General features: G+C 44.2%; 3 protein-coding genes across 3 annotated transcripts; 2 read left to right on the top strand and 1 right to left on the bottom strand.

Moving 5' to 3' along the window:
- The first annotated feature begins 7140 nt into the window (after positions 1-7140).
- On the top strand, positions 7141-18998 carry LOC139390636 (RNA binding motif protein 42). The gene is made up of 11 exons (XM_071137894.1): positions 7141-7315; positions 7577-7637; positions 7817-7952; positions 8105-8174; positions 10076-10147; positions 10286-10452; positions 13571-13747; positions 13943-14089; positions 14290-14407; positions 17721-17915; positions 18316-18998. Exons 2-11 carry the CDS (start codon positions 7582-7584, stop codon positions 18426-18428), a joined length of 1251 nt encoding a protein of 416 aa, XP_070993995.1. The 5' UTR covers positions 7141-7315; positions 7577-7581; the 3' UTR covers positions 18429-18998.
- A 1094-nt stretch (positions 18999-20092) lies between these two features.
- Positions 20093-59819, top strand: LOC139390643 (rho GTPase-activating protein 33-like). The gene is made up of 23 exons (XM_071137908.1): positions 20093-20312; positions 33126-33217; positions 34744-34828; positions 39352-39438; positions 39713-39850; positions 40208-40300; positions 40796-40918; positions 41546-41623; positions 42319-42385; positions 44098-44148; positions 45390-45539; positions 45887-45989; positions 47689-47833; positions 47939-48021; positions 48431-48538; positions 48732-48880; positions 53869-54025; positions 54145-54284; positions 54467-54541; positions 54871-55616; positions 55729-55915; positions 56074-56444; positions 56715-59819. Exons 1-23 carry the CDS (start codon positions 20307-20309, stop codon positions 59151-59153), a joined length of 5673 nt encoding a protein of 1890 aa, XP_070994009.1. The 5' UTR covers positions 20093-20306; the 3' UTR covers positions 59154-59819.
- A 9037-nt stretch (positions 59820-68856) lies between these two features.
- LOC139405809 (uroplakin-1a-like) lies at positions 68857-72086 on the bottom strand. Its single transcript, XM_071148240.1, has 7 exons — positions 71898-72086; positions 71426-71626; positions 71176-71250; positions 70935-71042; positions 70186-70362; positions 69804-69887; positions 68857-69606 (listed from the first exon to the last, which is right to left on the bottom strand). Exons 1-7 carry the CDS (start codon positions 71961-71963, stop codon positions 69562-69564), a joined length of 756 nt encoding a protein of 251 aa, XP_071004341.1. The 5' UTR covers positions 71964-72086; the 3' UTR covers positions 68857-69561.
- Positions 72087-72089: the final 3 nt, after the last annotated feature.

The raw sequence follows: 72089 nt of genomic DNA on the forward strand, positions 1-72089 counted from the left end.
AAATCAACTAAAATTGTATCGGTCACATGCGCCGAATACAACAGCTGTGGACCTTACCGTGAAGTGCTTACTTACAAGCCCTTAAAATTAATAAATCCTCTTAGGGATAGGCGGGATGCAAATGTCTCAACTGGCCAATTGCCAGGGAAAATGCAGAGCGCCAGATTCAAATAAACTACTATAAAAATCAAACTTTCATTAAATCACACATGTAAGATACTCAATTAAAGCTACACTCGTTGTGAATCCAGCCAACATGTCAGATTTTAAAAATGCTTTTCGGCGAAAGCATAAGAAGCTATTATCTGATAGCCTGCACCATCTGCACCAGCAGTAAATAAAGGAGTTAGCATATTTCAACCCTGCAGGCGCTACACAAAACGCTGAAATAAAATATAAAGCATGCATTGCCTTTGACGAGCTTCTTTTGTTGGCACTCCAATATGTCCCATAAACATCACAATTGGTCCTTTTGTTAGATTAATTCCGTCCATATATATCCAAAATGTCCATTTATAAAGCGCATTTGATCCAGAAAAAAACAGCTTACAAAAATCGCAACGTCACTACAAAATATTTCAAAAGTTGCCTATAAACTTTGCCAAAATATTTCAAACTACTTTTGTAATACAACTTTAGGTATTTTTAAACGTTAATAATCAATCAAATTGTAGACAGGGCAATCTGTATTCAATTACAGGAAAGAAAACAAACCAGCGCTGCTTTTCACATCTTGCGCAACTCACAAAAGTGTCCCCAGTTCCTAGTTTGCCTACTTCTTCATGGCACAAAGGAATAACCTCAAACAAATTCCAAAGACTGGTGACATCCAGTGGAAGCGGTAGGAACTGAAAACAGGTTCCTATGAAATATCCCTTGACAGCTCAGGGAACAGAGAGGGGAATAAAATAAAATAAATTCTGAACAGTTAGTCCTCTGGGTTTTGCCTGCTACATAAGTTCTGTTATACTCACAGACATGATTCAAACAGTTTTAGAAACTTCAGATTGTTTTCTATCCAAATCTATGAATAATATGCATATCTTATATTCTTGGCATGAGTAGCAGGAAGTTGAAATTGGGCACGCTATTTATCCAAAAGTGAAAATTCTGCCCCCTAGCCCTAAGAGGAACAATGCAGGTCAAGAAATAGAGTTAAGAAAATATTTCCTAAATGGTATAAAGTAAAAAAAAAAAAAAGTAAATTCATAAGTAACACAAGAAAATGACGTAACAATAACGAGGCTATATACATGGGGTACCAGTACCGAGTCAATGTGCGGGGTACAGGTTAGTTGAGGTCATTTGTAAAGTGACTATGCATAGATATTAATGTCAATAGTGTGGGTTGCAATTTGATTAAATGTTCAGCAGTCGTATGGCTTGGAGGTAGAAGCTGTTAAGGAGCCTTTTGGTCCTAGACTTGGTGCTCCTGTACCACTTGTCGTGCGGTAGCAGAGAAAACAGTCTATGACTTGGGTGACTGGAGTCTTTCCTCTGACACGCCTATTATATAGGTCCTGGATGGCAGGAAGCTTGGCCCCAGTGATGTACTGGGCCGTACACACTATCCTCTGTAGCGCCTTATGGTCAGATGCCAAGCAGTTGCCATACCAGGCAGTGATACAACCTCTCAGGATGCTCTCGATGGTGCAGCTGTAGAAGCTTTTGAGGATCTGGGGACCCATGCTAAATATTGTCAGTCTCCTGGGGGGAAAAGATTTTGTCGTGCCCTCTTCACAACTGTGTTGGTGTGTTGTGACCATGATTGGTGATGTGGACACCAAGGAACTTGAAACTCTCGACTTGCTTCACTTCAGCCCCATTGATGTTAATGGTGGCCACATCGCTATATTTGTTCATGTAGACATACTTTGAATATGTTTAATATCTGGGTGAAGCATTTCATTTAGTCTTTTTAATTTGTCGTTTTGAGTGGCCTGCAAATATTTTAACATAATTTGGAGGGATGTCTGTAATAAATCACTTATGATGATCATTATTTAATTTTTTTAATGACATCACTCACTTCTCCTGAAGGGCGCACATAATATGATTCACTATTCGCCACGAATGTAAAAGCATCAGATTGGCATATGCATGGCCCAAAAGGAGTTTCCACCATATTTCCTGTTCATGCAGAGAATTGAAAGGGGGCACTTTGGAAGAACTGAGATGTTTGGTACAAATTACTGCAACTCCTTTCTCCCTCCTTGAAGTAAAACCAAGGCCTCCACTACACGGCTTTAACCTGTCTAGTCATTTCTAATCAGTGATTACTTCTAGGCAGGAAGAAAGGAGGGAAAACATGTAAAAGATTGAGCAAGCCACTATTGTCAGCTGCACAACCCAATCCTGTTATTTGCATGTAATATACTTTTGACCTCTCACCTGTATATTGTCTGTAACCATTCCACAGATATCTCGTACAGTGGAAACACTTGCACCTCGTCCACGTCGGCAATAACTCATCACTCCTACAGCATACCACCCTGCATACCACTGCTGGCTTGCTTCTGAAGCTAAGCAAGGTTGGTCCTGGTCAGTCCTTGGAAGGGAGACCAGATGCTGCTGGAAGTGGTGTTGGAGGGCCAGTAGGAGGCACTCTTTCCACTGGTCTAAAAAATATCCCAATGCCCCAGGGCAGTGATTGGGGACACTGCCCTGTGTAGGGTGCCGTCTCTCGGATGGGACGTTAAACGGGTGTCCTGACTCTCTGAGGTCATTAAAGATCCCATGGCACTTATCGTAAGAGTAGGGGTGTTAACCCCGGTGTCCTGGCTAAATTCCCAATCTGACCCTCAAACCATCATGGTCACCTATTATTCCCCAGTTTACAATTGGCTCATTCATCCCCCTCCTCTCCCCTGTAACTATTCCCCAGGTCGTTGCTGCAAATGAGAACGTGTTCTCAGTCAACTTACCTGGTAAAATAATGGAAGAAAATAAAAAATAAATAAAGGTAAATTCATTACATGAAGTTTGATTCCCATATGACCCCACTCAACCCCAGGGTCCAAGGGTCAACATTCAATCTAACCTGGGGCCTTACATATTAAGTGTCTCAGAGTAGGAGTGTTCCTCTCGGATAAGTTTAGCAGTTTACAACAAGAACAATATTATAGACACATCCTAGATCAGCACTGACTCTGATATGATTTGTGGATGAAGTCCCAGGTCCCCCTCTGTCCATGTTATGTTGTTCATTTGGATCTTAACACCACCAGTTTCCCCTACCACATGTTGGAGGATGACAGGGTTTCCTTTGCTGAAGGCATCCAGTCCTGTGTGGCACAGGAAGAATATGACATGGCAGAAACTGGAGCGGAGGCCTTGGCCAGGATGATTGTGGCAAAGGGACGATGACTCCTGGTGCCAAGCACCCAATCATTCCTCTACTAGGGCTTCTCAGACAAGCAGCACGGCGTTACTCTGTTACCAATGGAGACGTGCTCCTGCTCTGCATCGGAGAGTGCCCAGAGGTGTGTTCACCGACTGGCAGCTGTACTGGCCATTGGCGGAAGTGTGGACAGTCCTATGCCAATAAAGCTAAGGACAAGGCATCTGAGCGCAAAACGCTCTGGCCATAAGTGTGCCACCAAGGTGGCCATTCTGATATACTGACTTGGTATTACTGCTTGCGTTTAGTATGCCAATCACAAGGACCCACTCTGCTATTATCCTGGACCCCTAACGCGGAGCGCCATATGAGCGAGAACCTGATCAAGCACATCAGGTTTGGTAAATCCAGTTTTGTAAAAATACTTGAAAGTAGTTTTTTGGAGTATTTGTACTTTACTATTTATATTTTTGACAACTTTTACTACATTCCTAAAGAAAATAATGCAGTTTTTACTCCATACATTTTCCTTGACACCCAAAAGTGGTGGTTACATCCTGCTTAGCAGGACAGGAAAATATTAGAACATCCCTGGTCATCGCTACTGCCTTTGATCTGGGGGACTCACTACACACAAATTCTTTGTTTGTAAATTATTTCGGATTGTTTGAATGTGCTTCTGGCTATCTGTAAATTTAAAAAACAAGAATCTTTCCTTCTGGTTTGCTTAATCTGAAGAATTTGAAATTATTTATCCTTTAACTTTTACATTTGTTACTTAAGTATATTTTACCAATTACATTTGCTGTTGATACTTAAGTATATTTAAAACCAAACACTTTTGGACTTTTACTCAAGTAGTATTTTATGCATATTAATGCCTCAATTAGCCTGTGTATTCATGTTAGGAATGTTGTAGGCTATGAAGAGATAATTATGCCTCAATTAGCCTGTGTATTCATGTTAGGAATGTTGTAGGCTATGAAGAGATAATTATGCCTCAATTAGCCTGTGTATTCATGTTAGGAATGTTGTAGGCTATGAAGAGATCATTATGCCTCAATTAGCCTGTGTATTCATGTTATAATTGCAAAAGTGTTTTCTAATGATCAATTAGCCTTTTAAAATTATAAACTTGGATTAGCTAACACAACGTTCCATTGGAACACAGGAGTGATGGTTGCTGATAATGGGCCTATGCCTATGTGGATATTCCTTTAAAAATCAGCCGATTCCAGCTACAATAGTCATTTACAACATTAACAATGTCTACACTGTATTTCTGATCAATTTTATGTTATTTTAATGGACAAAAAAATGTGCTGTTCTTTCAAAAACAAGGACATTTCTAAGTGACCCCAAACTTTTGAACGGTAGTGTATGTGAAAAATTGGATCAGGTGGTTGGTGCACACCGATTGACCCGCATGGTGGAAGGAAACAGGAATCCCACTCCATCCATTCTCCCTTCTCACGTGTATTTGGGTTTTATGAGATACCCTGTGAGAGCTTTTGTACCCAAACCCATGCAGTGTGATAAATGCAAAATATTTGTCCGTGTGTCAAGTGTATGTAGACAGGAGGACTATCGTATGCCAGCTGAGCCTAAATGCTGCAATTGTGGTGATGATCACGTGCCCGAATCCCTGAAGTTCCCTGTTAGTGTGAAGGAGACAGAGGTGGCAAGAATAAGGGCTGTCCAGCATGTCTCCTATCCGGAGGCGGTGAGAAAAGTAGAAGAAAGGAGTGATGTTGAAGAAATAATGGTAGTAGGAGTACTGACACCAGAAAATATTCCTTGTCAATAGAGGGACCCTGACATGTTGCATGTTAAAGAAGATGGACGTAGTAACGTTGATTACATTGGTTATCATCAACTGCACAACTGCACAATCGGATAGGAAATCTGAGGAAATAGGCATTGTTGTGAGTGTGGCTGAACGTTTTGTGGGACTCTGGGATTTTACAGAAGGAATCGTGGCGATGAATGCTCCATCCTCACAGGCCCCGGAGCCTGTATAGGAATGTATTTAACTTCTGGCTTCCCAAGGACTGTTTTTTGTGCAACCCAATACAATAGGGAGCAACGCTAGTTTATGTATACACCCGCAACATGTACTTCAGTTTGATGTTTCATTGATTGCCATGTGGATATCAATACATCTTGAACTTGACAGCTTTTTGTGTGATTATCAGACCCCCTGGAAAAAGTTGTGTCTAGACATGGACAGCTTGAGGTGGAGTTGAAGCAAGCTAGCTAGTGGACTTGCGGGAAGATGGAGGATAGCGAGATGACGTGAGGCAGAAAGAAGGGGGCGAGGTTCAAAACCAAGACGACATCTGCTAAATACAAGCCGAGTACTTTCTCCTTTGACTCAAGTACAGGAGAGATAATTACATGTTACACACCTGAAACTGTGAGCAGTCTAATTGAACCTGACAGAAGTGAAGAGGAAGAACCTGCACCGTTAGGTGAATGCTTTTGAGACTCATTCCAATGATCAGGAAAATGCCTAAGATGACTCTGGCCCAGTGGGGGTATGATTCATTTAGAAAGTGGATCTATGCCTTTAGGCCGATCCGTTTGTGGTATCTGGCTGGGTGAAGAAGTCAAAATATCCAGAAGTGGACTTGTGTTGATTTTTGTGTGTGTCTGCTGCCCAGAGGGAGAGGGCCTGCGCACTGAAAGGAGCGCTAATGGCGTTTCAATTGGTGACGTCACTCGCTCTGAGACCTTGAAGTAGCAAGGGGAACAATCCATCGCTTTTGTGGAGCGATGGGTAACGATGCTTCGTGGGTGGCTGTTGTCTATGTGTGCAGAGGGTCCCTGGTTCGAGCTCAGGTAGGGAAGAGGGATGCTATACTGTTACATTGGGGCCGTGACCCGGATCACTGGTTGCTGTGGAAAAGGGGGGTGAGTGTAACCGATATGAAATGGTTAGCTGGGTGCGCGCTAATAGCGTTTCAATTGGTGACGTCACTCGCTCTGAGACCTTGAAGTAGTGGTTCCCCTTGCTCTGCAAGGGCTGTGGCTTTTGTGGAGCGATGGGTAACGATGCTTTGGGGGTGGCGGTTGTCTATGTGTGCAGAGGATCCCTGGTTCGGGGCGAGGAGAGGGACGGAAGCTATACTGTTACAAGAGCAGTGCAGAAAGCGTTATGCTGAGGCAGTGAGTAAAGTAGAGGATGGTGGACAAAGCATGAGGGAGAGGATCCCTGTGAGCAGTAGGCCTGTACAGAATGACTTGAACAGTTCTCTGCACCAGCAGAGAAGTTTTGGAGTGTCAGAGATTTTACTGCAGAAGAACTACAGAGTTTTTTTAGAGAAGGGGACACAGGCTCCCTGGCCAACGGCATGGTGTAGGATCTGTGAGGGCCAAAGTAGTGGGGAGGGGTGGTGTGGTGCGTTGAGGATAGTGGTATATATTTAAGCAATGAGGCAGGAGGGGCTGTGGTATATGGCCAATATACCACAGCTAAGGGATGTTCTTGGATATGGCCATATACCACAAACCCCTGAGGTGCCTTATCGGTATTTTAAACTGGTTACTAACATAATTAGAGCAGTAAAAATAAATGTTTTGTCATACCCGTGGAATACGGTCTGATATAACATGGCTGTCAGTCAATCAGCATTCAGGGCTCAAACCACCCAGTTTATAAATAGGGTTAGATGGTGGTGCAATTTCCCTTTTTTTGTGAACAAATGTGCAATGCACTTTCCGAACTGTGAAAGGCAACAATATTCAACAATGTCTTGTCTGCCGGAAAACCACACGAAGAAGATCAGACACCCTGGAACAGACCCAACCACACCGTCGGAATGGAACGCAACCAAGACACCCACGTCATAATAATGCGACTAGCTATTTTGGACAACGTTGGCCTCGGTTTGTAGGGACGGACAAATACAACAATTCATGCTTTATTTAAATAGCTAGTTAAGATTCAAGAGTTTTGGAACGTCACGATTTAGGGTAATAACGTTTTGTATGTATACGTTCTGTACTAACTTGCTGAATTTTAAATTGACATCCTGGTTAACGTTAGCCAGACAACTAGCGATAACTATTAGCAAACAGTTCACGTTACTAGCCAATACAGTAGTTATAACGTAAACAAGCCAACTATCAATGCCTTTGGTGTTAGCCAAACGATGACTGTACACATTTTCAGTAGCTCTCTAGATGTGTTTAACACCAAATAATGGACAACCAACAAAACGTTTGTCTTTGCAGTAAGTATGGCGATGAAATCCGGAGAGGAGCGGTTGAAGGAGATGGAGGCTGAAATGGCTCTGTGAGTACAAGAGTTCAGGCATGACACTTCCGTTACCTTCAATAAGATTGCAATGACGTGTGTGGTAACTATGCCAAAACAACCCCTGCGAAATTGTCTTTCTTCTCTGTCAGGACAGGCAAACAATAGCTCATGACAATCGTCATCTATTGGTAACTCTTGTGTTGGTTCTGATCCAGGTTTGAGCAGGAGGTCCTGGGGGGTCAAGTGGCAATGACTGCAGGAGACCCTGTAGTGATGGAGGTGCTCCCTATGGGTGTTCCTATGGCTGTTCCTATGATCCGGCCCATCATCGGCACCAACACCTACCGACAGGTACAGAGATCTTGAGGAAAGATAGATTGAACATTATATAGGAAAGATCAATCGTAGAATGAACAAACTCAAACCTATCTTCTGCTAAAAGCAAACAAAATGTGGTGTTAGCCGGATGCATCCAACTCCTTCAAATCCCCTTTCTCTCTCAGGTCCAGCAAACCTTGGATGCAAGGGCTGCCACTTTCGTGGGACCTCCACCCCCTGCATTTGTAGGCCCAGGTGACATGGTTTGATTCAGGTTTATTAATAACATAATACTTTGCATATCGGAATGTATTCAGACCTCTTCCCTTTTTCCAAATTTTGTTACAGCCCTATTCTAAAATTGCTTTAATACTTTTTGCCCCTCATCAATATACACACAATACCCCATAATGACAAAATGAAAACAGGTTTGTAAGTTTAGCAAATTTAAGTAGAAAAAAAACTGGTACCTTATTTACTTAAACATTCAGACCCTTTGCTATGAGACTCGAAATTTAGCTCAGGTGCATCCTGTTTCCATTGATTGTCCTTGATGTTTCTACAACTTTATTGGAGTTCACCTGTGGTAAATTCAATTGATTGGACATGATTTGGAAAGGCACACACTTGTCAATATAAGGTCCCACAGTTGAAAGTGCATGTCAGAGCAAAAACCAAGCCGTGAGGTTGATGGAATTGTCCGTAGAGCTCTGAAACAGGATTGTGTCAAGGAACATGTCTGGGGAAGGGTACGAAACATTTCTGCAGCAATGAAGGTCCAAGAACACAGTGGCCTCCATCATTCTTAAATTGGGGGAGAAGGGCCTTGGTCAGGGAGGTGACAAAGAACCCGATGGTCACTCTGACAGAGCTCCAGTTCCTCTATGGAGATGAGAGAACCTTCCAGAAGGATAACCATCTTTGCAGCATTCCACCCATCAGGCCTTTATGGTAAAGTGGCCAGATGGAAGTAAAAGGCACATGATAGCCCACTTGGAGTTTGCCAAAAGCCACCTAAAGACTCAAACCATGAGAAACAAGATTATCTGGTCTGATAAAACCGAGACTGAACTCTTTGGCCTGAATTTTTTATTTATTTATTTTGTACCTTTATTTAACTAGGCAAGTCAGTTAAGAACAAATTCTTATTTTCAATGACGACCTAGGAACAGTGGGTTAACTGCCTTGTTCAGCATCACTTCTGGAGGAAACCTGGCAACATCCCTACGGAGAAGCATGGTGGTAGCAGCATCATGCTGTGGGTATGCTTTTCAGCGGCAGGGACTGGGAGAGTAGTCAGGATTGAGGAAAGATGAATGGCGCAAAGTAGAGATCCTTGATGAAAACCTGCTCCAAAGAGCTCAGGACTTCAGACTGGGGTGAAGGTTCACCTTCCAACAGGACAACTACCCTAAGCTCACAGCCAAGACAATGCAGGAGTAGCTTCGGGACAAGTCTCTGAATGTCCTTGAGTGCCCAGCCAGAGCCCGAACTTGAACCCAATCGAACATCTCTGGAGAGACCTGAAAATAGCTGTGCAGCAATGCTCCCCATCCAACCTGACAGAGCTTGAGAGGATCTGCAGAGAAGAACATGAGAAACTCCCCAAATACAGGTGTGCCAAGCTTGAAGTGTCATACCCAAGAAGACTCAAGGCTGTAATCACTGCCAAAGGTGCTTCAACAAAGTACTGAGTGAACGGTCTGAATACTTATGTAAATGTGATATTTCAGTTTTTATATTTTTATATACATTTGCAAAAAATGTGTAACCTGTTTTTCCTTTCATTATGGGGTATTGTGTGTAGATTGAGGATTTATTTTTAATCAATTTTAGAATAAGGCTGTAACGTAACAAAATGTGTAAAAAGTCAAGGGGTCTGAATACTTTCCGAATGCACTGTATATGCCATTTAGCAGACGCATTTATCCAAAGCGACTTAGTCATGCGTGAATACATTTTTCATTATGGGTGGTCCCGGGAATCAAACCCTCTATCCTGGCATTGCCAGCACCTTGCTCTACCAACTGAGCTACAGAGGACCACATAGTACATTACTAGACGTACTTAAAATACCTATTTTACCCAAAAACAATGTTGATCATTTACACCACCACGTCTTCAGTTTATGCTGGTCTTTTTCTTCTGCTCTTCAGCTGTAACCCCAGGTGTCAGACAACCGCCAATGATGAGACCAGCGTTTATGCCGCACATCCTGCAGAGACCAGGTCATCTATCTTTACTGTTGTTGACTTCACCTCAGTGCTAGCTAAATGAAATAAGAAATAGGATCAAATCTCTACGGCAATTTAGTCTTCAAATTAAAAACAATGTATTGGGAAGCTAATTTGAAATCTCTCTGTCAGGGGGTCCAAGGATGCCTATGATGCGTGGTCCCCCTCCACAGGGTATGATGGCTCCCCCACTGCCACGCCCTCCTCCTCCCCCGCCCATGATGATGGCACCCCCCATGCAAGGACCGCCTCAGCATCCCATGGACCCAATGGGGCATATGAGCTCAGGAGGACCCCCGGTTTGTTGCTACAGTGCCTTTTTCTTCCTCCGAGGCTTTTAGGACAACAAATATCAATGTTCTCCCTAAAGGCCCACACAGACTGTACGATTTTAGCCATCTTATGCCACGATTTGGCCCTCCCAGACAACATTTCCATGTTGTTGGAAAATTCTTAGGTCGTAGACGATTTTCTTTGCTCGTTCAGCGTGACATGGTCTAGGTCTGCCGATTTAAGTACCACTACATGCAGTCATAGGCTCAGACAAAGTTCTGGCGGTGTCAGAAATGTTGAGCCTTTATCGTGTAGTGTGGCTGGTGTCACGAGCCGATCCCGGTGACTTACCAATAGGAACACGGCCGCCACTGAGTATGCACACAACAGTATGATTATTGTGAATAGTCAGATTAATATACAGTGAGTGCCCATGAATGTGGATGCTACCATGATTACAGAAAGTCCTGAATTGTGAATAAGAAGTGAGAGAGAAATGCTAACCTCCCGTTATTGTAAAGGTGAGAGGTTAGTCTTGGAAGTATGGTATTTGTGCATCTAACTTTCTCACTCATCATTCTTCACGATTCATTTTTTATAAAAAATTTATTTCACCTTTATTTAACCAGGTAGGCTAGTTGAGAACAAGTTCTCATTTGCAACTGCGACCTGGCCAAGATAAAGCATAGCAGTGTGAACAGACAACAGAGTTAAACATGGAGTAAACAATTAACAAGTCAATAACACAGTAGAGAAAAAAAGAGTCTATATACATTGTGTGCAAAAGGCATGAGGAGGTAGGCGAATAATTACAATTTTGCAGATTAACACTGGAGTGATAAATTATCAGATGGTCATGTACAGGTAGAGATATGTGGTGTGCAAAAGAGCAGAAAAGTAAATTTAAAAAACAGTATGGGGATGAAGTAGGTAAAACTGGGTGGGCTATTAACTGATGGACTATGTACAGCTGCAGCGATCGGTTAGCTGCTCAGATAGCAAATGTTTAAAGTTGGTGAGGGAGATAAGTCTCCAACTTCAGCGATTTTTGCAATTCGTTCCAGTCACAGGCAGCAGAGAACTGGAACGAAAGGCGGCCAAATGAGGTGTTGGCTTTAGGGATGATCAGTGAGATACACCTGCTGGAGCGCATGCTACGGGTGGGTGTTGCCATCGTGACCAGTGAACTGAGATAAGGTGGAGCTTTACCTAGCATCAGGATGATTCGTAATCATGGTAGCATCCACATTAAAGTATGTAGAAACATTCTATACTTATTTATAATAAACGAGACTCTAAAATGACACACTACATATTTACCATAAATGTTTATTGGGCACAACCTAATCTGAAACCTAATCTGAAACAACCAAAACAACCAAAAACAAATTTTTGTCAGAAGCTTGATATAGTCATTGCGTGATATGAATATGGGAACAAATACGTAACTTTTGATACTTTAACACGCAAGTGAATTTGTCCCAATACTTTTGCTCCCCTGAAATGGGGGGACTATGTACAAAAAGTGGTAATTTCTCAATTGTTCACCCAATAACCTCAAATTTAAGCTGGCAGTCTGCACTTTAACCTCCATAGTCATTGTTCGATTTCAAATCCAAACTTTTGGATTTTAGAACCAAAAGAAGAAAACATGCTTCACTGTCCATGTAATAGTTTGATTTAAATATTTAAATGCTTTGCAAGAAGAACAATTTCCCTAATCTTGTTTAGGCTATATCTGAAAATGTTGCCATCTGAAATCGGGCTACCTGATGGGATTTTGATAAATGCACAATCGGCAATCAAATGAAACGTTCTACCACAGCGGCCATATTATTTTTGGGAAGCGTGTTTGATTCTGAGTTTTCACGAGAATTTTCAATCCCAATGATAATAACTGACAATCAATAGCTCTGACCTATCCCCGAGATCTGTAAGACCATGGGTTTAATAATAATTAGTCAAAGACTCAGCTAATGCAAAAAGATAGTACAGTTTATTCAGAGAACGTTCAAAAGCCTATTATACAAAGACATCCACTTTATAGCTACGCACATACTTCCATACAAACAGTAGGTATCCTACGCACATACTTCCATACAAACAGTAGGTATCCTGCGCACATACTTCCATACAAACAGTAGGTATCCTGCGCACATACTTCCATACAAACAGTAGGTATCCTACGCACATACTTCCATACAAACTGTAGGTATCCTACGCACATACTTCCATACAAACAGTAGGTATCCTACGCACATACTTCCATACAAACAGTAGGTATCCTACGCACATACTTCCATACAAACAGTAGGTGAGTTGTGTCCTTCTCCGGAGTTCTCACCACTGTGTTTCACTACCCAGCCGACAGTTCCATTCCCCCGAGATTAGGGAAACCTTGAGAAGTACTCCCTATGCCCTCATAAATTCCTCAGAGGCCTAGCCAGGTCGGTCCAAACACAGTTTAACTGTTCTCGGTTTTTTTCTTCGGCACACGCATACAAGTTCAAATCCTAAGCTACGCCTTGCTCAGACGGTCTGTGTTTTTCCACTATACAGATACATTGTTGAATCTAATTCTGACTAAAACTACACACATCATCAGATTAGAATTTTATGATTCTAATCAATTTCATACAGTTATAAGGTTTCAGAGTGGAATTATTTTATCATTATCTTTCAACATATACATTATTTTATCACAGACATATCAAGTTTGCATATAAAACTATTTCTAAGATGCATACCTTCAGTTTTTTCCGAACTCACTTCACTCACTCATAAGCAGAGGGAGGCTCGTGCTGGCTCAGGTGCAGATCAAATACACTGCTGCAGTTGACATAGCATACATCGGCTGACGTAGCCACGCAAGCCAATCACAGAACGTGTCGGCAGTACTGAAGCAAATCGTACAATCTAGCCAGGTTGATAAAGATTTAAATTCGGTAAGATCGCACAGTGTGACATGTAATAATCGGAGAAGACTGAATCCGACGTGCAGTGTGGGAAGGCCTTTAAGGAAATTCAGCGTTAACTGTGTCTTCAATTAGGAATGTGAACAAGCTTGGTCAATCTTAACCCGTTCTGTTGTGCTTCATTATCTCCATTTCTCTATATGCTGTTACCATATCTTACCATCTACAGGTGGGATCGACACATGGTACACCCATGGGACACTCCATGGTGTCTGCACCCTCAAGGTCTGTGACCCAGGCCCCTCCCAAGCTCACCCCCTCCATCATCTCTGCGGCCCCCACTGTCTACACGGCTCCCTCCGGACCAAAGATACCAGACATCCATGCCCAGAGAAAGGCTCGCATGGTAAGCACACTCACTTCTACTCTTTTTAGTTGAATGCCCTTTGCATTCAAAAGAAATTCAGCGACTACTTAAAATTTGCATTCTACATACTTTCCAAGTCTGCTGCTGTTTGCTGCAAATTCACACTGAATCTCATCTATCATCATATCTCTGATTTGTTTTTTTCTCTCTCTGTTCTCCCTATGACTTCATCAGGAGGAGCTGGCAGCGTCTGTAGCAGAACAGCAGGCAGCGGTGATGGCCGCCGGACTGCTGGAGGCTAAGAAGGAGGCCAGCCTAGCCGCCTCAGATGACAACGTTATCGGACCCAGCATGCCAGAGCCCGAGCCCGTCCACACTGAGGTACAGAACACTCTGCCTTGTTTATCAGCCCTGGCCCTAGTTAAAGGGTTTAAACTTTTCTGCATTCAAAATGCTTGTACAATTCAGTTGGTGTATTGTACAATTTAGTTGGTATAGACTTAAACCAAACCTTACAAAGGGCCAGTATTGCAGCAATCTCTAGAATATGTCTGACTCTAGAATCTTGTGTTTCTCTGCAGCCAGTGGATAGCACAGCAGAGGAGAAGAAGAAGGGCAAGCAAGAGAAGGCGAAGAAGTGTATCCGTACAGCCGCAGGCACCAGCTGGGAGGACCAGAGTCTACTGGAGTGGGACTCGGGTAAGATAGCTAATGATTTCAGATTACACTGAGACGATTAATTAATTCCTAGTTCAATTTCTTTTTTAGCAACTCTAGTATTTACACACTAGCGTTGCTGGGAAGTAGCGTGCAAAAAAACTGAATAGCCCGCCGAATTCCAGAAGTTCAATCAACTTCAATTTCAACTTACTCTGTCAATTGTCCATAGGGTTGGTCCTTATGCAAGGGGGAAATTGAGAAAAAACATCTAATAGAACATAAATTAAAGACTTTCCAAATGTTGGTCTGTTGTAGACCCGCTTACTTCATGTCAAAATAAAAGTCCTGCACGTGCGCCATACCTGCAACAAAAAAAAGCAAGATCTTGTGGGGGACTTATTTTGACATGAGGTAAGTAGAGGAACTGACCTCTTATTTAATTATTTAATCAGGTAGGCTAGTTGAGAACAAGTTCTCATTTACAACGGCGACCTGGCCAAGATAAAGCAAATCAGTTCGACACATACAACAACAGAGTTACACATGGAATAAACAAGCATACAGTCAATAATACAGTAGAAAAAGTATATATACAGTGTGTGCAAATGAGGTAAGATAACCTCCCGTAAGGCAATAAATAGGCCATGGTGGCGAAGTAATTACAATATAGCAATTAAACACTGGAATGGTAGATGTGCAGAAGATGAATGTGCAAGTAGAGATACTGGGGTGCAAAGGAGCAAGATAAATAAATACATACAGTATGGGGATGAGGTAGTTCGATGGGCTATTTACAGATGGGCTATGTACAGGTGCAGTTATCTGTGAGCTGCTCTGACAGCTGGTGCTTAAAGCTAGTGAGGGAGATATGAGTCCAGCTTCAGTGATTTTTGCAGTTCGTTCCAGTTATTGGCAGCAGAGAACTGAAAGGAAAGGCGGCAAAGGAGGAATTGGCTTTGGGGGTGACAGTGAGATATACCTGCTGGAGCGCGTGCTATGGGTGGGTGCTGCTATGGTGACCAGTGAGCTGAGATAAGGCGGGGCTTTACCTAGCAGAGACTTGTAGATGACGTGGAGCCAATGGGTTTGGCGGCGAGTATGAAGCGAGGGCCAGCCAACGAGAGCGTATAGGTCGCAGTGGTGGGTAGTATATGAGGCTTTGGTGACAAAATGGATGGCACTGTGATAGACTGCATCCAATTTGTTGAGTAGAGTGTTGGAGGCTATTTTGTAAATGACATCACCGAAGTCGAGGATCGGTAGGATGGTCAGTTTTACGAGGGTATGTTTGGCAGGATGAGTGAAGGATGCTTTTTTGCGAAATAGGAAGCCAATTCCAGATTTAATTTTTGATTCTGGAGTCTGGAAGGAGAGTTTACAGTCTAACCAGACATCTAGGTATTTGTAGTTGTCCACATATTCCAAGTCAGAACTGTCCAGAGTAGTGATGCTGGACAGGCGGGCAGGTTCGGGCAGCGATTGTTTGAAGAGCATGCATTTAGTTTGACTTGTATTTAAGAGCAGTTGGAGGCCACGGAAGGAGAGTTGTATGGCATTGAAGCTCGTCTGGAGGTTAGTTAACACAGTGTCCAAAGAAGGGCCAGAGGTATACAGAATGGTGTCGTCTGCGTAGAGGTGGATCAGAGAATCACCAGCAGCAAGAGCGACATCATTGATGTATACAGAGAAGAGAGTCGGCCCGAGAATTGAACCCTGTGGCACCCCCATAGAGACTGCCAGAGGTCTGGACAACAGACCCTCCGATTTGACACACTGAACTCTATCAGATAAGTAGTTGGTGAACCAGGCGAGGAAATCATTTGAGAAACCAAGGCTGTCGAGTCTGCCGATGAGGATGTGGTGATTGACAGAGTCGAAAGCCTTGGCCAGGTCGATGAATACGGCTGCACAGTAATGTCTCTAATCGATGGCGGTTATATCGTTTAGGACCTTGAGCGTGGCTGAGGTGCACCCATGACCAGCCCTGAAACCAGATTGCATAGCGGTGGGATTCGAAATGGTCGGTAATCTGTTTGTTAACTTGGCTTTCGAAGACCTTAGAAAGGCAGGGTAGGATATACGTCTATAGCAGTTTGGGTCTAGAGTGTCTCCCCCTTTGAAGAGGGGGATGATCGAGGCAGCTTTCCAATCTTTGGGGATCTCAGACGATACGAAACAGTGGTTGAACAGGCTAGTAATAGGGGTTGCAACAATTTCGGCAGATAATTTTAGAAAGAGAGGGTCCAGATTGTCTAGTCCGGCTGAGTTGTAGGGGTCCAGGTTTTGCAGCTCTTTCAGAACATCAGCTATCTGGATTTGTGTGAAGGAGAAATGGGGAGGCTTGGGCGAGTTGCTGTGGGGCATGCAGGTCTGTTGATCGGGGTAGGGGTAGCCAGGTGGGAAAATGCTTATTGAAATTCTCAATTATAGTGTTTTGATCGGTGGTGACAGTGTTTCCTAGCCTCAGTGCAGTGGGCAGCTAGGAGGAGGTGCTCTTATTCTCCATGGACTTTACAGTGTCCCAGAACTTTTTTGAGTTTGTGCTACAGGATGAACATTTCTGCTTAGGAAAGCTAAGGCTAGCTTTTTCAACTGCCTGTGTATATTGGTTCCTAAGTTACCTGAAAAGTTGCATGTCACTGGGTTTATTCGATGCTAATGCAGAACGGCACAGGATGTTTTTGTGCTGGTCAAGGGCAGTCAGGTCTGGAGAGAACCAAGGGCTATATCTCTTCCAGGTTCTAAATGTTTTGAATGTGGCATGCTTATTGAAGATGGTGAGGAAGGCACTTTTAAAGAATAACCAGTCATCCTCTACTGACGGGATGAGGTCGATATCCTTCCAGGATACCCGGGCCAGGTCGATTAGAAAGGCCTGCTCGCTGAAGTGTTTTAGAGAGCGTTTGACAGTGATGAGGGGTGGGCGTTTGACCACAGACCCATTACGGATGCAGGCAATGAGGCCTCTGAGGAACTGCAGGGTCTACAACAGACCCACGGAATCCTGTTTAATTATATCCATTAACATCTAAAGGAATGTATAGTTCGACAGAATTTCGATAGGTGGATCAGTTAAATAAGTCCCTGCTTTTTTTTCTTCTTCAAATTCCCCCCTGCATAAGGACCATAAGGACAATTAACAGAGTACGTTGAATTGTATTTCTTTCGCAAGCTAATTCCCAGCAACACTAGTGTGTAAAATACTAGCATTGCTAAAAGCAGCTACCTACTTACCTGTATATAGAATAGTATAATTTTTGTTTTCACTACAAACAGGCGACTGTCCCATTCCCTTTTTGTCCCTCCTCTTTGCTCAGCATCACACCTCATCTGACTTTCCTCCTCCATCCAGATGATTTCAGAATCTTCTGTGGAGACCTTGGCAATGAGGTGAACGACGACATCCTGGCAAGGGCATTCAGCCGCTACCCCTCCTATCTGAAAGCCAAGGTGGTGCGGGACAAACGCACTGGCAAGACCAAGGGCTATGGCTTTGTCAGCTTCAAGGACCCCAATGACTACGTCCGCGCCATGAGGGAGATGAACGGTGAGCAATAGTATGTGTGAAAGGGCCAACAAGTTTTGTGTCCAACCCCAAGATGTCATTTTAAAATGGGGAGTAACTCCTGATCTGGATCTTTTAATTCTGAGGCTCTGTAGTAAGTAATATATTGTGGGAACATGGCCTTTTCTTTTTTCATGCAAACACAGGATTAGCTGCATAATTTAGCAAGAAAGTATAGGTAGAAAGCTAAGGAAGGTGACAAATGCACGGCCAAGGGCTACAGCTTTGTCAGCTTCAAGGACCCTAATGATTACATCCACACCATGAGAGAGATGAATGGTGAGCAGTTGTGTGTTGAGAATGACTTCTCCTTTCCTAACACCTACCTGTGTGGTGGCACCAGTCCAATTCTAAACTGATCATAAACTTTTTTTTTTCACAGGGAAGTATGTGGGCAGCAGACCCATCAAACTGAGAAAGAGCATGTGGAAGGACAGGAACATGGAAGTTGTACGCAAGAAACAGAAGGAGAAAAAGAAACTGGGACTGAGATAGACAATGTTTCCCTTGTGTATGTATGTGCAAGTGTTTTTTGACTGGGAGTGTGTGAGAATCACACTGATGGCCTAATACAGTTGCCAGGCCACTCATCCAACTATCTGACATGTTTTCAATTACCACAGAGTAGGGATGTCATTTTACTCATGGAACATGGTTAAACTAGGCTACGAAACACTGTACATGGCACTGGCCCTGGTTGCAATGGTTAGACATGAACCATGCCCGTATGAAGTTTAGAATTTACTGATCTCCATTTTTTTTTATTTTAACATTTTAATTTGTAAATAATTTCTGAACATCACTCAGATTTTCTTAGTTGGTATGGCTCCTATGCATCTCGGATGTCTGAAATGTGAGATTGGTGATCTCATTTATGTATATGCTATTGTGGAAACTACTTCCAATGGCAATTATGTATTTCCGGGTAGCCTCTGTTATTCATACAGCAAACCATTATTTTTTTTAAAATATAAAATCTAAATGTTTGTACATTAAAGTGGCTTATTTTGAAGCAGTGGATTCAAACCAATGCAACGTTTTTAAAATAAACCAAATAGCTTGACATATTTGCCTGGCACTCACCTTCCCTGTCCTCCAGCCCAGGCAATGAAAGCGTTTACTGAGGTGAGGTGGGATAGTTCATAAATTGGTCACAAGATGGGGCTCCAATACCATCTTGATTATTTAATAAACCGACCGTTGAAAGGTAGGGTTGCTATACATACCTTGCTTTAAATTGTAACGGTATACAAAATGGACGAGAAGGTCAGCTTTTAAGATAACTGATATTGAATATTTTGTCCAACTACCATTTGGAGTATTCAACGTTACCATAGCCTGAGGCATAAGGCATTCTCAATTGTGCCATACATTGGGGAGAATATAGGATAATACTGTTGGATTCTATTTGAGATTAGAAGTATTGTGGAACTAAAACCTTTTGCCCTCCGTGCACAATTTCTAGGAAATAGCAATGTGTTAAAGCAGATTAGGATGTCTGTCTTGGGAAGTAATTGGATGATAAAGAATGCTTGTATCAAGTCTCACCAATCTAAATATAATGCGAGGAAAAAGACAGCTAGCTGAATATATTTAGATTTGACTTGAAAGCATAAATAAAGGATAGCCAGTCTGCTTCTTACGCCTTTGTCCGATCAGGGGCATCAACTGGACCTCAGCATTTACACAAAATAGGGGAGCTCTGTTTAAACGAGTCTTTTTGGCTGATCAATGAAGATACAAAAATTGTTTATCATTGTTGGCGTTAAAATAATGTTATCTTATTTACGATTAACTAGAGCCTTACACTCAATCTTTACGTTTCCATAAAATACACATCACTTTGAGTTTTGGTATCGGCGGATAGACACTGCTTAGCCACATTTCAACCACACGTGTGTAGAAACATCTCATTGCCTGAACTGAGGCAATGAATGCAGCCTACTAACGATGTAGAAAGGACGATTTTGCATGAACCGAGAACTTCTTCAGATTTCTAACTAGCAAATTATGTCGTCTATAATATGGAGACAGTTGTCTACATTTTCATCAGGATCTCGCTGAAAATTTGTTTTTTGCCAAGGCAACGAACTAGATTTCGCCACCCCCTCGTTGTTCCAGTCACTCCTCACAGTCCTGTCTTGGAGGGCTGGTTAAGGAGGTCCTTTTTCGTGTTAGATTCACAACTAGCAATGATGCTTCAATATTTTCTAAATGTGAGGTAAACTGTTGGCATAGTTTGCTAACGTTATATATCAAGAAGCGGAGGGCCACTTTAACGAATGCACCAATCAAACATTAATATAAACCAGTGAGATTGGAATTTGAAAACGGAGCCCATCCGACCCTTTTCCCCCGAACCTGGATATCGGAATGGTGGTAAGTCATCATTTTTGTCTTAGTTCAGGCTGCATATGTCAGTAGGCATGAGGCAAGTGGAAAAAAAAACGTTTTTTTAAGTTTGGCAACAAAACATGTGATAGCTAGTTTGTCGTACCATGTCTGTCACATATGGCTAGTCTGTGTGGCAAACTGAAACAGAAGATGCTGTCCAGTCCGTTGTTGCCATTAGTTACAGGGACACTGCTGAACCTTGGCCTGTCACTGCTTCGCTCAAGTCATTTGATATGGTTGTCTTTATCTGACTAACTAAATCTTATAGCTAATGCTATAAAGCCAAATCCCATGTGGCTATGCCGTTTATTAGCTCAATTTAGCTAACTAACTAGTTACGTTATTTATTTCATCTAGTGTGTTAGCTAGCTCAAGTTAGCCACATCGCGCGCCCCTCCCTTGAAATACAAGCATGAATGGCGGTGTTGTCTGTCAGCCAGACAGGGTGATTCGGTTTTACTGGGCATTCATCACTTGCCTTAATTCGAATATTTACGTGCTGTACAACGTGTCATCGTTTAACACAATCTAGCAAAGCTAGCTAATATTATTATGATTGCCTTGTTAGTTGCTAGATTGGCAGCTCAAAACAGTTTTGAAAACGGACAGTCTTTTGTCTACTCCGGCTGGGGCTTCCATTTCATTAATTGCGCGCAAGCCACAGTGATGAACAGCGTGCAGCTCTTTTCCAACAAACGTCATTCTCATAACAAAGGCACGGGATACTAATGTAGCTAATATCATTTTAAATGAGTTAGTACTAAAGAAACGAATGTTATATGCGCAACATAATACAACTAATCTGTTTCCCGTTGTCGGGCTGCAACGTTTTCAGATATAATATTGTTAATGTCCCTCTCAGGCGTGTAGATACAATCGGTTCCAGGTAACTGTGTCAGCGTGATGAAGTAACACTTCAAACCGTTCCAACGCTATGCTGTCGTCTCGCGCTATAACATCACTTCACTGACTTCATGTTTTCTTAAGGTAAAAGCGCTTTAGACTTGATGGTTAATCATAGCTGTGCAACTTGAAATGGTCTTTTATTGAATGGAGTGATTGGCCTGCCAACTCCATTTTGATATATTGTCTACTCCCCTGGAGTTTTGCCGCGTTCACGTGCTAGTCAGATCTAGGAAACTCGGACATGTCTGACTTCCTATATCTGACTAGCACATGAACGTGTCATTATTCTTACATACAGCTGTGTTTGCAATAGACATGGGTTTTGCATACCAGTGGAACAGGTCGTTCTACCAGAGAATATGGTGGTTTATGATCAGAGGATACAAATCCCCTCCATCCACTAGTCTCCTGCTCTCAAGACTGGCAATTACTAATCTGGGTTAGGTCCCAAGACTGGCTCTTTGCCACAGCATAGGGTATTTCTGTCATTATAGATCAATCCATCATTAATCTACCCAACCGCAGTGGACCCAGTATGTTACAGCTGAAACAGGCTGAACTAGTGCTTAGCTTCAGATTATGTCACCTATGTTTATTCTCAGACTGTACATTACATTTCCCCTGGAAAACTAGGAATAGCCAGGCCTATTTTATGCTTCTGTATTCTCTAATGCCTGGCCAAACAAGGCATGTGTGCCATTACTGCTTTTTCCTTTATGGAACTAAATCTTATGGTCTTCATTCTGGCTCTGTTGGATTGACTCACTTGCTTCAGATAGATAGTTGGTTCCATGTTCTAGAGAAGCATTACTGTGTTGTCAGTCCTGAGTCTAAAACTTCACTCAAGGCTATAGTTTAGCCTCCATCTCACAATCTCAAGACCCATTGGTTACGTTGACCTCCCTGGTCTGAACCCTTTCCAAGTATCCTTGTATGTTGTCATTCAGATTCCATGTCCAGCTGGTGTAGCGTATCTTGGCCTGCTCTCCCCAATAGTCAGTTTGAGGATTAGCTCTGCCTCCAGTGTGAGCAGCAGTGGGCGATCAAGGTGTTTAATTACAAACCCAGCATCTTCATAACTCTGTCTGGCAGGAGCTGTGTGTTTCCGAGATTGAATGAGACTAAGACTGAGGGCATGTGTGTCTGTGTGTATACCATACAGAGACTGAGCGACTGAGACCGAGTGTGTGTGTCTGTGTGTATACTGTACAGAGAATGAGGCGGAGACAGAAAAATACTGTGTGTCTTTGTTTCGGACAGACTGTTTATTTACAGCTGTTGGATGGACTCACTGGCTACATACCTAATTGATTTCCATTGAATCGTCTCATGTACGGTCACTTGCAATGTTCGGCAAGAGGAAAATCAATGCAGACTGATGGTAATGTTGTGTTAAGAGCCTTTTACGCTTGGACATTACATTTGCCGAACAAGAGTTATTCTGCTTCCTTTGCGTTGTTGGCACAGTGTGCAGCCGGCTGCAGTTCAATGTGTGTGTGTGTGTAGTTTTTCTGTACACATTTGGATTTGTAGTAAGACTATTATAAAGATTAGGCTTCCGTTGCAGCACAAATTAGCCTATCCCAGCCCCAACTGAACTCAAATGCTAGTTGTTTTCAACATGCTTGATTTAATGTAAATGCTCCCCTAGGATGCTCACTTGCCGACAGGAGAATGAAATGCTTGGCCTGTGGCTGCCAACAGCTGAATGATAGGGGGCTCTTACTGTACAGAAAGGAACTCTCTAATAATACATCCTTTTTATTTATGCATCATGCCCTGATGTGCTCTGGTTAATTTAATCCTATTGAAGCTTGTTCCCAGCTGTTGTCCCTTCTTGCTACCATTGATGACCTGAGGAGTTTGTGGTAAGGGAAGTGCCTCAGTACACACACACTCCCTCCCTGTCCTCGGTGCACCAGCGTTATTATCGCAAGAAAACATGAGAGGAATGGTTGATTTTGATGTTTGTCAGAATCAGCACTGCTGTTGTTACATAACCTCACATTCTATTCCACTATTCCCTTCCCCCCCTCTGCCACTTGGGCTGCACAAATGACATAAAGATGTCCTCAATGTACAAATTTGGTAGGGATAGAGAGAGACCCTAGACAGGAAGATGGAGAGAAAGGTAAAAAGCAAAGAGTTGGCACAGCAGGGCCACGCCCACCAATAATCCTCTCCATCGCTTCCTGTTTACTGTGAGGCCCTCCTACTCCCTCCTCTCTACCCTCATATCTTGCTCACTCTATCTTCCTTAGAGATAGACACCTGTGTGGATCTGCCTGTAATGGAGAACAAACACAATATACACACAAATCAATGGCTGCTTACGGACTCTGTAACACTGGCGTTCTGGCCACACCACCTCTGTCATTGGCCACTGGTTTGGTTCTTCACTGACCGATCATTATTTTATCACATACCGTATAATGAGAAACGAAACAAGCCTGGCTGCATTAGCAACAACGTTCAGCCACCAAGCAAGCGGTTTATGTTTGAGCTGAAATGAGGATGTGGAGAGTGGCACGGGGGGACTGGTTTAGGCAGCGCACAGCTCGTTGTCAGGGGTGACGGTCAGACAGTCCCCCTGTGTGCTCAGTGCTGCTCTCTGCTCGTCTCTACTTCCCCCTGCATGTGGACTCACCGTGAGGACAGATGTTTAGAAAGATCTAGTTTGACCACCTCGGAGCACTACTACGCCTATTGTTTGTCCTGTGTGCTTTATTCCGTGGGATATTATTCAAGCAGATCGCCAAAATGTGCGTGCTCCATGTAGCCTAGTGTAGGCTATGTTATGGACTCATAACCCTAACCGAACGCAACGCAGGTCATCACCTCAACTAGCTGTCTGCTAGTTTCATTTATTAAATGAAAACGATTTTTTCCTACAGTGATAATGGTGAATTGAATTACCTCTAGGCTACAGCCAGGGGGCTGTTTAGCTGAGCATGTTAACATGTTGAGCATCTTTCAAGCTGCTCTCAAAGCAGGCCCTTTAGAGAGGTGCTGCGTCTCATGTGAGCCATCACTATGTTATTACCAGGCACTTTCTGCTGTACCTCATGCCATGTGAATAGTAAAGGGATATTTGATCCCTGGTAGGTCTAGAGGTGAGCTATAAGCTGAGCTAAAGAGGCCTGAGTGGGGACACCAGCCCTGTCCCTGACCCTTTTCCCAGGGCCTAAAGCTGGAACTGGGCTCACAGGGCTGCTGCTGACAGCTTGAGGGCAAGGGGTGTCACAGAGTCCCGCCTCAGGCCAGAGAAGGTCTGGGCGAGGGCACTGCCTCACGCCCTGTCACCCATCATCTCCTCTAACGCCCTCATAGAGGAGAAGCCAGCCGGCACCAGCCACGCCCAACGTGCACACACACACACTACTCACCCTGGAGACTCTTTAATGGGTGCTTAACATTAGATCTCTGTGCTAATACTGTATTACGATCAGATATGGTTTATTTACAGTACATTAACCTGTATACAAACCTACGACTTTCTTCCCTTCCCCCTCTTACTACTCCCCTCTCTCTGTCTGTTTTGGCCTGGAGGCTGGAATGTGTGATATGCCAATATCTGTTTTGCCTCATGGATCACCCTTCTATCCATGACTTACAGTACAGTCAGTGCCTTCAAACCGGTTTTGCATTATGATTCATATCCTGGTTGTCCAAGCCCATATACAGCAGCTTGAAGAGACACTGACTAAACAGACAGCAAACCTGCCTATGCAGTACAGCCACCAAGTCACTATCCTGGAGTGTAGCCCTCTGTCCATATACTATACATGCTAGCTCTATAGTTTAAAATCTTTCATGTTGCCTTGACATCCTCCAACTTGTTGAAGCAAGTCTTCAGAACCCCTCCCCTTTACTGTGGCTAGCGACCTTGTTTCCCCCCACCAGACCTAGGCTCCACATATGGATAGTTTTTCTCCTGTTAGTGTTTTCATTCAGCCATTCTCTCTTTCCCTAATTCCTTTATGGTTTTTCTCTCTCTCCGCTGCAGTCAGATGCTCTGGGTGCCAGCTGTCTGCCCCTATAGAAACATCTGTTCTGAAGCCATGCCCACATTGTTCCGTACCAACACAAATGGCCCCCTCGTCCACTGTCCCTCATGTCTCGCTACACACACACCACACACTTGTTCACAACAGTCAGGCTTCTGACGAATTCACCCTCTTTCTTTTTCTTTCCTCTACTTCTTTCTTCCACCACCTCTCTTTTTTCTTCTTTTTAGTCTTTTCTCTCCCTCTCTTGTGTGTCTCTATCTCACGTGGCTGCAGCTGGGATGAAGGCAGTGTTTGGTGTTTAGTATGCTGCCGGTGGCTCTGTGTCTTTCCTGTCGCATGGAAGAAAGAGGACGGGGCTCCCAGAGGCGCTTTTTGGGTAACGGGGGGTGACAGGGGGACTGTCTGTTTCCCAGGGACCCTCTTCTGGAATGTCCATGATAGAGCCCACCTTGCTCCATTCTTACACAGCCTAGACCCTCCCCAGTCTTCCATCTCAGCTAGCCTTCGCTATGGCTTCCCATGCTTACTCGGGGAGATGGGAGAAGATTTGGGGGGCAGTGTTTGTTGCATTAGCCTGAAGGAGTGGAGGGAGGGATGGGTGAGTGCGGTTCCTTTTTTGGGGTGTCGTTGGGGGTTGGGTGGGATCTATAGGAGGTGAGGGGATGGTGGGGCATGGCTGAATGGGAAGGCCTGTTTTGTTCTGTGAAAGGTCAAAGGGCAGTGGGGGGGGGGGGCCTAACGGAGCTCATGCGTTAGAAACACACTCCCAGTAAAGTTGTTTTGAGGCTGGGAGACAGAAGCACCCCTCTGGTACACCTCTACAGTGTTAGTGATGGCATACTACATCAATAACCAAGGGGCCTAATGTTGCGTGAAACATGAAAAGTAATCATGTGCAGTCTAGTGTTGTGACGTAACTATCTAACTGTACCTCACTGAGTGTATTTACATGTGCCATTGGGCTGTCAACCTGCTGAATGACGTGACCCCTGGCCTCTCATGTCTGGATCCAGGCTGATGCTTCTCCCCCATGTCCAGTCCCCAAGCTCCTGTCACCGTAGTAGCCCCTGGATTTGAACAACACAGTCCCTGTCTGTCTGTCACCTCCTCCCCCCCATATGTGTGCAGTGTGTCCGGCGTGACAGATCAACACTTGTAGCCAACACTGTACTTGCCCCAAACTGGCCCATTCACGTCACATTAGCCCAGCCGCGACCACTTGCAGATGATGACAATAACGAAAAGAGCAGATTTGTAATGCCGTTCCTCCTCACCCCGCCTCCCCCGAATTCTCCCAAGATCCGTCTCCCAACATTACCCACTTATTCAGTCCTCAGCCCCTCTTTCTCTGACACTTCTATTACACTGGGTCGCTACGAAAGAGAGGAGGAGGGAGAGAGTGAGCATGAAAGGACACTCTTTGAACCTATTGTTCCCCCTGGAGAAAGAGGGAAGGAAGGAATGAAGGGTGGAGAAGTGTAGGGGATTCTCATAGTCCTCTTTCATACAGAAAGTGAGTGAAATGGAGGAGTGAGAGAAGCAGGGGATGGGGCATGAAGGAGTAGCAGGGGGAGTTCTAGACAACGAGCAAAACTGTTGGAGCAGCTGGGTTACACAAACAGACATTTACCTTTTGGGCTGTAGTATTCTCTGTTGGCAAGCCAGACCCACCCAACCAACCCAAGCCAACGTTGTGCTGTGACCTGAAGAGGACAGACCCAAGACTCCTTGACTGTGAAGACAGCGTCGCTTGGAGTGGGGCGGTTTACTGACCGTGGGAGAAAAGGGACAATAACACATGGCTCTTCTTCTGCTTGACTGACCCTCTATCCTATTGTCTTATTTTGGGGTCAAGATCCAGGACACCTGCTGAGCCTCAGAGCAGAGGGGCAGAGACAAAACAATCATCGTAATAATAGCCAGCCAGAGATTTAGTTATGAGAGATTTGTCAGGATTGATTTATGCAGAGTGGTTTTGAGCTTGTTTTTCAGTCGTCATATATATATTGTGTGTGTGTGAGACCCACTTCACTCAACACACCTACAGGCATGAGAGAGTTGCTTGCCACTGTCGCTACACCAACGTCTGTGTCAAGTTCAGAGTCTGTAGAGGAATGAGAGAAGCTCACACACCCCTGCACACACACCGTCCAGCTCACCCCACATAGTCGAGCACATTTGAGCCTGCTTAAACCCTCTCAATCGCACAAGCATAGAAGTAGTTGAATCAGACTCTCACACCATTATTTTTCATTCCCTGTGACACACTCTAGCATGCACATCCACACACACTCTAGCATAGACATCCACACACACTCTTATCCTACTCTGACATCCTGTCCACCTAAATCGTATCCATGCAGTCCTTTTATAAGCTCGAGAAAGCACACAATCTCCCTCTCATGGCCTGACATGCAAAAACACGCTGCGTTACCATAGCGACGCTGCCCACATGACGGAAGATCTCGGCAACTGTTGGTAAGGCTCTGGCTGACTAGAAAGCATGGAGCCTCACTTCCCACATCATAAACACCAACGTCTGCTCTGCACAGACCAACAGGCTGCCCACTGACTCTAGTCAACATTTTAAGCACACTCGATGCCTGTGACTTAGTAAGGTTAGTAAGGAACAGTCTCACTCTTGTGATTCATAGGGTAGAGTAGGCCTAGCCGAACTCCCTACATTTACGAAGCCTAACCATGTGACTTGGGACTGTTGTAGGAGTTGAATGGCAGAGGCTATAATATAATGATCATTGGGCAGATTCACTTGCAGAGAATTCCCTCCTACACACACATTCAAATCAATGGCATTGTTTTTGTATGTTTTTTAGGGGCATTGTTACATAGCAGCAGAATACTCCCCCTCCCAGAGAAAGCTTCACTGATACTCTTTGATACTTTTCTAATGTGCCTTGAACCTCAAGCCCCCCCCCCACACACACGCAAACACGCAGCATAGGCACGCCAAATCTTATACACACACACACGACTTAGGCATACTCTAGAAGGAACAAAACTGTCACATTTAACCCATTTCCTCAGCGTGTTGACCCCTGTGTGTGACCCATGTCTGTCTGCTCCTCTCCCACCTCCAACTAATTAGATTAGCCAAATCCCCTGAGACAGACAGACAGTGTGACAACACTTCACTCTGCTGTAATACTGGGAAGCCCAAGCATAATGATGCTGTCCGTGCTGACAATTCACAGGTTATACTGTTAGAAATGGTATGCGACTGACTTATCGAAATACAGAGGGTTGTTGTCAACAAAGAGGAGTATTCAAAACCAGCATAGGCATTTGAGATCTGTTTCTCTCTGTGGGTTATGGGTTAGATGGCACTATTATAGGGATGGTTCTGTATGGGAATCAAGTGACCTTTTAATTGTGTCAGAGTGGAGAAGGCTTTCAGAGCAGTGGTGTTGATGCATGGCCTTGTTACGTTAGATCAGAGCTGCTTGGTTAAGGTTTGGCTCTTTCTGATGGAGCGTGAACAGTCAGCCAAGTCCAATAGAATTGTTTTTATTTATTTATTAATGTTTTTATTTTATTTTTTACCCTCAAACAATTAGGCTAAACAAAAGTCTGACCTTCTCTCCAGAATCAACTTTGAACTCAACTTACTCAAATCCCTCAAGGAAGCAGTCTAGAGTGTATTGTCTCTTGTCTACACACATTAAGCCTCTTGTATGAAGGGACGGAAATGAAATGTGCTTCCTTCGTTTTCTTTTTCTGTGTGAAGTGTCGTGACCCCAGTGGGTTGGGAAATGCACCATGTTTATACGCGCTATGAGCCGGACAGTCATGTCTGGTAAGTCTCCGTCTACCCAAACTGTCTGTATGCACCTCTGTATGCACCACATGCGTGGTATGGTGGTCTGTCTGCACATGTGTGTAAATATACATACTTGTGCATGCGGTCAACAATTATTACAAGTATTGTCTACCTCTGTATGTCGTCAGCGTGATAAATTATCATATCAAAATCTGAAATGTCATTGACTACAATTTGTTAAAACAGATCTCTCTGAAGTAAGATAACAGAATGTGCATATTAAACACAAACTGTCTTTCAAATGAGAATTAGGGGAAGAGCTGATGCCAAAAAAGATAGGAAATTCTTGTCTACTTCAGCCATATCTTTTCTATTTGCAAGAAGAGTAGTGTATAGTTCCAGTAGTTAGCTACACCGCTACATGGCAAAAAAAAAAGTTATTAAATATGTACTAAAACACTACTAAGATTGGAATTTAGTAAACTACATTTTGAAGGTGGTGGTAGTTTCAGTTACTTGTTGAACTACATGTAGTTCACTACTCCCCAACACTGGGTAGACTCTGGGTAGATGCTGGGTAGAGCTGGTGCTGAACAACTGCAGCCGCTCTTCCCAAACAAGATCAGAGTTCCTGTTTTCCCGGTCCCTAAAGAGAGGCTGGAATACCAGGCATGCATTATATGGACTGTTGTTGGATCAGGGCACAAACTATGAGGTGAGATCTGATGACAGCGGCCTTACTGAGAACCAGGGCTTATCATTTAAAGATGTCTAAACTGAGAGAGGGTTTATATAGCATGCTGGATCCTCTAGACTCAACAGAACATGGTTTCTAGGTCAGCCTACTATACAGTTCTTCTCTGTACCACCAAGACTCCCTCCTCTTGGTCTTGTCGAAGCATTAAACGTGACACCTTTTTATTGCCCCCTTATGTGGTTTCGCTATGATGTGGAGGTTGTGTTGCCCTGTGTAACTGGCAGTTGTCACCAGATAGATTAGGAAGGAAACCAAGTGTTTATATAAAGTGACCGACCGCCCGTCAGTCTGTCTCCTGCCCCTCTCACAGAACAGCTGAGAAGCCTGAGCTCTGGCAATGGCCCAGGGTTCAGATCGCTGTGTGTGTTCACACCATGAAATATTCAACAGTCAAGTATGTGTCTGTGCACACAGACGTAACCGCCAGGTATGCTAGGTCCACTTACCTGTCCCTCTGAGCAGAATGCACTGAGAAGGGACAGTGATGGCTTGGCGGAGGTAACCATGGGAGACCGATGGTGACAGACAGATGGATGGACAGAGGAGATACATAGCACTGGAGATGGACTACACCAACATCTAAAAAGAACCCCCGCCCCCCTTGAAAGGGGTCCTCAATATGTTCAAGAAGAGGAGGATGCAGAAGGTAGAGAACAGGAGGTGGAGAGAAAGTGGGCTGCTGTGGAATCAATGAGGGGGGTGAGAGTGAATGCCTGCAGGGGTTATTACCCTGCCTGAATGCCATTAGGATTCTCATGTCTTTGGTTTTGGTCTGAAGAAGACCTGTCTGCGTTGTTGCTGTACAACAATACCTACTAGAGCCTAGTCTCTTAGGATTAACTCCTGCTATTGTCCCTGACTGTTGTGTGTGGATACTGCCCTGCTCTGACCGCCTGCCTGTGTCTCTGACCGTCTAGCTAACTGTTGTTTGGAAGCGGTGGCTTCCATGGCAGATCCAGTTTCAGGTCTCTATTGTGCCATACCGGCTGCCCGTGAAACTCTAGCCTGGTGTAGAGTGAAGAGGGGTGTGGAGTTACTGGAAGGGCAACGACATGACGTGGTCCTCTACGTGGTCCGCTAATGACCTTTAGCATCCATTAATGTACCAGTCACGTGGTGATCTAAGGTTTTACAATGTTGGAGATGGAATGAATGCATGTTGCAGACAGTCAGTGCAGACTGGATACAGGCCAGGGTTCTTGTCTATAAATACCTTATCCCCTGCTTTGTAATGATGGACTCTCAGCTCGTTGAGTTTCTCTGCTGTTGCCACGTTGTCAGAGGGATTGAGTCGAGGCTAAGGGGCCGGCCTGTACTGAGGGCTGAACAGACACATCTTGGTGTGTGATACGCTCAATGCTGAAGTGATGCAGCGCTGATGTATTCTGGTTAAGCCTAGCTGTTCCCAGTTTAGCCCCAGTGCTTTCAGCCTCTATGGGCCCCGCTGAGTGCGTACACACACACACACACACACACACACACACACACACACACACACACACACACACCAGGTGGAGGCAGGTTTGTCCAGGCTTACTGTTAACAGTCAATTTACCACAGCAAGCCTATGCCAGGTGCTCGCTCGCCCACTCTCCCACTCACTCACCCAGGAACGGTGAGGGTGTCAGTTGTCCCTAAGCGATTGACCAGGACCAGTTTGGGTTTGTGTGGGTAAGGTCAGTCCCGGGAGGAGTAGTACTGATCCTAGGCCAATACTCTGAGGAGTAATGTTTTTCCCTGGAGCTGCAGTACTCTATCCAGCTCTGCATCCTCTGCTTCTGCTGAGGAATAACCTGTGAACAGACGCGCTGTCCCCAATCACAAGTGATTCACAACTGGGAAGGTTTTAAAAGCCCAGGTGTTTTCATTGCTGTATCCTTTAAAGGTGTTGCAGGAGCCCATGACAGGCCGAGTAGTGGAGAATCTGATATTCAACCTGGCTTGCACCCTTCCAAACTGTATCCAGTCTGCTATTGTCACAGTTGCTGTTGGCATGTGAGAGTGAGACATTGTAAGATAGTCCAACTCTCTGAGGAAGCGGTAGATTCTCTTACACTTGTTCAGGTAGAGGCCTTTAGCATCTGAACATGGGGTTTTGATATTTGATCCCATTTGAGTATTTGAAGGAGATTCGGGAGTCACTCATCCACATACTTTTAGCCTAATTCCCATCTCATCCTCCCTCCATCTGGGCAAAACCATTTCTCACTGTCTATGTTGTGAATGGAGATGGTTGTCACCAATTCATCTCATGGGGGTTACAACCCAGATTTTTACCTTGTCAGCTCGGGGATTCGATCCAGCAACCTTTTGGTTACAACGCTCTAACCACTAGGCTACCTGCTGCCTCTGAGTCTATTTGGGACATATTTCCCTGACAACAGAAAAAATTACTTCAGTTAGCCTCTACCAAAGCCTTATGGGTGTAATATACACTGGTCATGTGTGAAAAATGGCTTGTTTACGTACACACACACACACAGTAAGTGATTGATGTTCGTTCCCTCTGGTGGTTGACAGCTCATCATTGCTGCTACCTGTTTGTGTAGGAGTGGGTGTGTTGTGTGTTGGTTTGCATTCATCAGCTGGATAATATGGAAAGGAGGTGGATATTGACATTGAGAGAGGGAGAGCAAGAGAGGTATGAATGAAAAGAGGGACAAATATTTGTCTTTTGTTCATTTGTGATGCCGATTACATGGCTGTATGCTGGTTTTAGAGATGAGTGAAGGCAGACCTAAAGCCAGAGGGAGAGGAGGGGTGTGTGTCTGGCTTGCCGTAGGGCCTGTGAAGGTGTGAACCGTGTGATGGTTAGAGCTGTGTTTCCACCTGCTGTTGAGTCAGTATGAGTCAGTGCGCATTCAGCTCCGCTGTTTGACGGCTGCTGCATCGTCATGCAGATCCTGACAGGAAGGACTGGATACGCGCAGGGGACAGGGATTTACTAACTAACAGCTTATATATGCTACAGCATGTGAAGTAGAATCAAACACAGCTACCACTACTACAGTTTGCTCTGTCCTCTGCAGTGGTGTTAGTTGTGCTGTGTTTGTGTAAGTATCTTCTGCATGTTCTGTACTGTAGTCAGGAGTGACATCATGGGGCTGAGGAAGTTGCTTTGACCAAGTCAAATCACTGTCAAGAAGGAAGAGATTTTGTAGATGGTGTAGCCTATAAACCATACTTTGACGATAGTAGATATCTAGATATCTCCTGGTTGATGTCCTCCCGATCTCCCTTTGAGGTACAGTCTTGACCACCACCCCTGGAGACACAGACACCATGTAACGTGGCCTGTTGACTGTTGTTTTTACTAACTATCTTTTTCCTCTTTCTCCCTCCCAAAGGCTTGGAGCACCGATAATCTGGACACTTCCGGGGAGCCCACTACCCGCTCTGTGGGCACCACTGCCAACTTGAAGGGGAAGATGAGCAAGAGGTGATACTGCCACTTAGAGGGCACACTGCCCTCTGGGTCTTAATCGTTTCACTGAGGATGGATTGGAACAGTTAAAGATCATTTTAAAGAGGGTGGAACAAGTACACTGCTGACCTGCACAAGGGAAATGTGACTGCAGTGTAGTTACAGGACGCAGAAGTGGTGTGAAATGTGACTGTAGTGTAGTTACAGGACGCAGAAGTGGTGTGAAATGTGACTGTAGTGTAGTTACAGGACGCAGAAGTGGTGTGAAATGTGACTGTAGTGTAGTTACAGGACGCAGAAGTGGTGTGAAATGTGACTGCAGTGTAGTTACAGGACGCAGAAGTGGTGTGAAATGTGACTAGTGTAGTTACAGGACGCAGAAGTGGTGTGAAATGTGACTGCAGTGTAGTTACAGGACGCAGAAGTGGTGTGAAATGTGACTGTAGTGTAGTTACAGGACGCAGAAGTGGTGTGAAATGTGACTGTAGTGTAGTTACAGGACGCAGAAGTGGTGTGAAATGTGACTGTAGTGTAGTTACAGGACGCAGAAGTGGTGTGAAATGTGACTGTAGTGTAGTTACAGGACGCAGAAGTGGTGTGAAATGTGAACCATTAGGCACCGATGGAACTTTGGTGCCAGACAAGGGATGCCAAGCATAGACTGAGAGGAAGGATGTATATTATATAGACTGTAGTATTTCAGGTTCACTATACTTTGTAGCTGTGCTCTGTGATGAATGCCCTTGTATGGACATCCCTGTCAGGTATTAAACCACTTCTGTGGAGACACGGGTTGGAGAGAAGTTTATACACAAACACATACAGGGAACCTCAGAACTTCCCTTACAGACCACGCAGTGCTGTGAAACAGGACGTTCCCCACTTTCATTTCCCCCTGGCTGTGGTGAGATTATGTGGTAGTTGATAGTGGGAGGTTGATGTGATGTGAAGCTTAGAGGAGTGAGTGGTGTCACTGATGAAGTCTGGCCCTGGTCACCGCAGGTTGGCATGAAACCTAACCTTAACCACACCGCTAAACCTAATGCCTAACCTTAAATTTAAGACCAAAAGCACATTTTTGTTTTCATACATTTTTACAATATAGCCAAATTTGACTTTGCAACTGGCTCATCTAGCAGAAGTCGCTCACTTTTGCCTGCAGGGCAAGATTCATGACAAACATCGAGCTGCAAAAATCACCATGCAATGGAACTGCCACAGTCGGTGTGTGCATTTTGAGAGTAGGGACATGCAAAGCAGTCTGCTCAGGGTGGTTTCTGTTCACACGAGAACCACTGTCAAGCTCCCATAGCTACAGCTTTGTTTGTCTTGGAGCTTCTCCTAACCTAAGTGTATGTCTACTAATTCACCAAAACATAGACAGACTGTATACAGGGCTTCTACTGCTGCACTAACGTTAGAACAGTGTTGGTCTGCTGCTGTTCAAGACAAATACATTCTCTGTATTGTGACTCTCACTCTGTGACTGTATAATGCTGTTATTTCATCTAATCTGACTGCTGTGTGTGTTTCTATCTCAGGCTGTCTGTTGTGAAAGGTCACTTCCCTAAGCTCGTTGACTGTGCCCACTTCCACTATGACAATGTGGAGTTTGGCTCCATCGAGGTAGGTTTCGACGCAATCAATCAATCAAATGTATTTATAAAGCCCTTCTTACATCAGCTGATGTCACAAAGTGCTGTACAGAAACCCAGCCTAAAACCCCAAACAGCAAGCAATACAGGTGTAGAAGCACGGTGGCTAGGAAAAACTCCCTAGAAAGGCCAGAACCTAGGAAGAAACCTAGAGAGGAACCAGGCTATGAGGGGTGGTCAATCCTCTTCTGGCTGTGCCGGGTGGAGATTATAACAGAACATGGCCAAGATGTTCAAATGTTCATAGATTACCAGCAGGGTCAAATAATAATAATCACAGTGGTTATCGAGGGTGCAACAGGTCAGCACCTCAGGAGATTAATGTCAGTTGGCTTTTCATAGCTGATCATTCAGAGTATCTCTTCTGCTCCTGCTGTCTCTAGAGAGTTGAAAACAGCAGGTCTGGGACAGGTAACTAGACTGGACACAAGACTGTGCGTGCGGGCTAAAATGCCCATTTTAGAAATGTAAACTACAAATATGTCCTGCTTGGCTGACTGTAAATTAAGTGTGTTTTAACTATGTCTATTACTAACGTCATAGGTCCTCATGGATGTTCCAGTGGCCTGCATTAGAATCCCAGCCTCATGTTGTAATGTTACTGCAGTGACGACAACCCCAGCCTCATGTTGTAATGTTACTGTTGTGACGACAACCCCAGCCTCATGTTGTAATGTTACTGTAGTGACGACAACCCCAGCCTCATGTTGTAATGTTACTGTTGTGACGACAACCCCAGCCTCATGTTGTAATGTTACTGTAGTGACGACAACCCCAGCCTCATGTTGTAATGTTACTGTAGTGACGACAACCCCAGCCTCATGCTGTAATGTTACTGTAGTGACGACAACCCCAGCCTCATGTTGTAATGTTACTGTAGTGACAACAATCCCAGCCTCATGTTGTAATGTTACTGTAGTGACAACAATCCCAGCCTCATGTTGTAATGTTACTGTAGTGACGACAACCCCAGCCTCATGTTGTAATGTTACTGTAGTGACGACAACCCCAGGCTCATGCTGTAATGTTACTGTAGTGACGACAACCCCAGCCTCATGCTGTAATGTTACTGTAGTGACGACAACCCCAGCCTCATGCTGTAATGTTACTGTAGTGACGACAACCCCAGCCTCATGCTGTAATGTTACTGTAGTGACGACAACCCCAGCCTCATGCTGTAATGTTACTGTAGTTACTACAACCCCAGCCTCATGCCTGTAATATTACTGTAGTGACGACAACCCCAGCCTCATGTTGTAATGTTACTGTAGTTACTACAACCCCAGCCTCATGCTGTAATGTTACTGTAGTGACGACAACCCCAGCCTCATGTTGTAATGGTACTGTAGTTTATACAACCCCAGCCTCATGCCTGTAATATTACTGTAGTGATGACAACCCCAGCCTCATGCCTGTAATATTACTGTAGTGACGACAACCCCAGCCTCATGCCTGTAATATTACTGTAGTTACTACAACCCCAGCCTCATGTTGTAATGTTACTGTAGTGACGACAACCCCAGCCTCATGTTGTAATGTTACTGTAGTGACGACAACCCCAGCCTCATGCCTGTAATATTACTGTAGTTACTACAACCCCAGCCTCATGTTGTAATATTACTGTAGTTACTACAACCCCAGGCTCATGCTGTAATGTTACTGTAGTGACGACAACCCCAGCCTCATGCTGTAATGTTACTGTAGTGACGACAACCCCAGCCTCATGCTGTAATGTTACTGTAGTGACGACAACCCCAGCCTCATGCTGTAATGTTACTGTAGTTACTACAACCCCAGCCTCATGTTGTAATGTTACTGTAGTGACGACAACCCCAGCCTCATGTTGTAATGTTACTGTTGTGACGACAACCCCAGCCTCATGCTGTAATGTTACTGTAGTGACGACAACCCCAGCCTCATGCTGTAATGTTACTGTAGTTAATACAACCCCAGGCTCATGCCTGTAATATTACTGTAGTGACGACAACCCCAGGCTCATGTTGTAATGTTACTGTAGTGACGACAACCCCAGCCTCATGTTGTAATGTTACTATAGTGACGACAACCCCAGCCTCATGCTGTAATGTTACTGTAGTTTATACAACCCAGCCTCATGCCTGTAATATTACTGTAGTGACGACAACCCCAGCCTCATGCTGTAATGTTACTGTAGTAATTATCACATGTGAACAGGACTGACAGACTCTCCCAATGACCTCACAAAACAGGTCTCACTGTGGGTTACGCTGTGTGTTACTGCATGTCTATACTGTGTGTGTGTGTTCCTGCATGTCTGCACTGTGGGTGTTTCAGTCAGTATGCATCAGGACTGTGGGCTTGATGTGGAAGGGGGTGGGCACAGTGGCGAGATGAGAGCAGCAACATCTCCAGGGCTGAGGCTGGCTCTCTTTCTTTGTGCATGACCTACACACTCTCTCACTCACTCACTCACTCGCACGCACGCACGCACACACGCGCTCACTCACTCACTACTGGGCACACAACCACAACTGGACTCACAAATACAAACTCAGTCAGATTTTCTGTCCATGGGCATCGGAGTGGAAGAGCAGCAGTACTCTCCCTTTTCTCTGACATTCACACTGAGCACATTCTCATACCTCTCTAGATACTGTTCATTGTAACGTAGTTGGTTAATTCATATTTACAGTTTATGTTCATAAACTTGTCGTTTACTTATACAAGCACACACCGTGTACAATTCCACCCCCCCTAAAAAAAAATCTAAATGCACACACTGTTAAACATACTTCAACAGAAATCATATAACATCATCCTATAACAAGGATTTTGTAACTAATGCCATTTTAAACACGGTCATGATGATTAACTCCATACGCCTGATGTTGTGAGTGACATCATCACCTCCATGTCTCTCCCCACCCAGCACAGCTGTTAGTGCTCTCTTTCTCTGTGCTGGAGCGTGTGTGTGTGTGTGTTGAGCAGAGGGAGCACTGCTCATTAGTGTCTGAAGCCCCTGAAGAAAAGAGATCTCACTGTCCTTGCTCTCTGAGTCAGAAACAAACACACGTCAAAACCTTCTCTATTCTTCCTCTTTCTTGCATTTGCTTTCTTTTTTAAGCCTCTCTGGCTGCTTTCTCTTTACCTCTCCTTCTCGTCCTACCTCCCTCCTCTTAGTCTCTCCTCTTTATCCCTCGCCCCCTCTTTCCACCTCTCTCCACTGTCTGTCCTCTCTATCCCTCTCCTCCTCTTTATCCCTCTCCTCCTCTTTCTACCTCTCCACTGTCTCCTCTTTATCCCTCTCCACCTCTTTCTACCTTTCTCCACTGTCTCTCCTCTATCCCTCTCCTCCTCTTTATACCTCTTTCCACTGTCTCCTCTTTATCCCTCTCCTCCTCTTTCGACCTCTCTCCACTCCTCTTTCTACCTCTCTCCACTGTCTCTCCTCTTTATCCCTCCTCCTCTTTCTACCTCTCTCCACTGTCTCTCCTCTTTATCCCTCTCCTCCTCTTTCTACCTCTCTCCACTGTCTCTCCTCTTTATCCCTCTCTCCACTGAGTCTCTCTCCTCTTTATCCCTCTCCCCCTCTTTCTACCTCTCTCCAATGAGTCTCTCTCCTCTTTATCCCTCTCCCCCTCTTTCTACCTCTCTCCAATGAGTCTCTCTCCTCTTTATCCCTCTCCCCCTCTTTCTACCTCTCTCCACTGAGTCTCTCTCCTCTTTATCCCTCTCCCCCTCTTTCTACCTCTCTCCACTGAGTCTCTCTCCCCCTCTTTCTACCTCTCTCCACTGAGTCTCTCTCCTCTTTATCCCTCACTCTCTGTCTCTCTGTGTATCCCTCTCTGAGGCGTTAGTCATAGTGGATGTGATGTGAAGGTCCGAGGTCCACAACACTGCCTGTCTCATTTCAGATGAAAGTATTTTCTCTTTTAATCTGCCTGGAGCCTCAACACCGCCCTCACTTCTTCCTCCTCTTCCCCAAAAAAGAGAAAAGACAAAAAAAACAAAGTTTTCCTTTTGTGCTTGTTTGTAGGAGCCCATTTTGTTTTTGTTAATCCGGGTCACCAGAACCCCATGGGTGTCCTACGGCTCCACCCTAGGCTTTCTATTAGCTACACATGGCTCTGATGTCACTAGTTTAGCAGGTGTATCTTTTCACAGCTTTCTCTGCATTGTTAAGTCCATTAAACGTTAATACTGTTTGTTGGCTGAGATGTTGTCGGCCATTTTGAAAGATCTCCTCTGATTTAATTGGCTGCTTTATTAGAAGATGCAGAATTTGGGCGACTAGGAGGGAGGTTGCGTAAATGGTACCAGGCAAGGATTGCAATTTCCCTGGATATAATGTATCCTGATCGTGTGTGTAGGTATAGGAGTGTGCTTTGTAGTATCCTTGTATGTGTGTTTGCTTATTCTGTGTGCAGTAGGCTGTATGTTTTGTATAGTTACATATAGTTGCTCCTCCTGTTCCTCTGACCCATGCTTGAGTATGTGTGTGTTTCTGTTCCTCAGTTGCAGTTTGCGAACGAGCAGAGCGATGCCAGCTGGATCTCGGGCTCTGCCAAAGACCTGGTTTTCCTGGTGCAGGTGTCCTGCCAGGTGAGTGGTCACGGCCACATACCCTCGCCAAACACGTGCACACACACTCACACATCTCCTTGCCAGGGCTATATCTAACCCAGACACATTCACACCAATACGTACACTTTGACAGAGTGGGAATATATTTCCCCCTCTCTCTTCCTCTCTCCTCCTGTCTGACTTATCCCCCCCCTTCCTTGCTCTCCTCCTCACATGAATATTTCTGTCCCCTCTTCTTTCCCTCTCGCTGTCTCGCGTGCTCTCTCTCTCTCCGTCTGTCTGTGTGACGTAGGCTAAGACGTGGATGGTTCGGCGCTCCTATGAGGAGTTCCGTACTCTGGACGCTCACCTTCACCAGTGTATCTACGACCGGCGTTACTCCCAGCTGCTGCCCCTGCCACCCCTCAGCGAGATCGGGGACAGGGTAGAGGTGAGTGGGGACTGTGGGAGAGCTTATTTGTTGAGGTGGTTATGTAGCATTCTGGCTGAATTAGCTGTAGAATGTTTTTCTGTACTGTATGGAGGTCAATGGTACCGCTGTAGGTTAGCATGTTAGCATGACAACTCTGAGAATGACATGAAATGACCTTCATCGAGGTGATGTAGTCATGGTTGTCTGTGACCTGTCTGTCTCTGCACATTTGTTCTCTGATTCTAGCAGGTGTTGATATTTGGGTCACCTGCCTTCATCTATGGTATCTGGGAGTAGATGTATGTAAATGACTGTCGGCTCCTGCAGTAGCTGTGTGTTAAAAGTCCTGTGTCAGTTGTTTTTGTTGTTTATCAGATCTTCACCCCGCTGCTGTCGGAGTACCTGAGCCGCCTCTCCATGATCGTGGACAACAAGCTCAACTGTGGGCCTGTGCTCACCTGGATGGAGGTGAGACTAAGTATCTTTAGAAAACATGGCCTGTGTGGTCCAGTGGTTACAGCCGCTGACCCCGGCTCACATATATGCCAGAGTCAGCATGGGTTCGAATCTGGCCCACTGCCTTTTGATTCTCCCTCCCCATCTTTCACACGGTAGTACGATCTCTTCAATAAAGACAAAAAACAAAACATAGTGGGACTGCTTTTAACTTTTTTTTTGAAAGAGTGGGGCTGCCCCTCCCCCCAAAGACGTTGAAAGAAAGAGTGAAGGTGAGAATAAGCTGTAAAAACATGGAAACATAAGAAATTGGCCAGAGAAAGAAGACAATTGTTGGGGAAGACCAAAGAAGAGTGGGAGATAGAAAGACAGCTAGAGAGACAGGCTTTATCTTACCACCTGTGCATTAGTCCTATTACTATAATTAAGGGATATTGAGAGAATGGTGTAATTATTTGCCTGTCTATTCCTTAAACAACAGAGGTTTGTGTTTGCTGTTCCTCCCAGATTGACAACCGTGGGAATCGGTTCCTCCTGAAAGAGGAAGCTTCGCTCAACGTTCCCGCCATCGCCGCTGCTCATGTCATCAAGCGCTACACGGCGCAGGCCAGCGACGAGATCTCCATTGAGGTATGGAGCTGCTGCAGGGATACACAGAACCAAATGAGATTTACATTAGTGGCAGTCATAGTTTTCAGATTTCTATGTCACCTCTGTCTGGGCCTTAGTCTCTCTGTTTGGCTGTCACCTTCCTTTTCCTTCTCTTTTTCCTCCATCTTCCTGTTCTGTCTATTCCTGTCCTCTTCTCCTCCTACTGCTCTACATACTGCTCCTCTTTCTGTTTCTGGGCCACAGCACCCCGGAATGGGGTGACCCAAACACAGAGGCACATTTTAGCGCTTCTCCGTCTCTCTCTCTCTCTCTCTGTCTCATCTCCTCTCTGTCCTGTCCTCCTTGCAGTGAGCAATGGCAACTGTTTCTCATCTGTTATCTGAAATAAGTGTGAGTGGAGTTCAGCCAAATCAGGCAGGACTACATTATGCCCTGATCCAGCTTGTTGTGTCTGGATAATGTTTAGTTTTGGGGCTGGTGTTTTGACTGCTGAGGCTGTATTATGTGTGTTGATTTTTCTTTTTTTTGGGGGGGGGTGGTGATGTTAAATGAAGTCATCTGGCTTGTTTGCCTGTAGAATTTGTCTGAAGTCGGAGGTTGTTTAATGTCTTTGTCTAATGTGTGTGTGTGTGTGTGTCTCTCCAGGTGGGAGATATCCTGTCTGTAATTGATATGCCACCCAAAGAGGACTCCAACTGGTGGAGGGGGAAGCATGGCTTCCAGGTACACAACACAATTCCACCACTGGCTGTCTCTCACACACACGCCTGTCTTTCTCATACACACGCCTGTCTTTCTCATACACACGCCTGTCTTTCTCATACACACGCCTGTCTTTCTCATACACACGCCTGTCTTTCTCACACACACGCCTGTCTTTCTCACGCACACGCCTGCCTTTCTCACGCACACGCCTGCCTTTCTCACGCACACGCCTGCCTTTCTCACGCACAGGCCTGCCTTTCTCACGCACAGGCCTGCCTTTCTCACGCACAGGCCTGCCTTTCTCACGCACACGCCTGTCTCCCTCACGCACACGCCTGTCTCCCTCACGCACACGCCTGTCTCCCTCACGCACACGCCTGTCTCCCTCACGCACACGCCTGTCTCCCTCACGCACACGCCTGTCTCCCTCACGCACACGCCTGTCTTCCCCACCCACTCTGAAGAGTCCCGCTGCAGAACAACAGTTCTCCAGATGGCTACATTCACTACCTCATGTCTCCATGTTTCTGTACTTCCTTTTCCCTTCTCATTTTGTTCCCTCTATTTCTTTCTTTCACTGTTCTCTATTTTCATTGAGCTTTTACTTTTCTTTTAACTCATTTGTTCTTGTTTTTTAACCTATGTGTAAGCAATTGTGTGTGTGTGTGTCCATGCTTGTCATCCTCAGTTACTTTGGTCTTTCCACACTTTAGGTGGGCTTCTTCCCCAGTGAGTGTGTGGAGCTCATCAACGAGAAGCCTCAGTCCGCCGCTAAAATAGGTGGCTTACACACACACACACGTTATGACACCAACATATTAAATCCCACTTACTGTACATTATCACATACAGTGCCTTCGGAAAGTACTGGGACCCCTTGACTTTTTCCACATTTTGTTACGTTATTCAAAAATGGATAAAATACATGTTTTTCCTCATCAATCTACAGACAATATACCCCATAATGACAAGGCAAAAACAGGTTAAAAAATAAAGATAAAAAAATACAGAAATACCTTATTTACAATATACCCCATAATGACAAGGCAAAAACAGGGTAAAAAATAAAGATAAAAAAATACAGAAATACCTTATTTACATAAGTATTCAGACCCTTTGCTATGAGACTTGAAATTGAGCTCCGGTGCATCCTGTTTCCATTAATCATCCGTGCGATGTTTCTACAACTTTATTTGGAAAGGCACACACCTGTCTATATAAAGGTCCCACAGTTGACAGTGCATGTTAGAGCATAAACCAAGCCATGAGGTCGAAGGAATTGTCCATAGAGCTCTGAGGCAGGATTGTGTCGAGGCACAGATCTGGAGAAGGGTACCAAAGAACACAGTGGCCTTCATCATTCTTAAATGGAAGAGGTTTGGCACCACCAAGACTCATCCAAGAGCTGGCCCACCCGGAGAAGGGCCTTCATCAGGGAGGTGACCAAGAACCAGATAGTCACTTTGACAGGGCTCTATAGTTCCTCTGTGGAGATGGTTGTCCTTCTGGAATGTTCTCCCATCTCTGCAGCACTCCATCAATCAGGCCTTTATGGTAAAGTGGCCAGATGCAAGCCACTCTTCAGTAAAAGGCATATGACAGCCCGATTGGAGTTTGCCAAAAGGCACCTAAAGACTCAGCCCATGAGAAACAAGATTCTCTGGTCTGATAAAACCAGGATTGAACTCTTTGGCCTGAATGCCAAGCGTCAGGTCTGGAGGAAACCTGACACCATCCCTACGGTGAAGCATGGTGGTGGCAGCATCTTGCTGTGGGGATGTTTTTCAGTGGCGGGGACTGGGAGACTAGTCAGGATCGAGGGAAAGATGAACGGAGCAAAGTACAGAGAGAACCTTGGTGAAAACCTACTCCAGAGCGCTCAGCACCTCAGACTGGGGCAAAGGTTCTTCTTCCAACAGGACAAAGACCCTAAGCACACAGCCAAGACAACGCAGGAGTGGCTTCGGGACAAGTCTCTGAATGTCCTTGAGTGACCCAGCCAGAGCCCGAACTTGAACCCGATCGATCATCTCTGGAGAAACCTGAAAATAGCTGTGCAGCATTGCTCCCCATCCAACCTGACAGAGCTTGAGAGGATCTGCAGAGAAGAATGGGAGAAACTCCCCAAATACAGGTTTGCCAAGCTTGTAGCATCATACCCAAGACTCGGCTGTAATCACTGCCAAAGGTGTTTCAACAAAGCACTGAGTAAACGGTCGGAATACTTATGTAAATGTGAGATTTCATATATTTTTTTTGTCTTAATACATTTGTAAACATTTATGAAAAGCTGTTTTTGCTTTGTTATTATGGGGTACTGTGTGTAGTTTGAGGGATATATATTTGTTTTAAATCCATTTTAGAATCAGGCTGTACCGTAACAATGTGGGAAAAAGTCAAGGGGTATGAATACTTTCCGAATGTCCTGTACACCTGCACTGTGTCCCCCCCCGATCAATGTCAGATGTATTGAGTGACGTTTGTGTTTCCAGATGGAGATCCAGCCAACTCCAGCGCACCAGGACCTCCCTCTCCTACATCCGGTAAACAGACGCAATCAACCAATCACTGCTGTATGAGTATTTAGTCTCCACAGAGTGTGTCGAAGGTTTTGCAGGAGCTTGAAATGAGGTTGACAACATGCAGTACTAACTGTCATGGTTACTTTTTTTCTTTCTGGCATGCAGCATATATTGCTTATTATGTTTAATTGAACTGTATATAACAGCCACTTTTCCTCTCTCTCCCTTGTATCTTCGTCTTGTAAACATTCAAAAATGATATCTTTCTCTCAACAATTTTTTTATTTAAGGATACATGACCTTGTGGCGTTAACCAGATGCACACAGCGGATCACGTGACATTACATAGTTTCAGAATTACTCAGCCCATAGGTTGTTTTTCTTGCTTAATGTGGTCACCACAACATCTTTGCAATCTTCATATTTGTATCTCTGACCACAGTATATCTTTGTTGTTCTGTACTTCGCACTCCCAAAACAATGTATTTAGCTGGTGTTCCAACCGCCTTCCTGTTGTATCTATTGCCTTTCTCTCTTTCTCTCTCTCTCAGTTCCTCAGCCCTGGTACCTAAGACTTGCTGGTAACAACAACTGAAATGGAATTACTCTCATTAATCCATTTGTCATCTAATCAGAGTCCTTCCACCGTCCTTATCTTTCCTAACGCCTCATCTCTCCCCTTAATGCAAGGCCTGTATAACACATTTCCCCTTAAGCCAACCAGGAAACGTACAATAGCCATTTATACAACTAGCCAAGCCTAGGGCTGTTCACATGCAGCATGGCAGGAGTGGCGAGGATGTTTTTAGAGTAGAATTAGTGTACATGTATTTTAGAGTCACCCATAAATCATAGGAACACAATGGAGCTTGTTGTATAAATGAGAAGCAAGTCGTTGTTTTAGAGGAAGACGATACAGGTTTATTATGACCAATGACAATCGTTATTTCCTTGTTCTTAATCCTAGTCTTCACCATGCCTCCAAGTAATCTGCTGCTGCTTATTGTTCTAATGATGTTGATGGTCGTGGCTCATTGGTCCAGAACACGACCCAGCCTCCTACTAGTGTCCATGCTCCAGCTCCCACTAAACTCTCCTATTTTCTGATGTCTTTTCACACGTTTTATATTCGATGACGATGATGACATTTATGTTAAACATTCACGCCCCTCACAGAGATGGACCCCTCACCCACCACAATAGTCTCCCTTTCCCACTGTAGTGTCATTACTCAGCAGCTCTCTGTCGCCCCCCTCTGACAGTTTCTAAGAAGCACGGCAAGCTGATGGGATTCCTGCGCAACTTTATGAAGTCCAGACCCACCAAGCAGAAGCTCAAACAGAAAGGAATTCTTAAGGAGAGGGTGTTCGGCTGCGACCTGGGAGAGCACCTCCTCAACTCAGGACTGGACGGTACATAAAACACACACTTATCCTCACGTAACCGTTTGGGGATGTAAAGTAGTTGTCAGTATCTTTGGGCTTGTGATTGTTATAGTAACGTAAGAGTGAGTTGCTGGCTGCAGGGAGTGAGCGGTTTTGATGTGTCAAGTGAACTCAGTACAATATTAAAATCAATCATGCCATTTTAGGATCACATTAGTGCTTCGGAGTTGATGAAATGGGCCAATTGCCCTAGTTAGAGTTCTACAGTTCTAATTCTAGAGTTTCAGGGAGTCATCTCTGTGTGTCCTTGAGAGCCTGGTCTGGTTTGGTGTACTACTGTAACATGTGACATGGATCTTTGTGTGCTTCTCCAGTTCCACAGGTTCTGAAGAGCTGCTCAGAGTTCATAGAGAAGCATGGTGTGGTGGACGGCATCTACAGGCACTCTGGAGTCTCCTCCAACATTCAGAAACTCCGGTACCACTCCTCATGCTAACCCTAACCCTGCATGTCAGGCCCTGAACCTGTAAAGACTTAAGACTACATAGATCGTTGACTGCATGCATGAAATACAGTGGGGCAAAAAAGTATTTAGTCAGCCACCAATTGTGCAAGTTCTCCCACTTAAAAAGATGAGAGGCCTGTAATTTTCATCATAGGCACACTTCAACTATGACAGACAAAATTAGAAGAAAAAAATCCAGAAAATCACATTGTAGGATTTTTTATGAATTTATTTGCAAATTATGGTGGAAAATAACTATTTGGTCAATAAAAGTTTATCTCAATACTTTGTTATATACCCTTTGTTGGCAATGACAGAGGTCAAATGTTTTCTGTAAGTCTTCACAAGGTTTTCACACACTTTTGCTGGTATTTTGGCCCATTCCTCCATGCAGATCTTCTCTAGAGCAGTGATGTTTTGGGGCTGTTGCTGGGCAACACGGACTTTCAACTCCCTCCAAAGATTTTCTATGGGGTTGAGATCTGGAGACTGGCTAGGCCACTCCAGGACCTTGAAATGCTTCTTACGAAGCCACTCCTTCGTTGCCCCAGGCGGTGTGTTTGGGATCATTGTCATGCTGAAAGACCAAGCAACGTTTCATCTTCAATGCCCTTGCTGATGGAAGGAAGTTATCACTACAAATTCTCACGATACATGGCCCCATTCATTCTTTACTTTACGCGGATCAGTCGTCCTGGTCCCTTTGCAGAAAAACAGCCCCAAAGCATGATGTTTCCACCCCCATGTTTCACAGTAGGTATGGTGTTCTTTGGATGCAACTCAGCATTCTTTGTCCTCCAAACACGACGATTTGAGTTTTTACTAAAAAGTTATATTTTGGTTTGATCTGACCATATGACATTCTCCCAATCTTCTTCTGGATCATCCAAATGCTCTCTAGCAAACTTCAGACGGGCCTGGACATGTATTGGCTTAAGCAGGTGGACACGTCTGGCACTGCAGGATTTGAGTCCCTGGCGGCGTAGTGTGTTACTGATGGTAGGCTTTGTTACTTTGGTCCCAGCTCTCTGCAGGTCATTCACTAGGTCCCCCTGTGTGGTTCTGGGATTTTTGCTCACCGTTCTTGTGATCATTTTGACCCCACGGGGTGAGATCTTGCTTGGAGCCCCAGATCGAGGGAGATTATCAGTGGTCTTGTATGTCTTCCATTTCCTAATAATTGCTTCCACAGTTGATTTCTTCAAACCAAGCTGCTTACCTATTACAGATTCAGTCTTCCCAGCCTGGTGCAGGTCTACAATTGTGTTTCTGGTGTCCTTTGACAGCTCTTTGGTCTTGGCCATAGTGGAGTTTGGAGTGTGACTGTTTGAGGTTGTGGAGGTGTCTTTTATACTGATAACAAGTTCAAACAGGTGCTGTTAATACAGGTAACGAGTGAAGGACAGAGGAGCCTCTTAAAGAAGAAGTTACAGGTCTGTGAGAGCCAGAAATCCTGCAATGTGATTTTCTGGATTTTTTTTTTTTTCATTTTGTCTGTCATAGTTGAAGTGTACCTATGATGAAAATTACAGGCCTCTCTCATCTTTTTAAGTGGGAGAACTTGCACAATTGGGGGCTGACTAAATATTTTTTTGCCCCACTGTACATATAGGCAAATATGCAATACTTTTTTGGCATTCAACCCTATTTGACACTCTCTCTCCCCACCAGACATGAGTTTGACAGTGAGAATGTTCCAGACCTGACCAAGGATATGTACATGCAGGACATCCACTGTGTGGGGTCCCTGTGTAAACTATACTTCAGAGAGCTGCCCAACCCCCTGCTCACCTACCAGCTCTACGACAAGTTTGCTGTGAGTACATGGCCGTAACCCAACACAACTCCCTCCAACTGAAAGTACTGTCCATTGTCAAAGGCTAAACTTGCCATCTGTTTTTTCCGTGGTCTTCCTCCGTAGGACTGTATGGGAGAGATGACGGACGACGAGCGCATGGTGAAAGTACATGATGTCATCCAGCAGCTCCCACCACCGCACTACAGGTATATACAGCCATGGAGACAGAGACTACAGGTATACACAGCCATGGAGACAGAGACTACAGGTATACACAACCATGGAGACAGAGACTACAGGTATACACATAACACAGCCATGGAGACAGAGACTACAGGTATACACAGCCATGGAGACAGAGACTACAGGTATACACAGCCATGGAGACAGAGACTACAGGTATACACAGCCATGGAGACAGAGACTACAGGTATACACAGCCATGGAGACAGAGACTACAGGTATACACAGCCATGGAGACAGAGACTACTGGTATACACATAACACAGCCATGGAGACAGAGACTACAGGTATACACAACCATGGAGACAGAGACTACAGGTATACACAGCCATCCCAGATTGTGGACTAATGTTGTCTTTCTCTCTCTCTCAGGACCCTGGAGTACCTCATTAGACACCTGGCTGGTCTGGCCACCTGCAGCGGAGAGACCAGCATGCACATCAAGAACCTGGCCATCGTCTGGGCCCCCAACCTGCTCAGGTGTGTGTCTATGCCTACCTACTGTACCTACATGTGTGCGTTGTGGATCGTTCGTATAGAAATATATCGTTTAGAACAGGTGTGCCTCTGACATGTACAGTGAGGAATCATTTCAGCTCTATTCATGACATTCCTGTCTGCAAAACCATCCTGGAGGTGACCCTGGTGTGGCTGTGTGTTGTCTCCGTGGCAGGTCTATGGAGATCGAGGCGGTGGGTCTGAGTGGTGCTGACCCGTTTAAGGAGGTGCGGATCCAGTCTGTGGTGGTGGAGTTTCTCCTCGGTCACGTGGACGTGCTCTTCAGTGACTCCTTCACTTCTGTAGGACGCTTCACAGGCACAGGTACACACATCACCATAACCCAAACGCTGGCTTCTCTAACGCTCACTGGACACAATCCTCCAAACTTGAGTTCCATTTGTGTGGAAAAACACATTTCCCATTAAAATCAATGCATGATTTGCATCAGTCGGCAATCGTCAGTGATGTGTTGATTTCAAGTTAGGATTCGACTGAAAATGTCTTCTCTCCTTCAGAGTGCTCCCTCTGTCCTCTCTCCTTCTATCAGCTCTGTGGTTTTGTGTTATCAATGCCACACACAGAGCATTTACCTCAGAGCCTCAAAGCCTCTTTTTAGTACCTACAGTAACTAGCTTTACTACTCAGCCAGCCAGGCTTCCTCTATCCTCTACTTAAGGCTTTTAGGTGTCTGGTTAAATGGAGAGCTTTGGTTAAAGCCCTGTATATAATGGATGACACTTCTACCGCCATTACAACTGTCACCACCGCCCGCTGTCCTCCGCTTTTTACCCCGCAAATGCTGTAAGTCTGTGAAAGCAACTCTACTTGAATGACTCTGTGATACTAATATTTCATTGCACTCTTTGTCTTGCCTCGCAGCACAGTATAACATGTGTATGAATAGTCTAAAATGGCAGTAATGTAAGTGAATTAAGCATGGAAAGATTTTTCCACTGTATCCATTTGCTCCAAAAAGTAGTACAATATTTGGCAACATTTTGTTCTTTACTCTTGATTAACATCAGTATTAAATATGGAATAAAACTGAAAACTTGACATAAAGTGAGCCCTCAGCCACACTGATGATGTAGCCATCCCACTGGGCACAGACTTCAATTCAACGTCTATTCCACGTTGGTTCAATGTAATTTAATTGAAATTATGTGGAAACAAATGTTGATTCAACCAGTGTATGCCAAGTGGAATGGAAGCAGCAGCAGACAGTGAGCGAGAGCTGTGTGTCTCCGTAGCAACGGGCAAGCTGGAGTGTAAGGTCTCTCTGCAGCACCAGATAACCAGGCTGCAGGAGGCCAGGGGTGAGGAGGCCAGGGGTGAGGAGGTCCCTAAGGCCCCCAGGCATCCTCTTTTGGAAGTTACCGTAGCGAGGCGACACTACTCCATGTTCTGACCGTCCGTGCCTTCGCTCTCTCTCAATGTAGGATGCTTACAAGCGCTCTATAGCGTTGATTGGTTTAGTTTAGGCTTGGTCTACTTTTGGCTTCTGTGTGACCCATTTGTCCTGAGATCTCTGTACGATATGCACAAGAAAGAGTTCATGAGGAATGTGTCTCATCCTATTGGGCTTTTGTCTGTTGTTTTCCAGTAGATAGTAAGTATAGCCAAGCAGAAATTATTAAATATTAAAGCATTAGACCTCTCACTAAAGGCATCAGTCATACAAAAGTTATACTTAAATCTAAACTGGTTCTCTAGTAAATTGGTGCGAATGTCTCATCCTATGTTCAAGAAGGGCCCTTTTCCCTTTATTCAGATTACACCGGCCCACTTTAGATTATTTCCTTTTCAAACAATCTCCAAAATATCTTTAGTTTTTAAACAAGCCATAGAAAGTTGGTTGCAATTTCAGTTTAATCCACCTGAAAAGACAGAACAAATAATACAACAAGTATTGTGGTTAAATTCAAATATACTAATTGATTATTTATTTTTTTACTATTTTTGAAGTAATGTTTAAAAAAGGTATAATTTTAGTGAATGATATCATAAATAGTACTGGTGGAGTTATGTTACACATGCAGCTAACACAGACATATGGAAATGTCTGCTCTACCCAAAATTACAACCAACTAATTGCAGCATTACCACAAAAATGGGAGAGGCAAGTAAAGGGGAACAAAGTAAGGAACTTGTATGTCGGCCCTGTATTAAAGAACATAAATGGTTAAAGAAAAGTGTGATAAATAAAAACAAATACCAATTTCATTTATGGACCAAAAACGACAGCTATGCCATATAAATTGCAAAATAGTTGGGAAGATATTTTCGATGTACGCAAAACGACTCCGGATGCACTATACAAAATTCTTGAAACTAATAGAATATATATATGTATATGTGTGTGTGTGTGTGTGTGTGTGTGTGTGTATATATATATATATATATATATATATATATATATATATGTATAATAATATATATGTGTATATATGTATATATGTGTGTGTATATATGTATGTGTATGTATGTGTATATATATATATAAATATGTATGTATGTATGTATATATATGTGTATATGTGTGTATATATATATACGTGTATGTGTGTGCATGTATGTATGTATGTATGTGTATATGTATATAAATATGTGTATGTATGTATGTATGTATGTGTATATGTGTATATATATATATATGTGTGTGTGTATGTGTGTGTGTGTGTATATATATATATATATATATATATATATATGTGTATATATATATATGTATATATGTGTATATATATATATATATATATATATATATATATATATGTATATATATATATATATATATATATATATGTGTATATGTATATGTATGTATGTGTGTATATATATATATGCATATATATGTGTGTGTGTGTGTGTATATACATATATACATATATACACATATATACACATATACACACATATACATATATATATATATATGTGTGTATATGTGTATATATGTATATGTGTGTGTATATATATATATATATATATATATGTGTGTATATATATGTATATATGTGTGTGTGTGTTATAATTTACAATCTGTAGAAGCTATGAGAATAGAAAGGTTCAATTTGTTTGTGAAGCATCACAACACAGTTGAAAAATATATGGCAAATAGAAATCCAAAATGGATGCTGTTGAGAGATGGATGGGAGAGGTTGAATGGAGCTGAAGGGTGGGACTAATAAGATAAAACATGTAAATATACGGGGTCTGTAAAATGTATATAGGTTCAGAACTTTTGTGAAATAGCACAGTTACAAATAGAAATCTAACTGGATGGACACAGGAGTTGCTCTCTAGCGACTCCTGTGGCGGGCCGGGCGCAGTGCATGCTGACATGGTCGCCAGGTGTACGGTGTTTCCTCCGACACATTGGTGCGTCTGGCTTCCGGGTTAAGTGGGCATTGTGTCAAGGAGCAGTGCGGTTGTGTGCGTTCTCTGAAACGGCTCTCAACCTTCGCCTCTCCCGAGTCGTCTGTACGGGAGTTGCAGTGATGAGACAAGACTGTAACTACCAATTTGGATTTAAAAAAAACAAGAATTTAATATAGCCAAGTTTTGTGCGCACGTGCTGAGAATATGTTTGTATAAACCCAGTGTCTCTTCAGGGTCAACCGTGAACTCACATTATTTTTCGGTTGTATTGACAGTTGAATAGGCAATAAACTTCCATCCTGGTTCCAATTCATCCCATCTTGAAGTAAATGTGGTCGGTTAAGTTTTGTGTTTACTCCAATATTTGTTTTTGTCATTTTAAATAGTTATTAAAGTAACTTGTAGGTTTTGTGCTGTATTACTCAAAATATTAAAGAATAGACGTTGTTTTGATCGATGTGTCACAAATGCTGTGGATGTTTCTTTTAAGAGGATTACATTGAGCCAGAACCGCCAGGTAAAACAACTGTTGCATTGATTATTCCCAGCTTCCATGATCTGTTTTGTCTTGTCAGCTAGCTAAATAATCAATAGGCCCTATAGCTAAAATGTTTAACCTCAGTGTTGTCTACAGATCAGCAGTATCTGTGTGCTTCTCCAGCTGAAGAGTTTTTGTCAGCGTCCCAGCCTGGGCTCAGTTAGATGCTTGCTTTGTGTCTCAGACTCAGATCCATGCCAGGAAAGTCAACAAATATTTTGGTTGTCTGATTGTTCTAGCTATTCTCACAGAAACTTAATTGGGAGGATGACTGTTTGTTTGATATGGTTTTTACATTTGTATCACAAACCATTTGTGAGGAAAAAAAATACCCTATGATCTGTGAACGGTACATGATAGTGTGCTCTAAAACATGGATTATGTCGAGATTATGATATTTTTTTCTCAACAAATTCTATTATTCACATATTCTATTATTTATTAACATATTAATTCAACATAAAACATTAGTGAATATCTCATACCATTTACATTTTGTACATTTACATTTTTAGACATTGTTTTAAACTATATACCGGTACTATACAAGTACATCAACTTTCCAACGTTCTGCTACTTTTGAAGTTATGATAAATTATGTGAGCCCCACCAGCGAATGGGAAAATGGATTCAAATTGAACTCCTTCTGCAGGTGATTTGCTAAATGTGATTGCTTAATGACCTGTCAGTTTTTATGTATAAAATGGTCAAGTCTTCAAAAGTAGCAGAGCACAGACTCTGGAAATTTGACCTATTTGAATAGTGTTTGACTTGTTGTTCCAAACAATATGTCCAAAAAATATGCTAAATCAAAAAGGGTACTTTTGAAATATTAACATGAATACTTTAATGAGTAATTTTAATGTGAAAAATTGTATTGCAGTATATTAATGTGGGAGACATATTTTTGGGCTTTCCTGGCATGGAATTGCCCTATAAGACACTTTTACAGTACTCTGTTAATTGCATTTTAATACATATTTGTTTAGGTGTCAAACCTGTCTGATGACCCATGCCCTGCTCTCCCCTGACGGGTGTCCTGTTTTACTTTGGTTGCTCTTTAACTGGGAGTTTCAAATGAAACGGTCCAACTTCCTCTTCATACCTCAGCCTTCCCTCCCTTTGTGTTGTTAACTCCATGTGATTTCTGATTTGCAAGCGTGTCTGTGTCTTATTCGCTCTCGTTGGGTAAATCTGAAATGACACCCTATTTCCCATATAGTACACTTTTTCTTTTTATGCCACTTAGGGGCTTTGGCCAAAGGTAGTGCACTACTATACAGGGAATAGGATCTCATTTGGAACAAAGCTTTTGGCCACCGTCACCGATGCCTCCTCACTCTCCCACCCTCTATCTATTACTAACAGTAGGTCCTCTCTCTGCCTGCAGGGCGGCACTCTCTGACCAGGCCCAAGTCCTTTGTGTCCACCAGGCTGCTCTCCCTAGAAGAGGCCCAGGCCAGGACACAGGCTCCTCTGCTCCTCCAGGGGGCGCCAGTCCAGTTCCAGGGCCAGTTCCACACCGTGCTGGACCACCCTGTCGACAGGTGAGTGGGAAGCCAGGCTTATTCCAGACCATGCAAGTTTCTGTAGTTTCACTATCACATGCAGTTGATTTAGCAGTCTCACCCACCTAAATCTCTCTCTCTCTCTCCTCCCCCTACAGGAGGAAGAGAGGGCTGAAGGTACGGAAGACAGCTGGAGGGAGCTGGAAGACGTTCTTTGCTATCGGGAAGCCCCTGGGGGCGGGGCAACGTAAACCAATGAGGATCAGCTCCCTGTTCCAGCCCGCCACCTCACATGCAGGTAGATATCATGTCTGATTTGGACCACACATACACCAGGGTTATGTTCAGTCAATTTACCTGGATGGATGGAGGTAGAAAGGAAAATAAATACCAACTTCACAGTTTATTACCCCTTTTGATCCTCTCTTTGTATGACAGATCTCTTTCTCTGACTGTCTCTTTCCCTGGTCTCTCCTGCAGGTTGTCGTGTGGACAGTGTGACCCTGCGTTCAGCTAAGAGTGAGGAATCCTTATCATCCCAGCACAGTGGAGCAGGTACACCACAGTAGGCCATAACTCACTGACGCTAATACTGATACTCATCTCAGCAGGTTAAGTCCTCGCAGACTGATCGATAGCAGAGCCTCTCTCTTCTTGTCCGTTAAGTATAGAGTATGAGATTTCTCTTTCGGGGGAGGCTGTGGAAGACCAGGAATATGTCTGGAAGCAGTGATGATAGTTTGAGTGATTTTGGGACAGTCGGAGTAGAATGGGTCCTTTGGGAGCTGGTGGAGCTGTGTGTTAGTCACTGAGCACAACAGAGACGCTTAGTTTAAACCCTGACTATTCCTTTTTTTTCCTACCTCTCCTCCTCGCTCTCTCAGGACAGTCTATCCGTCTGCGGCGGCCCCGCTCCAGCAGTGATGGTCTGTCTTTGGCTGCCTCCATGGACCCCCAGCACCTGCCCCAGCGCCCCCCGTCCCGCCTGCCTTCCAGCCGCTCGTATGACAGCCTGCTGCCTGAGGACCGCCGGCCCAGGGATGATGGAGACGATGAGCAGGATGAAGACGAGGAAGGCATCTACATGCTGCCCGACTTCTCCAACCAGGACCCGGCTGCTTCCTGGATGGCCGAGGACGTCATTGACTTCAGCCCCACCTTCCTGGAGGACGGACCAATCGGCTTGGGCAGCAGCATAGTCACCGCGGGTGGCAGGGAGTCCCCGCCCACTGCCACGCCCCCTCCCTACCGCTGCCTCAGCCACCAAGGACACTCTCACTCCAGCAGCCAGCGCTCAATCACAGAAGACCCCGACTCGGTGCTCAACCAATCGGATGCGGCAGTCAGGAGAAGTCTGATCATTGCCGCCACAGCCCCGCCCCTTCAGGTGTTCTGTCAACACAGACCGGCCAATACCAGCCCATCTGCCGGCCAATCAGGAGAGGGTGCCAACCTGAGTACCTCACACAGTCAAGGCCAGGGCCAGCCCACTACACCTGTGACCTCTGCTCAGCCCCCGCCAGAGAGAAGATCTTTCACCCGGAAGATGGTGAATGCCTTCTCACAAAAATCTCCCAAGTCCCCTACACTGGACATCTCTGACCCTGTATCCATCAGTGTCCCAGCTAAGGTACTTCCTCCCTCTCTGTGTCACTGCTGTCCCTGTATTTCTGTATCTCAGGATTGGCTATATACTCTGTATGATAAATTTGCCTCACCAAACTTGACTTTCTCCCTCGTAGGTGTTGGACATGATTGGTGGGCGAGCTGGTGAATTACAGCCTGGCATCCCGAGCTGCGGCCCCTCCCAGTCGCAGCCTCCTCAGATGATTTCCATGCTGCTGAGGTCATGTGACTTCCAGCTGACGGAGAGCTGCCAGCAGGAGATCCGCAGCAAACTGGGCCCCGAGGCCAAGATCAGAGGACAGGGTGAGTAAACAGGAATGGACTCGGCCAACACGTTTGATTGATTGAATGTATTAGTTGATTGATTTATAATCATCATCAAAAATTAGTTTGTTTTCAATGATGATTTGAGGTTTTACTGCAGACCATAGTCATGTAATTTAACCCTCTCCCTTCTACAGGTATAACGGGACCCACCGGTCCCCCCCTGTTCGCCCAGCCTCCCCCTCCCCCTCCAAAAAACCCAGCACGCCTCATGGCCCTGGCCCTGGCTGAGAGTGCCAACAAGGCCCTGAGACAGGGCGCCTCACCCCCCTACCGCCCCCCTCAGTCCCGGTCCCAGGACGCAGCCGACACCCGCTACCAGAGGTCCCTGTCTGCCGACGCAGGAGAGCTGCTGTCCTCTGACCCCAATCAGCTCTACTCCACAGTGCGCCCCCTGTCTGTGTGGATGACCGAGGGAGAGGGAAACGCGACAGAGACTGCAGCAGATACAGGACACGGCCAGGGAGAGAGGACTCCAGGACAGGTGTGTGGGAGTGTGCACATGTCTGTAAGTGGCACTGTATGGGTGTAACTTTGTGTAAACTGTGTCCGTTTGTACTGTGGTAAATTCTAAGTGGTGGATATGTTGTTTTGACTGTGCTGGAGCAACAGCAGTGCTGTCAGGTCATTTTCAGCAGAGCCTTCATTTCCTAACCATAACAAGCACAATGTTTACAGTTGCCTGTGCAAAATTAGATTCCTTTTTTTAACTGTCATTGTTATGAAGAGACTGTAACTTACTCTATGGCGGTAAAAAGGTTATACTTTTTTATTGCAGGATACGGGGACCCTGTCCTCTGAGACGTCTGACTCTGTGGCGTCCAACTCGGAGCTGTCTGGTGGGAGCGCCTCTGGAGACGACCAGACCCCCAGCCCCATCTACAAGAACCAGAAGCAGCTGCCCCAGTCACAGCCCGCCAAACCAGGCCAGTCTGGGGAGAGACCTAGCCCCACTGAGTCCCAGTCTCAGAGGAAGCCCCCAGCCTACTCACGCCAGTTCTCTGCCCCTCACCTCCAACAGAAATCAACCTCCACTCAGTCCAAGCCGTCCTCAGCCCACCCCCAGCTCCTGCACTCCAAGTCAGAGTCCCCTCTGACTCAGGTCCGTGCCTTCCAGCCCACCCGCCCCAAAGTACCCCCTAAGCCCCTGGATCTGGAGCGTCCCCACAGAGCACCACTGGCCCAGAATGAGATGCGTCGCTCCCTGGACTCAGGGCGCATCAGGCGGATCTTTGGTCAGCAGGGGAACCCTCCTCTGGCCAGAGCATTCTCAGAGCGTCTGAGTGGAGCTCCAGACCACCTCACCCGCTACCTCGCAGCCAGCCAACCATCCCCGGGTCAGCAACCGCCTCAGCAGGCCCAGATCCGGCCCGTGCCCCTCTCCTCCACCTCAGAGGACCAGGGAAGGATGGAAAACTTCTACTACGAGATTGCTGGGCCTGAGAACCCGCAGGGCCCCCCCAGCTACGCCCGCCACAGCTACCAGAACATGAGGCTGGACCTGGAGGGTAACTTCCGCCCAGCCCCCCACCCAGAGGCCAACAAAAGGCCCATCTCTCGGGGGCATCACCAACACCAACCCCAGCCTCTCCACCACAACCAGGGTGGACCCAGGGAGAGTGGGCCCCAGCTCTGGTCCAAAGAAGCCACGTGGGCTTGGGCAGCCGCTCACTCCCAGTCCCATTCATTCTCCCACGGACACTCTCATTCTCACCACCACTCCCAGGACGGCTCCACCCACCACCATCACCCCTCTCACCCCCGGCCCCAGCGCCAGACCTCCTCCTCAGTCCGGCTGGCCCGTAGTGAGATGCACCCCCTCCCCTCCTCCTCCATGGTTCCCCTGGCGCTCTACCAGCACCAACACAACCTCCACCGCTCCAACAGGTCAGCCTCTACAGACCTCACCGCCTCCCAGCTACACCCCTATTTTGAAAACGGGAAGGTGTGCTATCGTAAGCCAGAGGAGGCTCCTCTGAGTCTGAGCCAACCTCCCCAGGGCAAGTCTCTCCAGGGCCAGCTATCCCAGCCCTCTCCTCCCCATGCCCACAGACCGACCTCCAAGGACCTGTCTGAGCCCATCTACGTAAACTTCCCTTTCCCCAGCCCCTCTACTGGGGCCCAAAAGAGCTGGACCAGCACAGACCTGGATGGAGACTCTCCACAGGATTTTGAACCTCTTTCCTTGCCAAACGACCCCCCTCCCCCAGAGGACCAGAGACAGTCCTCCCCCCACCTGGCCCCTGACCAGGCAGGCTCCACCAGCGTCAGCCTCACCCCCTCCACTCCAGACAGCCCAGCCGCCCACAATGACTCGGCAGCAACGACCCCAGGGAGCATCCAGGAGAGTGACTTCCTCCCAGCGCCCACAGCGTCTACATCGACAGGGATCCACTGCCTCAGCCGCTCAGACCCCCAGAGCTCCAGCTGTAGTACGGAACCCATCCAGGGCCTGTCGGGGAAGGAGATTGCCTCCCTGCTGATACAGAAGCTGGCTGAGGAGGAGAGGGCTGAGGGTCCCTCCACAGTCACCTCCTCCTCTGCCTCCACCAGCTCCTCCCCTGCCATGGAGCACCCTGCCAACCCCTACCCCAGCCAGCAGCACAACCAGTCGCCGCCTGCCTATAATGTCTACACCCCGGGCCCCTCACGGATCAGGGCTCCTCAGAGGGCTGGGGCAGGGGGCTTCCAACGCCAAGACCCGCTCCGGAGGTCTTCGCCCGGGGGCCAGTACAGGCAGGCCTTTGACGTCATGCCCTCAGGCGATCAGGTGCTCAAATACTACCGGACTCAAGACTTTACCCAGGGAGAGCACCAGAGCTCTGGCGCTAACCCCTACCCCCCATGGCAGCACTACCAGGAGCCCCCCTACCCCATCCAGAGCCCCCAGGACCCCTGCTCGTCCAGCTACCCCAGCCAGCCCCTCTTGGAGCCCTCAGACTTCCCGTCTGCAGCCTTCTCCAACCTGACGCTGGGGGCCCCCAGGCCCTACCCCGGCCAGCCAGGAGGCCTCCAGTACAGCCGGTACCCATTCCATCCTGGCCCGATGCTGGGCCAATACCCCAACCCTCCCCCCCGCAGAGATGTGGTCCACGAGCCGGTGCTGCGGCCGCAGGGTCTGAGGAACCAGAGAGGGCTGGCACGGCAGGGCAGCTTACCTGGACCATCACCCAACTGGACCATCCATACTGAGGGTCAGACACGCAGCTACTGCTGAGGAGGAGCACAAAGTAGACTTTTACACACGGTACCCTATCAGACTGAATGTGAAAGAGAGAGAAAGAGCTAGGAAGAGACCATGTAAAACTCTCATGGTCCACAGAGAAAGGGAACAGGACGATAGAAAGTCTTCCTGGAAACGTGAGACAACAGGTCATGTCTAGAAATGGGACCACGGGCAATACATTCTGGGGTAGCTAGACATACAGTCCAGTTTCCTGTTTGAACATTCCCTGGGGCCTATCACCACTTCCCACCTGCAACCACTGGACCAATGAGAAAGAAGGGAACAATGATGGAAGGCGATAAAGAGATGAACCGAAAAGTGGCTTAGATTTGAAAACATTCCAGAGCAGACTGTTGTTGTGAACATTGAGAAAGAATGGCGAATAGCTGCCAGGGTCTTTTCTGGATCAAAATGGGGCTTACGTGGTGGCCGAGCGACAATTTTAGAGGCCCTTCTGTTGGCCGCATTGACAAAATGTAGCGGTTTTCAAGCTAATTTTGTGCAATTCTACTCATTTTGCCATGTGACGGAGATACAATTTGACAGTTTTAAAGCATATTTTCTCCAATTCAAAAAAAATTTGGTGGCCCCCATGCTATGACAAAAATTCCTGAATGCATAATTTTGAGAATTTTAGATTCTCCCTGATTGTCTAGCTTTTATTTAGGTGATGCTTAGTTCTCAAAGATGATCTTATTTAAAATATATATATATATATATATATATAGGTTCATTATCTTTTCTACGTACTTCACATCTCATTTTAGTCATTTAAGTTTACAAATTGAAAATGTTTTCCATTCCGAAAATTATTTATTATATATATATATACACACAGTACCAGTCAAACGTTTTGACACAGCTACTCATTCAAGGGTTTTTCTTATGTTCTACATTGTAGAATAATAGTGAAGACATCAAAACTTTGAAGAATCTTAGATCTGTTTAACAATTGTTGGTTCCTACATTATTCCATGTGTTATTTCAAAGTAACCACCCTTTGCCTTGATGACAGCTTTGGCATTCTCTCACCTGGAATGCTTTTCCAACAGCCTTGAAGGAGTTCCAACATATGCTGAGCACTTGTTGGCTGCTTTTCCTTCACTCTGCGGTCCAACACATCCCAAACCATCTCAATTGGGTTGAGGTCGGGTGATTGTGGAGGCCAGGTCACCTGATGCATCACTCTCCTTCTTGGTCAAATAGCCCTTATACAGCCTGGAGGTGTGTTGGGTCCTTGTCCTGTTGAAAAATAAAAGTATAGTCCCACTAAGCGCTTGAAGAAACTTTGAAAGTTCTTGACATTTTACGGATTGACTGACTGACCATGTCTGAAAGTAATAATGGACTGTTGTTTCTCTTTGCTTATTTGAGCTGTTCTTACCATGATATGGACTTGGTATTTTACCAAATAGGGCTGTCTTCTGTATACCACCCCTACCTTGTCACAACACAACTGATTGGCTCAAATGCATTAAGAAGAAAATAAATTCCACAAATTAACATTTTAACAAGGCACACCTGTTAATTGAAATGCTTTCCAGGTGACTACCTCACGAAGCTGGTTGAGAGAATGCCAAGAGGCACAAAGCTGTCATCAAGGCAAAGGGTGGCTACTTTGAAGATTCTAAAATATTTGTATTTGATTAACACTTTTTTGGTTACTTCATGATTCCATATGTGTTATTTCATAGTTCTGATGTCTTCACCATTATTCTACAATAGTAGAAATAAAGAAAAACCCTTGAATGAGTAGGTGTGTCCAAACCTTTGACTGGTACTGTATATATCATAATTTTTAGTCTTTTTTACATAAGCGGCCTGGAAAAGCACTTAGGCAGCCCGCCCAAGTCTTTTCTATGCAGAAAAAAACCCTGGCTGCTGTACTTTTTAACAGAGTATTAGGTATTCTGCACAGTGGCTGTTAGACTGGCTGTGGGTTAGGTTTGATTGGGTTTGCCTTTATTTTTTACAATGTTGTAGAACTGAAAAAGGACTACACAGGGAAATAACCTCAGTCTGTCTCCTTTTTTAAAAAGAAGAACCTCAGCAGCTTTTGAGTTGGTTTAGTGGTTTTCAGAAGCTTGATTTTACATGTTATATTTATTTTAGTTTTAGTTTCGAGGAATGCATGTAATATAAATAATTTGTTTGAAATAATAAGTCTGTCGTTCCATCAATTCGGTGCCTTTTGAGATGTGTATTATTTGTTGATTTCTCCTACTTTAGTCATAAAGATCACATGTTCAACTTTCCCATCTCAAGGTTAAATTTAAAAAATGACTAGCAAGTGCCAAATATAGTAACAAGGTTGACAAGTTCATCTTAAATCAGCCATAAATCCCCTAGTGGCAGAGGAAATGTAAACTTGTTGTGTGCAACAGGGAGGGGCAATTGAATGCACACTTCACAAAATAATACAATTATCTAGCCTAGTTATCTGTGGTTAACAGGGTTATGCTCGGCCCACTCAGTTTTCCACCACAAAACACCAGAAATGTTTTCAGAAGAACCAGCTCAACTGCTCTTACTCAATTATTTGGACGAGTAGATGTTCAATGTTTATTATTATTTTAAAAGTTTCACCATATTAAAACGAGTTCAGTTCACATAACCGGGTTGCGCTTAAAATTAGGGAAAGGTTTATTTTTTTCTTAAATGAATGACTAATCACATTTTAAATGAATACTAATCAGAAATGACTGTCAAAGCAACAATATTACTAGGTCTTTACAATGATGGAGAAATGTTAATCTTCTTGGAAGTCACAGAGGGACATATCAAATGCAGAATCTTGGCACGTTAGCAAGTCTTTATTCATATAAAAATATATATTTATTGAATTCTCCATGTGGTCTATATTAAAGGGCACTTCATTAAATATAACGCTTTTAAAATTCAGTATTGGTGCACAATTTTGTACTTAAAATATCGAAAGGACGCAAAGGGCACTTATTTCGTGGAACGACCCAAGTAGAATTTGATTTGTTTTAATTTTTATCCCTGGACAGAATGTGAGTGTGTGAATGTATGTACGCATGTCTAAATGTGTCCATGTAACCAATGACGAGTGTATCTTATGGTGAGTTAAAAAGCACATAATTCAGCAAATGAAAAACTGAATCAAAACATTGCCTTCTGTTTTAGGGAATCTGTTTTTACAGACAGTACTTTGTCATTTTAGGATTAGTGGTACTACACTAGTTTGCGCTTTCATTCTGAATGCTGTGTGTGTGTCTCTCTGTCTGCCTGTCTGACTGCAGAAAGTTTGTACTGTGTGTCTTATCTAATGTACTTATCCTTGAAGGATGTTTTTGTACATGTTAAGTCTAACAGATGCTTTTATCCAAAGCAATGTACTGCGCTGATAATACAATACCACTCACACTGGTCCTCGGTTGTTTTTCTGTATCCAGATGTCCTTACCTCCATTTTGGGAGTTGTACTCACTGCCTGCCCCTATGCAACATATACCTGACACGTACAACACATTACTAAAGGTGTGATGTGATGATTCAGTGGAGGCAGAAACCAATTTCATTCCATTAACAAACCACCATGTCTTAATTCATGTATCTCCCCCATTCTGGCGTTGGGACTGCAATACTGTTATTGGACAGCAGGGGGAGACACTTCATCTCTGTAGATCATTACCTATACTGTAATGGTTTTTGCACAGACTTCCACTATATTGAACTGGGTGTGTGCACATGTATATCACTTCACTTCTGTCCCTATGACTGTGTTGGTTAAAAAAAGTGGTTCAATCCTTTCCCAGTCGTTGGTATGTCTCACTAATGTCTTTGTGGATACTTTTCCATCACAGATAGACAAATGTCCCAGTGGAGTTGTATTGTAGGAGAGCGAAACAAAGGACAAGGTTGTGTTAGGCTAGTTTAGCAGTGCTGTCCATTGAACATTGGGAACTATACATCTTTCAGGGGTGTTTCCTCAACTGTGTTTTAATGCTGTGATACCACTGTAGTGAAGTGCGAGGGAAGGAAGAGCTGTTTTGTAATGGGGGTGAGAATGTGAAAAATGGTGCCACTTCTGAGATGTACTTTGGTTTTTGTTTAACGTGCCTTTTTGATGAACAATCATTTGGTTCCATAAAGCATGTTAAGGCGGTAACTTTGTCTCTTTAGGTCCAGGCTGGTAACATTGAATGGTATCTTGCCATGTGCACTATAGCTCTTTACTATGACGGTACAAGGCAGCATACAGGACCTGGTACTCTTTGTGTCCCTAAACTCCTTAGATTAAAGAAAATTGCACATTTTTCATTGAACTCCCTAATGACTCTGGACTTGCGCTTTTTGAAGGATAAATGTTTGTGTGAACGCATGTGTGTTCTCTGTTACTGTGTGGGTGTGTGTGAGTATGGTCCTGTTGTGTGAGCAAGCATGCATCCCTCCCTCCCTCTTCTCTTTTATATCTATGCAGTGACCAAGTACATTGAAGTCCATATAAGTTGGAAATACTTACTACCTATGTGTGTATTACAGGTGTGTGTGGGTGTAACCTGAATTTTCAGTCCAATACGATCCCTTTCAGCCTTATAGCACTTGGCAAAAGGCAGTTCATCTTATTTTGTAATATTTTCCGAGGTGTGAATTAAAAACCTGATGGTTACATCACAGATGAAACAATTTGTCCTTGTTTTTTTCCTAAACTGCAGATTTTGTCATTCAATAGAATACTAAAATAAGAATTGTATAAACATACAATAGACATTTTTGAAGATTAAAACATTTAAAGTTGCAGTTTCATCAGTGATTTTAAATTAAATGTATTCTTCATCCATATATTTACTTTACCATTATGCAGCCTTGAGATTTCACCTTCTACCTATTGTTTGACTGAAGCTAAACTGGTTCTGCATTCTAGCTGTAACCCAGAGATCAGAATAGCAGAAAACTAAGGTAACATTATCCTTCAGCTACATAGATGGCCTTCAAACAGTTATTCTTTATACCAGGAGACTATTCTCCTGACCCCTCCTGTCTCAGCCTCCAGTATTTATGCTGCAGTAGTTTGTGTCGGGGGGCTAGGGTCAGTTTATCTGGAGTACGTCTCCTGTCCTATCCGGTGTCCTGTATGAATTTAAGTATGCTCTCTAATTCTTTCTTTCTCTCTCTCGAAGGACCTGAGCCCTAGGACCATGCCTCAGGACTACCTGACATGATGACTCCTTGCTGTCCCCAGTCCACCTAGCCGTGCTGCTGCTCCAGTTTCAACTGTTCTGCCTGTGATTATTATTATTTGACCATGCTGGTCATTTATGAACATTTGAACATCTTGGCCATGTTCTGTTATAATCTCCACCCGGCACAGCCAGAAGAGGACTGGCCACCCCACATAGCCTGGTTCCTCTCTAGGTTTTGGCCTTTCTAGGGAGTTCTTCCTAGCCACCGTGTTTCTACACCTGCATTGCTTGCTGTTTGGGGTTTTAGGCTGGGTTTCTGTATAGCACTTTGAGATATCAGCTGATGTACGAAGGGCTATATATATCAATTTGATTTGATTTGAGGAGACACCATTTTGTTTTCTTTGGTCCCTTGTCCTGATATTTCTTCATATGAAATGTGAACAGTGGAGCTATCTTCAATGTACAGGGTGTGTTTGTGTAGTAGTTTGTCTCTTGCTTATACCTGTGATGCCACCTAAAGTTCGTTGTACATCCTGACCAAAAGGCACTCCTACTTTTGATAACAGGGTTTATCAAATTAGGACTGAGACTATAAAAGGTTTGTGTGTGATGTATTCTATAGGTGTGCAGGTAAAGCCATGTCCATACACGACACAGCGCAGGGAGTTCTCCATGTTTTTGCTTTTGGCACACCCAGACAGCAAATACTGGTAAAACCAGAAAAGAATACCTGATATTGCAAAATGTTTATATTTTGTCATCCTTTTATGACTTATATATATTTTTTACAGTATATGACATAAGTACAATTTCCAAAGGAAGGGTTAGACCATTTAGGATTGTTTGAGTACAACAGTTATGCAGTGCCTAGCAAAGTATTCAGACCCCTTGGATTTCTGTGTGATTAAAATGGATTTAGTTGTCTTTATTGTAAAAATCTACACAAAATACTCTTAAAGTGGAAGAAAAATTCTATATTTTTTAAAGATCAATACAAAATTCATAACTAAGTATAGTATAAGAATTCAGAATCTTTGTTTAGGAAATCCTAAATGATTTCGGGAGTACAATTTGGCTTAACAAATCACATAAGTTATATGGACTCATTATGTGTGAAATAATAGGGCTTGATATGATTTCTTTTTTTTAACCTTTATTTAACTAGGCAAGTCAGTTAATAACAAATTCTTATTTACAATGACGGCCTACCAGGGAACAGTGGGCTAACTGCCTTGTTCAGGGGCAGAATGACAGATTTTTACCTTGTCAGCTCGGGGATGTGATCTTGCAATCTTTCGGTTACTAGTCCAACGCTCTAGGCTACCTGCCACCCCAGGTAGAATGATTCCTCTGACTTAAGAAAATATTCACACCCCTGGACTTTTTCCACATTTTGATGTGAAATTAAAATGGATTAAATTGAAATGTTGTATCACAGGCCTAAACACAATACCCCATAATGTAAAATATGAATTATGTTTTTAGAAATGTTTACAAATGAATAAAAAATAAAAAGCTGAAATGTCTTGAGTCAATAAATATTCACCCCTTTGTTATGGCAAGCTTAAATAAGTTCAGGAGTACAAATTTGCTAAACAAGTCACATAAGTTGCATGGACTCTGTGTGCAATAATAGTGTTTAACATGTACCCCACACATACAAGTATCTGTAAGGTCCCTCAGTCAAGCAGTGCATTTCAAACACAGAGTCAATCACAAAGACCAGTGAGGTTTTCTAATGCCTCGCAAAGGAGGGCACCGATTTGGTAGATGGGTAAAAAGACAAAAAGGTTCTTACACTTTGGATGATGTATCAATACACTCAGTCACTACAAAGATAGAGGCGTCCTTCTTAATTCAGTTGCCGGAGAGGAAGGAAACTGCTCAGGGATTTCACCACAAGGCCAATGGTGACTTTAAAACAGAGTTTTTAATGGCTGTGACTGGAGAAAACTGAGGATGGATCAACATAGTTACTCCACAATACTAATCTAAATTAAAGAGTGAAAATGAAGCCTATACAGAATAAAAATATTCCAAAACATGCATCCTGTTTGCGATAAGGATCTCCTGAACACAGAGTTATGTTTTGGGAAAATCCTAAGTACCACTCTTCAGATGTTCAAGTATGGTGGTGGGTTCATCATGTTATGGGCATGCTTGTCATTGGCAAGGGATTTTTATTTTTAGAAACAGAATATAGCTAAGCACAGGCAAAATCAGAGGAAAACCTGAATCAGTCTGCATTCCAGACACTGGGAGACAAAGTCACCAAACAGCAGGACAATAACCTAAAACACAAAGCCATATATACACTGGAGCTGCTTATCAAGACATTGAATGTTCCTGAGTGGCCTAGTTACAGTTTTGACTTAAATCAGCTTGAAAGTCTAGGGTAAGACTTGAAAAGGACTGTTTAGCAATGATAAACTTGACAGAGCTAGAATAATTTTTAAAGAATGTGTAAGTATTGTACAATGAAGGTTTGTACAAAGCTCTTAGACTTACCCAATAAGACTTACAACTGTAATTGATGCCAAAGTTGTTTAACATGTATTTAATCAGGGAGCGGTTATTTACATTTTGTTCATCTTAAAAAATATGTATACTTTCTCCTTCCACTTTGACATTACAGAATATGTTGTGTAGATTGTTGACAAAAAATGACAGTACATTTTAATCCCATTTTATAGCACAATAAAAGTGAAGAAAGCCAAGGGGGCTGAATACTTCTGCAAGGCACTGTAGCGCAGAGATTATTGAAAGACGGAACACTCAACTTTTCAAATACATTTAACTACTTTAGAGGATCAACCATTTTTGTAAATTTTTTGAAAATGCAATAAACTGGATTCATGTCAACTCAGTCAGACACCCTAAAAGGAATGTTATTTTTACATTTATTGTCCAACCGTTTAAAGGCCTTGTTTTATTCTAACATGAGATTATTCAAATATGTAATACAAATCTCCCAACTTTTTTCTATTGCACTATATAGATTCAGAACATTAAAAAAAAGTTTAAAATTATCACTTAGTGTTTTTGGTTTTAGTATTTTCTTTATTATTTTAGTTAGGCCAGGGTGTGACATAGGTTTATTATGTGGTGTGTTTTGTCTTGGGGTTTTTGTAGGTATTGGGATTGTGGTATAGTGGGGTTATCTAGAATAGTCTATGGCTGTCTGGAGTGGTTCTCAATCAGAGGCAGGTGTTTATCGTTGTCTCTGATTGGGAACCATATTTAGGCAGCCATATTTGAGTGTTTCATGGGTGATTGTTCCTGTCTCTGTTTGCACCAGATAGGCTGTTTAGGGTTTTTATATATATTTTTTTAACGTTTGTTTTTGTACACTGTTCGTGTTTTTCATCTTTATTAAAGATGTATACAAATAACCACGCTGCATTTTGGTCTTCCTCTCCTTCACCGCAAGAAAACCGTAACACTTAGGTATATCACAGCAAATACTTCAACAGTTTAAGCATATTTATTCCCGAATATTGACAAAAACATTGATTTAAGGGGGTTACCCATCAGTGACAGAGTTGAAATGTCTCTAATGGAGTACAGATACTTAAGACATTTAAGATCAATACAAACACTAAATAATACATTAGAAATTCCCCAATAAAAAATAAAAAAAACTGTTCCATCAGATCTCTCAGCACTCTGGCAAAGTTGATCTGATGCGTGGGACCGGTACAGGTGGCACCGGGCTGATGACACGCACCTCAGGGCAAGTGTGGAGGAGGCGGCACATGACGTACTGGACTGTGGAGGCGCACTGGAGGTCTGGTGCCGGCAACGGGCTGGTGACACGCACCTCAGGGCAAGTGCGAGGAGCAGGCATAAGACGTATTGGACTGTGGAGGTGCACTTGAGATCTGGAGCGTAGAGCTGGCACAATGCGTCCTGGCTGGATGCTCACTTGAGCCTGGGCTGGGCTGTGCAGACGCACCGGAGACAGTACGCAGAGCCGGCGCAGGATATCCTGGTCCAAGGAGGTGTACTGGAGACCAGGAGTGCTGAGCCGGCACCATCCGTCCTGGCTGGATGCCCCCTCTAGCCCGGCAAATGCGAGGAGCTGGAATAGAACGCACCGGGCTATGAATGCGAAATGGAGACACCGTGCGCATCACTGCGTACCACGGTGTCTGACCAGTCACACGCTCCCCACGGTAAGCACGAGGAGTTGGCTCAAGTCTCCAACCTGACTCAGCCAATCTCCCTGTGTGCTGCCTCATGCTTGTCTCGTTGGTACAACTCCTCGTAATATCGCCGTTCCGCTTTCGCTGCTTCTATCTCCTCATTCGGACGGCGATACTCTCCCTCCTGCGTCCAGGGTCCTGCTTCATCCAGAATCTCCTCCCAGGTCCATTCCTCCTGAACACGCTGCTTGGTCCTTTGTTGGTGTGATCTTCTGTCACGTTCATCGTATGAAGGAAACCAAGGCGCAGCGTGGTATGCGTACATTCTTATTTATTTTAAAAATGAACACTGAACAAAATAACGACACCAACCGTGCAGCTATACAAACGAGTGCTGACAGACAACTACACATAAACAAGATCCCACACCAGAAAGTGGGAAAGAGGGCTGCCTAAATATGATCCCCAATCAGAGACAACGATAAACAGCTGTCTCTGATTGAGAACCATATCAGACCAACATAGAAATACAAAAACCCCTAGACCTACAACAACCCTAGACATACAAAACCTTAGACATACAACACTACATACAACATATAGAATCAAGTAGTAACCAAAAAAGTGTTGTTTTTTTATACATGATTCCATATGTGTTATTTCATAGTTTTGATGTCTTCACTATTATTCTACAATGTAGAAAATAGTACAAATAAAGAAACAGCCTGGAATCAGTAGGTGTGTCCAAACTTTTGACTGGTACTGTACAATTAATGACAATAACTATATATATATCCCATTTCCAAAGCAGTTAGGACATTGAAATTCTCAGGCCAATCCACATTTGTTCATCTAGCATTTACAGTACAATAAACCATTAAATATATATATATATATATATATATATATATATATATATATATATATATATATATACACATTTGAATCCCTACACAGTGTTCATTCTCTATATATCAGAAAACTTTTCTGTTATCATTCCCACAGTCATTTGTTATTTAAGAAATGAGGTAGTTGCTGAAGTGAGGGTTGGTGTTGCTTCAGCAGAAAGTATAAAACATGGTTAGAGACATCACCTCCAGACTTCTCATAGCATCAGGTAGTACACCATGGCCAGGATCAACAGCCAGAACTGAATCAAATAAAGACAAGGGAACGTTAGACTTACAGCAAGAAAGTGCAAGTGTTGTTGGACTTTATGTTCTGATAATGTCTCTACTGTATGTTGTGGAGTATACAAAAGTGTCCGATAAATCGTTTTCGGGTAATAAATCTTGCAACTGAATACATAACTATTTACCAACCTAAGTAGACCAACTGAAAACTCACCATAAACATTAGCACAGCGAAACCATACCAGCTGATAGCCCATGTATATCGACTGAACACAGACTCAATGTGGTTGAAGCAGCCCTGGGTAGAAAGATAGAGGGTATAAACAGGATAGCCTGTGCCAAGGTGGTTCAAGGACAAGCAACAATGTGCTTACTTCAAGTGGGAGGTATAAATGACCCCTAACCACTGATACTGTACAGGGTCAGATATTTTCCATACTGTTATTAGTTACAGTACAGTTATAATTCATGGCAGGTACTGTATAATCAGATCCTAGATCTGTGGTTATGAGCTACTTAAATCTTGAGCCTTCAAGTGAGAATCAGAGAACCAGAGAATCTCTTAGGTTTTAGGCAATGGGAATGTGTTTTCTCACCTTAGTGAACATGGTGGTGTTCTGGCCGTTCTTGCAGGCCTCCACATTCACCACCTCGTAGTTGTTCTTCCTCTTGCAGCAGTGGGTGGGCCAAGGGTAGTCTGTACCAAACTTCTCCCTGAAGGTGGAGTTGTACTCTATCCAGTCCACTGGGCCATCCGTTCCACAACACTCCACCTGAAATAGGAGAGGAGAGGATGTTGTAGAAACAATACATGGGTGAGGAATATTCTTCAATCAAACAGGAATAGTTTAGTTAGTCAGTGGACAAACTGATGTTGTGACAGACTGAACTCACTTCACTCAAACTGAGCCAGCTACTGTATAAGTATTTGTAGAACGTGCAGCTCTACATTCTTTATCCTAGCTACATCAACATAGCCTGCAGAGGTTGTTTCTGTCTCTGTGCAGCAAACTGATCCCATCCCTTGTCTTTCACACACTATGGGGCTGTCCAAACCGGTTCACCCAGCAGAGACACATCGGGACTCTGGCATCGATGATGGAGAGAGAGGGACATGCTATGTCATGTCAGAGCTGACAACTCATCTGCTACTCCCAAGGGTGTGTGTGTGTGCGTGCGTGCGTGTGTGTGTTAGTGGAATGTGATACCTTTCCCTAACAGATACTCCACACAATAACCTAGACTTAGTCGGTCTTCGTGCTAGTCGTCTGTTTGGAATATGTGGTGTGGCTCTGATTAGTCAGATGATCCTATGACAGATTCCTTTGATTTGGTGACCAGTCACCTCTTTCATCACTTTGTTCCATGTCAGTGTGATCCGACTTCCAGAGTCACCGTCGGCTGCATAGTACTTCAGCATCTGCTTCTTCACCAGATTACTGTTTCCAACCAGCTACAAACAGCACATAGGAGAGGATGAGAGAAAACAGGAGAATACGTTTCAAAGTGGAGTTTCTAGAATGGTGCTGTTCAAGCAATGTGAAGATCTGAAGGTACCCCAAGGTGCCCATTTCCCATGTACTCACATAGTCTCTGTGGGTGACTGCAGTGATACACGAGGCACACTCAAATATGTAGATGATCAACATCAGGATCAGATACTGTCAAAATCACAAAATAAATATTATCCTTTACTTGAAAAGAACAACAGGGAAAGAGATATAGACATACCATATATTCCACTTGAATTATATATTTTGAATCAGTGTTCAGATGAACAAATGAAGAACTTCGGTGACCAAAGAGATTGTGATGAATTTAGTATCAAAATCTTACTGTTAGCATTAAGGCACGGCTCTTCTTCGCAGCAGCCAAGATACCAAAGACACACATGCAGAAGAAGGCAAAGCCTGTGAAAATGGCAATCCAGGCCCCGGCAAAGATGTCATCTTTCCCCGACACACCAGATATAGGGTAGAGCTTGAATTGATCTACTGCAACCCAGATGGCCAGAGCGCAAAGGGCAAGACCTGCTGCCTATAATAAGGTAATAACATGTATATTAAAAGTTGTTATAACAAATTGTAAACATTATTATAACAGGATCCTACATTACAATTGAAAGTGTCAATAACCCGTACAGTGTAGTGCTGAAAAGGACCAGAAATCTAATGTACTGTAGTAAACTTCTGGATTAGGACAACACCATAGATCTACACACCATTTGTCTACTATATGATTACATATGATTAAACAAATACTTTCAAAATACAGCTACTATAGGAATAAAATCAAGTGCAACTCTTACAGCTCCAAATATATTCCCCAGGATGAGAATGACCATAAAACAGGTGAATCCCTTTCCATCAGCCATAGTAGCGGTCCTTCTGTCAGCTCCTTCTAAACCCACTGCTCCTGAGCAGAGAAGAAGAAGACAGTGAAGAAATAACAGACCCAAGTACAAGTGTTCCTAACAGATCCAAGAGAATGTAGGGTCTGG

The sequence above is a fragment of the Oncorhynchus clarkii genome, chromosome 3, assembly GCF_045791955.1.
Source record: "Oncorhynchus clarkii lewisi isolate Uvic-CL-2024 chromosome 3, UVic_Ocla_1.0, whole genome shotgun sequence".
NCBI classification, from domain to species: Eukaryota; Metazoa; Chordata; class Actinopteri; order Salmoniformes; family Salmonidae; genus Oncorhynchus; species Oncorhynchus clarkii.

Coding starts and splice junctions, on each gene's coding strand:
- LOC139405809 (XM_071148240.1), bottom strand. CDS start 71,963: ATGGCTGATGGAAAGGGATTCACCTGTTTTATGGTCATTCTCATCCTG. Junction 71,251..71,425: donor GCCGTGCCTTAATGCTAACA/GTAAGATTTTGA, acceptor TGATTTTGACAG/TATCTGATCCTGATGTTGAT. Junction 69,607..69,803: donor TCGCTGTGCTAATGTTTATG/GTGAGTTTTCAG, acceptor TATTTGATTCAG/TTCTGGCTGTTGATCCTGGC.
- LOC139390636 (XM_071137894.1), top strand. CDS start 7,582: ATGGCGATGAAATCCGGAGAGGAGCGGTTGAAGGAGATGGAGGCTGAA. Junction 7,953..8,104: donor GCACCAACACCTACCGACAG/GTACAGAGATCT, acceptor TTTCTCTCTCAG/GTCCAGCAAACCTTGGATGC. Junction 17,916..18,315: donor CGCCATGAGGGAGATGAACG/GTGAGCAATAGT, acceptor TTTTTTTCACAG/GGAAGTATGTGGGCAGCAGA.
- LOC139390643 (XM_071137908.1), top strand. Junction 39,439..39,712: donor TGGTGCAGGTGTCCTGCCAG/GTGAGTGGTCAC, acceptor TGTGTGACGTAG/GCTAAGACGTGGATGGTTCG. Junction 45,990..47,688: donor TCCAACATTCAGAAACTCCG/GTACCACTCCTC, acceptor TCTCCCCACCAG/ACATGAGTTTGACAGTGAGA.